Source organism: Taudactylus pleione, unplaced genomic scaffold, assembly GCF_031769625.1.
Source record: "Taudactylus pleione unplaced genomic scaffold, aTauple2 ptg000407l, whole genome shotgun sequence".
Taxonomy (NCBI): domain Eukaryota; kingdom Metazoa; phylum Chordata; class Amphibia; order Anura; family Myobatrachidae; genus Taudactylus; species Taudactylus pleione.
This window is the reverse complement of record NW_028284809.1, coordinates 1,455,527-1,521,133: the sequence shown is the minus strand read 5'-3', so window position 1 is coordinate 1,521,133 and position 65,607 is coordinate 1,455,527. Positions and strand designations below refer to the sequence as shown.

The following is a 65,607-nucleotide window of genomic DNA, read 5'->3' as shown; positions in this document are numbered from 1 at the left end:
AAATGTGCTTTACCTGCAGACTTTCAGATTTAATTTGAGGGTAATTACATCCAAATCAGGTGAACGGTGTAGGAATTACAACGGTTTCTATATGTGCCTCCCACTTTTTAAGGGGCCATAAGTAATGGGACTATCAACTCAAAAGCTATTTCATGGACATGTGTGGGCTATTCCCTCGTTATTTCATTATCAATTAAGCAGGTAAAGGGTCTGGAGTTGATTCTAGGTGTGACATTTGCATTTGGAATCAGTTGCTGTCGACTCTCAATATGAGATCCAAAGAGCTGTCACTATCAGTGAAGCAAGCCATCATTAGGCTGAAAAATCAAAACAAACCCATCAGAGAGATAGCAAAAACATTGTGTGGCCAAATCAACTGTTTGGAACATTCTTAAAAAGAGAGAACGCACCAGAGAGCTCAGCAACACCAAAAGACCCGGAAGACCACGGAAAACAACTGTGGTGGATGACAGAAGAATTATTTCCCTGGTGAAGAAAAACCCCTTCACAACAGTTGGCCAAATCAAGAACACTCTCCAGGAGGTAGGTGTATATGTGTCAAAGTCAACAATCAAGAGAAGACTTCACAAGAGTGAATATAGAGGGTTCACCACAAGATGTAAACCATTGGTGAGCCTCAAAAACAGGAAGACCAGATTAGAGTTTGCCGAACAACATCTAAAAAAGCCATTACAGTTCTGGAACAACATCCTATGGACAGATGAGACAAAGATCAACTTGTACCAGAGTGATGGGAAGAGAAGAGTATGGAGAAGGAAAGGAACTGCTCATGATCCAAAACATACCACCTCATCAGTGAAGCATGGTGGTGGTGGTAGTGTCATGGCGTGGGCATGTATGGCTGCCAATGGAACTGGTTCCCTTGTATTTATTGATGATGTGACTGCTGACAAAAGCAGTAGAATGAATTCTGGAGTGTTTCGGGCAATATCATATGCTCATATTCAGTCAAATGCTTCAGAACTCATTGGACGGCGCTTCACAGTGCAGATGGACAATGACCCGAAGCATACTGCAAAAGCAACCAAAGTTTTTTACGGCTAAAAAGTGGAATGTTATGCAATGGCCAAGTCAATCCCCTGACCTGAATCAGATTGAGCATGCATTTCACTTGATGAAGACAAAACTGAAGGGAAAATGCCCCAAGAACAAGCAGGAACTGAAGACATTTGCAGTAGAGGCCTGGCAGAGCATCACCAGGGATGAAACCCAGCATCTGGTGATGTCTATGCGTTCCAGACTTCAGGCTGTAATTGCCTGCAAAGGATTTGCAACAAAGTATTAAAAAGTGAAAGTTAGATTTAGGATTGTTTAGTTTGTCCCATTACTTTTGGCCCCTTAAAAAGTGGGAGGCACATAAAGAAACTGTTGTAATTCCTACACCGTTCACCTGATTTGGATGTAATTACCCTCAAATTAAATCTGAAAGTCTGCAGGTAAATCACATCTTGTTTGTTTCATTTCAAAACCATTGTGGTGGTGAATAGAGGCCAAAATATGAGAATTCTGTCAATGTGCCAATATTTATGCACCTGACTGTGTGTGTATGTATGTATATATATATATATATATATATATATATATATATATATATATATATATATATATATATCCATGGATTTACAGAACTGAAGGGCACTCAACAGGACTTCCACAGCCTATGTAGATTCAATCAAGAAACCAGGCAGAGCCAGATATAATGTCAACGTTTCAGCAGAAGGTGCTTTTATCAAGACATGAATAAGAACAAAAATGTAGTGTAATATATAGCAGATCACTCACCCAAGTGTCCATCACCTCCACGATCACCCCAGCCGCGGCTCCAGCTGATGACGTCACCGTCGGGAAACACGAGCGCGCGTGTAGGCCTGGGGGGCGTGGTCCAATCACCAAGTGCCATCACCATGACTACCTAATACAACACAGGAAATAGGCTCAACAGAGCAATGTAACAAACATGCAGCAGCGCACAGTACTGTAACATAAATAACCAGGCTAATGTGCACAATGTAAAATATGTCCCATGTCACAACAATAGTACATGTGTGAATAAAACATATGGGATAACAAGCTGCGCTAAAGGCTGGCTGCGCTAAAGGAGGCAAAACGTGTGTATATATATATATATATATGTGTGTGTGTGTGTGTATGTATATGTATATATATATATATATATATATATATATATATTTTCTCTATATCTCCCTATCTCCCTCGCCTGGTGCCCTTGCCCACTACTTCATGCAGAAAAAACAAACAACCGGACGGCACTCAAGGCTAAATCAACCACTGAAAAAAGCAGGCACTTTGACTGCAGTCTATATTGTCAACGTTTCAGAGCTGTACTGTTATCTTGAAAAGAGTACAGCTCTGAAACGTTGACAATATAGACTGCAGTCGAAGTGCCTGCTTTTTTCAATGGTTGATTTAGCCTTGAGTGCCGTCCGGCTGTGTTTTTTTTTTATATATATATATATATATATATATATGTAATATAATTAGTACCAGTCACAAGTTTGGACACACCTTATTCAATGGTTTTTGTTTATTTAAATTATTTTCAACATAGATTAATACTGAAGACATCAAAACTATAAAAGAACACATGGAATTATGTTGTAAACAAAAAAGTGTTAAACAAATCAAAATGTGTTTTATATTTTACATTCCTCAAAGTAGCCCCCTTTTGCTTGGATGACAGCTTTGCACACTCTTGGCATTCTCTCAATCAGCTTCATGAGGTAGTCTCCTGGAATGGTTTTGAATTAACTGGTGTGCCTTGTCAAGAGTCAATCTGTGGAATTACTTGCCTTCTTAATGTGTTTGAGACCATCAGTTGTGTTGTGCAGAGGTAGGGTTAGTACACAGTGGACACCACTATTTGACTACTGTTGTAATCCATATTATGGCACCAACTACTCAACTCCCTAAAGAGAAACGACAGTCCATCATTACTTTAAGCCATGAAGGTCAGTCGATAAGGAAAATTTCAAGAACTTTGAATGTATCCTCAAGTGCAGTTGCAAAAACCATCAAACGCTATGATGAAATTGGCGCTCTCGAGGACCGCCCGAGGAAAGGAAGACCAAGAGTTACCTCTGCTGCAGAGGATAAGTTCATTAGAGTTACCAGCCTCAGAAACCGCTACTTACCAGCACTTCAGATTAGAGACCACATAAAGTCCTCACAGAGTTCAAGTAGCAGACAAATGTCAACATCAACTGTTCAGAGGAGACTGCGTGAATAAGGCCTTCATGGTCATATTGCTGAGAAGAAGCCACTACTGAGGATGAACAACAAGAAGAAGAGAATTGTTTGGGCCAAAAAACACAAGGAATGGACATTAGACCAGTGGAAATCTGTACTTTGGTCTGAGTCCAAATTTGAAATTTTCGGTTCCAACCGCCGTGTCTTTGTGAGACGCAGAGAAGGTTAGCGGATGGTTTCTGCATGTGTGGTTCCCACTGTGAAGCATGGAGGAGGAGGTGTGATGGTGTTGGGGTGCTTTGCTGGTGACACTGCTGGTGATTTATTCAAAATTCAAGGCATGCTTAACCAGCATGGCTACCACAGCATTCTGCAGCGCCATGCCATCCCATCTGGTTTGCGCTTACTGGGACCATCATTTGTTTTTCAACAAGACCATGACCCCAAACACCTCCAGGCTATGTAAGGGCTACGTGACCAAGAAGGAAAGTGATGGAGTGCTGCGTCAGACGACCTGGCCTCCACAATCACCCGTCCTAAACCCAATTGAGCTGGTTTGGGATGAGTTGGACCACAGAGTGAAGGAAAAGCAGCCAACAAGTGCTCAGCACCTCTGGGAACTCCTTCAAGACTGTTTAAAAACCATTCCAGGAGACACCTCATGAAGCTGACTGAGAGAATGCCAAGAGTGTGCAAAGCTGTCATCCAAGCAAAAGGGGGCTACTTTGAGGAGTCTAAAATGCAAAACATTTTGATTTGTTTAAAACTTTTTTTTTTTTTTTTGTTTACAACATAATTCCATATGTGGTCTTTCATAGTTTTCATGTCTATGTTGAAAATAATTTAAATATTCGAAAACCATTGAATGAGAAGGTGTCCAAACTTTTGACTGATACTAATAAAAAAAAATAAAAAATTATATATAATTTTTTTTTTCCCCTATTTTTGTATGTATGTGTGTATGTATATATTTCCTATTTGTATGTATGTTACACTGAGGATACAGGGATATAGGTGTGAACTAAATGTGAGATTGTTATAGGTGAAATAAGTGGGCTCCTTTAGAGTGTCTTTCCCCATAACACAATGTGCCTGTGTCTCCCTTATTACACAGGTGGTGTAGTAACCTTGATGTTAATAGCAGTAGGTGCCCTCCGTACTTATTTTGCCTGCGAGCTAGGGTGTAAGCTCCTTTTTTTAGGGTGGTTCTTTCCTTATGGCATATTGTGCCTACGTCTCCCTCTTATCACTAATGTGTGCCAGCCTTGCTGGTGTGGGTATAAGAGGTGTCTCCTTACACGGTACATTACTACGTGACCGTAGATCACTTGCTTGGGAAGAGGGGTTAGTACATTAGTGATGAAAGGGAGACGTAGGCACAATGTGCCATAAGGAAAGAAGCACCCTAATGGAGCTTACTTATTTTGCCTGCAAGCTAGGGTGTAAGGAGGGCACCTACTGCTACTATCGCCAGTGTTACTACACCACCTGTGTAATAAGGGAGACGCAGGCACATTGTGTTATAGGGAAAGGAGCCCACTTATTTCACCTGTAACCATCCTGATCACGGCTTTTACTAGAAGTATCATTGAGATTGTGCTGGAGCTTTGTGTCTCCACAGAAGTTGCAATCCAATAAATAGTCCTTCATAGTATGATTTCACATTTATTTATTTCACACTTGTATCCTCAGTCTAATATACAAACGTTCAATAGGAATACATATGCAGGTGAGCGCTGGACACCTAGGGGTCTATTTACTAAGCAGAGTTCGGAGACAAAGTGAGAAGGTGCCAGCCAATCGGCTCCCAACTGTCATTTTTTCAAACACAGTCTGTGAGATGGCAGCTAGGAGCTGATTGGCTGGTACCTTATCTCATTTCACTTTGTCTCCTAACACTGCTTAGTAAATAGACCCCGTTTAACCTCTCTTGTACATAGTCTCTAATGAGTTTGGACAGCTCGTCTTCCATAAGCCAGATCGGCCAACACCAAATCGCTCAAGTGCCAGAACCCCTGATCTTCCTTATTGACTGTTTAACGTTTTAACAAAAGCATTTCATTTTCAGTTCTGTGGACCATGGTGTATACGTCATAGAGAACAAATTAGAACCTCCTGTTGGAAATGATTTTACCACTGATGCAGAAAAACAATATGTACACAACCGATCAGTGGTTTGTTTTAGTTCATTTAATAGAAAACTGTATCCTACTACATCAGGGTCCATAGGGCTCCACAGGAGATCTTGGGGTATAGGCATGGCAGAGTCATCTGGGCACCACGCAGTAAAAATTTTTCTCCCAGGATGCACATATATATATTTGTGGGGTTTGTCACAGTGTCCACTTCCTTCATTTCTATGTCTGTAAGTGAGGATAATGTGCACGATTCCACCCCAGTCCTGCTGTCATGTATATCATACAGTACAGGTGGTGTCAGGGAATGTATTATACCTCACATATTTGTGGTTTGTCACATAGTGTGCGCAACTCTGCTCCTGCCCTGCTGTCATGAAGCTCATGTGCTGCAGAGTTAAGTGTGGGAGACATGGTGCAAGAGGGATTACGTGTGAGGTGTTAGGTCCCTGTATTGTCTCAGCCACCTTGCAGAGACCTCCTTGGGCGTCCTTAGCTCCTGCATTGACGTTCATGGTGAGACGTTTGGCAGTACCACCTGTTTCCCCCGATGGGGTTCCCGCAGTAGTCGGTTTTGCCCTCACATGGTCTGCCTCAGCAAGTACACCATACAGGTTCCCTCTGTGCCTCCTCCATGGGTAAATACTCCTCTACTAGAGTGCAGACAGTGGCGGATACCCCTACTGCCCTCCAGGTTCTGCTACTGGGGGTTAAACCCCTTAGACCCGGCTATAAGGCCTATGCCGTCATCTCAGTCTACACTAAATGATGGCGATGCCATGACATCTGGTGACAGGGAGATTCTAGATGTCTCTGACTCGAGTCCTCTCCACGAGAGGCGGAGAAGAAGTCTAAGATACCGTTCTGCCTTGGTTATAGAGGAGGACGCCAGCTACCCGGTCCAAATATGCTCTGTTCAAGGAAATAAAGGTTACTTCTGAGGAATTTCCTTTTATCTGATCAGCTAGTAGAGCACATGTAAGTGGCTTGGAAACGCCTGAGACACGTTCTCAGCCTCAAAGACGCTTGGCTTATGCCCATCCCTTTCCTGAGGAACATTGTACCAAATGGGAATCATCCTCCTGAGGTGGATTCTTACGTGACGCGCTTAATTAAAAGTGCTCCTCTACCTATGCCGTCCATATCTTCCTTACAAGATGCTGCGGATAAGAAGGTGGAGGTTGGCTTAAAATCAATGTATTCTCTTTCAGGGGCAGTCTCCAGACCGGCCAGGACTATCTCCTGAGTGGCCAAGGCTATGGAGTTCTGGGCAAACTCCCTAGAGGAGTCCTTTCCTTCAGATGCTACCAGAGATCAAGTGAATCTGATGGGTTACCTCTGTGAGTTGGCCGCATATATTGATGAGGCTGTTTTGGATGTCAGCGTCTTAACTTCCGGGATCCGGCTGCTGCTGTGTCGGCTCGCATTTCCTTATGGCCGCGCTCTGGGCGGACGAATCTGACTCTAAGAAAGGATTAGAGTATTTGATTTGTAATAGTGAAATCTTGTTTGGTACTGACCTGAACAAGACTGTGGATAAGTTGGCAGCGGCTAAATCTGCATGTCTGCCTTCAGTATCTACTTTTTCAGGATCCTGGACCTCGTCCTTTCGGCCCCAGGGTAAGCCTTGGGGTCAGCCCGTTTTCCTTGGCTGTCAGTTCCTAAAAAGGGCTGCCAAACACAAGATGCTGGCCTGGAGTGCAAGATGTCCGGCAGGTCAGGTCCAATGATAAGTCCTTGGCCTGATGGGACGTGCCTTCTCTTGGGGATCTCAGGGTGGGAGGCCGACTTCTTCAGTTTGCCCAGTGCTGGTGTCAGGCCACCACAGACACTTGGGTTTAAGACGTGATCTCTCACTGGTACGTCCTCTTATTCTGCAGAGGGCTTTCCCTACAGTTTTTCTACAAAGGCCCTCTGTCAGGCAAGGCCTTACAAATCCAGAAAGCCGTACAATCCTTGCTTCAGGCAGGAGTTGTCCCTGTCTTGTTACATCATAAAAGGAACGGGTTATTACTCCAATCTTTCTGGTTCAAGAACCCGGCCTATCCTCAATCTCTGGTCTCTGAACAATTCCTCAGGATACCTCTGTTCAGGATGGATACTCTACGCTCATTTCTACTGGCTATGGAACTTGGAGATTTTATGTTGTCTACTTCATCTCACCAGCAGTTTCTCCGGTTTGCTATACAGTACAAACATTTTCAGTTTCAGGCTCTGCCGTTTGGCCTCTCTACTGCACCTTGGGTGTTTACCAAGGTTTTGGCAGTCATGGCAGCCATCTGAAGCAGCGGGGTGTCAGTCTGTTACCTTTTCCTGGATGGCATCTTCCTGTTGGCAAGGTCTCCAGAGGTACTTTCCCACCATCTACAGCTTACAATATCTGTGCTTTAGACTCAGGGGTCGTTGATATATTGGATGAAGTCCTCCTTGACTCAATCAAAGAGGATGCTCCATCTGGGAGCTCTGTTGGATTCACAACAGCAGAGGATCTTTCTCACCATGGAAAAGATCTCCAGTAGCCAAGTGTCAATCCACTCAGCGATGCAAGTACTGGGATCCATGGTATCGACATTCTGCATGGTGGACTGTGCTCAGTTTCATTCCAGGCCATTGTAAAAATTGCTCCTCTCCAGGTGCAACTGATTACCCCATCGGCTGTAAGCACATGCGATGGTGCTCTCTTCGGAGGTGCGTCTATCTTTTGCCCGGTGGCTGTAGACAGGTCACTTCACCAAAGGATGCCCCCTTTTGGATTCCAGACTGGGTCCTCCTGACGACGAATGCCAGTCTCCGGGGGTGGGGCGCAGTGACATGTCCACCCTCGTCTCGGGGTTGATGGACAGCAGAGGGGTCTGCCCTGGCAATCAACGTATTGGAACTTCGGGTGGTCTTAAGGGCCCTACAGCAAGCCGGATTGATACTTCATGGTAATACCGTGCAAGTTCCGTCAGACAGCGCCACGACTGTGGCTTCAAGGAAGAACTCTAAGTCAGGTGGCAATAACAGGTGTCACACGTTCTGACATGGGTGGAAGGTTATCTCCCAGCCATATCTGCAGTGTTCATTCCAGGAGTTCTCTATTGGTAAGCGGACTTTCCTCAGCCGTCACGAAGTGCTTCCCGGGGAATGGTCTCTTCTCCAAGAGGTGTTTCAGCTCCTGGTGGACGGTGGGGCCGTCCAGACGTGGACCTTACTGCCTCCTGACACAATCACTAGCTGCCAGTGTACGGGTCCAGACCAAGAGGTGCCGAGGCGATCTTGGTAGACTCTGTTGGTACGGGGAATCTTCCAGTTTGTGTACCTGTTCCCTCCAGTCTCTCTCCTTCCTCGTGTATTTTTGAAATTCGAATAAGAAGGGGGCAATATCCTGCTGGTGGCCCAAGCGTCATTGGTACTCAGATCTGCTGAGTCTCTACCTTGACACTCCGTTGCTATTGCCTCGACGTCCGGACCTGTGGTCTCGGGTCCTTGCCTTAACCCGGAGCTGGGTCGTCTGTCTTTGATGGCGTGGCTTTTGGGACATCCTTTCTAAGGTTCAAAGGTTTTTTTTTTCTTGCTCTGTGGTTAACACCATGCTCAGAGCAGATAAACCAGCCTCTGCTGGGTTTTGCCACATGGTGTTGCATACCTACTTTCAAAGGTGTCGTCTCAGAGGTTATGACCCCCAGGTGTTTCAGATATCCATATCCAGAGCTTTGGCTTTCCTGCTGGTGGGTTTGGCTCTTTGATTCCACCTTGCCTCACTGAGGGTGCAGGTCTCTGCTCTGTCAGTGTGGTTTTAGCACAGGATTGCGTCTCTGATATCCGCTCTTTCCTACAAGGTGTCCTTCGTAGTCAGACTCCCTTTTGTCCTCCTGTGCCGCTTTGGGTTTAGGCTGTGGTCTTTAGTGCTCTGCGGAACCCGCCATTTGAGCCCCTGGACTCAGTGGTTCTCAAATGACTTACAGCTAAGACTGTGGTTTTTTTCTTCTGGCACCCTCCGCCAGGAGGGTGTCAGGCTTGGGGGCTCTCTTGTCGCTCCCCATTTCTGATTTTTCTTTGGGACAGTTTGGTGTTTCAGACTTTCCATGGGTTCCTTCCTAAGGTGGTTTCTGGTTTCCCCATTCATGAGGAAATTATTGTGCCAACCTTTAATTCCCTAGACCTCTTGACAAATGAGGCCTCCTTGGTTGTGGTACGGGCAATTCGAATTTATGTGGACCGTACCAGTTTCCTTAGGAAGTCAGACACCTTGTTTGTCCTCTATGGATTCACAAGAAGGGATGGCCAGCCAATACACAGACTTTGGCTAGTTGGCTTCGTCTGATGATTTCTGAGGCTTACACTCTGGTTCCACCTTCTGTCTGCTCTTTCTAGGTCTATGGGTCCTTCGTGGGCAGCTAGCCGTGGCACCTCCGCTGTTCAGCTTTGTACGGTGGCCACTTGGTCTTCTGTCCATACCTTTTTGTGAGGTATTATGCATTTGATACCTTCGCCTCTCAGGATGCTTCCTTTGGGCAGCGGATTCTCTTTTCTGCACAAGAGCGTCCCCACCCTTAAAGGGACTGCTTTGGGACATCCCCAAGGTCTCCTGTGGAGCCCTATGGACCCTGATGTAGTAAAGAAGAGATGTGGTAAGAACACCTTTTGTTATCTCTTTCTACGAAGTCCATAGGGTCCACAGCACTCCCACCCTGACGCCTTTGTGCTTCAGTTGGGCTGAGCTCTGGTCGTCGGTTTTCCGTCTTCATATATGTGAGAATGTGATACCTGAGTGCTCCAGACTTTCTCCCTTTTTTGTAATCCTCCTCTGGCCTTTGGCTTGTTACAAACTGATGTGCCTCTGGCCTGGGGGCGGGGTATAGGGGAGGAACCAGTGCATCCTGGGAGAATTTTTTTTTAACTGCGTGGTGCCTGGATGACTCTGTCATGCCTATACCCCAAGGTCTTCTGTGGACCCTATGGACTTCGTAGAAAGAGAGATAGTCAGGTGCATATATATTGGGACATTGACAGAATTTTCATATTTTGGTCTCTATTCACCACCACAATGGCTTTGAAATGAGACAAACAAGATGTGCTTTAACTGCAGACTTTCAGATTTAATTTGAGGATAATTACATCCAAATCAGGTGAACGGTGTAGGAATTACAACGGTTTCTATATGTGCCTCCCACTTTTTAAGGGGCCAAAAGTAATGGGACTATCAACTCAAAAGCTATTTCATGGACAGGTGTGGGCTATTCCCTCGTTATTTCATTATCAATTAAGCAGGTAAAAGGTCTGGAGTCGATTCTAGGTGTGACATTTGCATTTGGAATCAGTTGCTGTCGACTCTCAATATGAGATCCAAAGAGCTGTCAGTATCAGTGAAGCAAGCCATCATTAGACTGAAAAATCAAAACAATCAGAGAGAAAGCAAAAACATTAGGTGTGGCCAAATCAACTGTTTGGAACATTCTTAAAAAGAAAGAACGCACTGGAGAGCTCAGCAACACCAAAAGACCCGGAAGACCATGGAAAACAACTGTGGTGGATGACAGAAGAATTATTTCCCTGGTGAAGAAAAACCCCTTCACAACAGTTGGCCAAATCAAGAACACTCTCCAGGAGGTAGGTGTATATGTGACAAAGATCAACTTGTACCAGAGTGATGGGAAGAGAAGAGTATGGAGAAGGAAAGGAACTGCTAAATCTTGACGCATGTCACTTTATCTACGCCGGGAGCCTGACACCCGGCTTACTGATCGAAGGTAAGCTGGGCGTGGACAGCTGCTGGGGTAGGGGTTAGGCTAGGGGAAGGGGGGGGGGGTGGGTGTTAGGGTAAAGCACCCTCCCCCGGAGGTGACTCAGGTTTACGCAACGGGGAAGGGGAGGGTTAGAAATAGGCACTTGGTGGGGAGGTTAGGGTTAGGCACCCCTAAGGGGTAGGTTAGGGGGTAGAATAAGGTTAGGAAATACTTACCTTGGACGATCAGGATTTTCACCCCTGCCGGGCAGCCACTGTCGAGATTTGAACTGCCGGCCATGCGAACCCCTGTGGAGATATGGCGGCAGGCTGATAAAATGATCCAAAACATACCCCCTCATCAGTGAAGCATGGTGGTGGTAGTGTCATGGCGTGGGCATGTATGGCTGCCAATGGAATGGTTTCCCTTGTATTTCTTGATGATGTGACTGCTGACAAAAGCAGCAGAATGAATTCTGAAGTGTTTCGGGCAATATTATATGCTCATATTCAGTCAAATGCTTCAGAACTCATTGGACGGCGCTTCACAGTGCAGATGGACAATGACCCGAAGCATACTGCAAAAGCAACCAAACAGTTTTTTAAGGCTAAAAAGTAGAATGTTATGCAATGGCCAAGTCAATCCCCTGACCTGAATCCTATTGAGCATGCATTGCACTTGATGAAGAGAAAACTGAGGGAAAATGCCCCTAGAACAAGCAGGAACTGAAGACATTTGCAGTAGAGGCCTGGCAGAGCACACCAGGGATGAAACCCAGCGTCTGGTGTTGTCTATGCGTTCCAGACTTCAGGCTGTAATTGCCTGCAAAGGATTTGCAACAAAGTATTAAGTGAAAGTTAGATTTAGGATTGTTTAGTTTGTCCCATTACTTTTGGCCCCTTAAAAAGTGGGAGGCACATATAGAAACCGTTGTAATTCCTACACCATACACCTGATTTGGATGTAATTACCCTCAAATTAAATCTGAAAGTCTGCAGTTAAATCACATCTTGTTTGTTTAATTTCAAAGCCATTGTGGTGGTGAATAGAGGCCAAAATATGAAAATTCTGTCAATGTCCCAATATTTATGCACCTGACTGTAACACATAGCCTCCCAGCATGAGCTGGTGCAATACAATATAACACATAGCCTCACCTGCATGGAGTGCGATATATATCTATCAAATGGTTTTCCTGATAACTTACTGAGCAGGTGCTGGCGCGAGCCCCGGAATCCGATTCGCTCGTCTGCAGCCCTGTGCTCTTGTGCAAAAGAAGAAAATGTTGGATATACTTATTGGTGAGCTGCATCCAGGCAGAGGGGGATAAAGCATAAGCTGCACCAAAGTGGCATGAGGATTTTGCATCCCCATATGGAGTTGTATAGCAGTAAGGAGTATTGTTGATGAGGCCGGTCATCCCTACTGCAACACCCTGTGGACAAATACAGCAGATAATATTTAGCTGGATAATATTTTAATAGACTATTTTTATTTATTAACAGTTTCTTATATGGCGCAGCATATTCCGTTGCGCTTTACAATTGTAAACACAAAACTGGGTAATAACAGACAGATATATCGGTAGGAAGGCCCTGCTCGCAAGCTTACAATTTATAGGGAAATGGGCATTGATAAACAAGGATAGGTGCTATATAATGCAATTTGGTCCAGCCAGAATGCAGAGTTTCTTGGTGGGCTGCATGATCCAGTCACACCGGAATGTCGGCCAAATGTCATGAGGATATGAGAAAGACAGTGTGAGGTTGTGTGTGGACTGTGAAAGATGTAATTGGATATGGAAGCTATGAAGGTTATGTGGGCGGTTCTGGAATCTGATAAGCTTGCCTGAAGAGGTGAGTTTTCAGGGAATGCTTGAAGGATTGGAAACTAGAGGAAAGTCTTATTGTGCGCGGTAAAAGGGGGGCATCCACTACACGATTTTAGCAGGCGATTGAACGATGACGTTATCGTTCAATCGTTTATAAATCGTGCAGTGTTTGGTCGTTAATGATCAACAATGCGCGTTCCCGCTGGTCGTTTGATCGTCTCGTCAGTCGACTGAGCATGCAGGTCAATTTCACTTGATCTATTAAAGATAGTTTGCAAATCGTTCAGACTGAAAGATAAAATTTCAAGGGAAAATCGTTTAGAGATTGGACAGGGAGTAGATCGTCTAGTGGATGTGCCCTTTAGGCATTCCACAGAGTGGGTGCAGCCCGAATAAAGTGGGTGCAAGTATGCGTGGGGATGAGACGCAGATCTTGTGCTGAGCGGAGAGGTCGGGTTGGGAGATATTTTGAGATGAGTGAACAGATGTATGTTGCTGTGGTTTGGTTAATAGCCTTATGTGTAAGTAAAAGTATTTTGTATTGAATACGGGAGAAAACCGGCAACCAATGGAGGGACTGACAGAGCGGGGCAGCAGATGAACATTTGTCAAGTAAGAGAAGCCTTGCAGCTGTATTCATAATGGATTGTAATGGCGATAGCCTGTTTTTGGGAAGACCAGTAAGGAGGCTATTGCAATAGTCAATGCGGGAAATAATGAGTGCATGGATTAGAGTTTTTGCAGTGTCTTGTGTGAGATATGGTCAAATTTTGGATATGTTTTTAGATGTATGTAACATGATTTTGAGACAGATTGAATGTGGGAACAAAGGACAGTTCTGAGTCAAGGACGACACCAAGACAGCGAGCTTGTGGGGTGGGGTGGATGGTCGAGGTATCAACAGTGATAGAGAGATCAGGTTGGTAACTGTTATTGGCCGGTGGAAATATAATTAATTCTGTTTTAGAAATATTAAGTTTCAGGTGGCGAGATGACATCCAAGATGAAATGGCAGAAAGACATTCAGTGACACGGACCAATACAGATGGTGATAAATCTGGGGAAGATGGGTAGATTTGAGTATCATCCACATACAGATGGTACTGAAATCCAAAGGAGCTGCCAAAAGAGGTGGTATAGATTGAGAATAGCAGAGGACCTAAGACAGAGCCTTGCGGTACTCCAACTGATAGAGGTAGCGAAGAGGAGGCAGAATCAGAAAAACGAACAGTAAATGAGCGATCAGATAGGTAGGAAGAGAAGCAAGAAAGTTAATTAAAATTTTTTCATATTTTCTTGGGTTACTATCAATGAGATCCGAATAGTAGGAACACTTTTCTACTTTTATCTGTATGTATGTATTAGTTGTTCCTGGGTGCACCCCCCTTTGAGGAGTAATAACACATCAATACTAGTATAATATTGGGGAAGGACGTTACAACATTATACAGGTCTGTGCGGACAACCCTTAAGCTCTTTGGCAATGTTTTATTGTTGCAGACATACTGTAAAGAATTTTAAATGTCGCCCTAGCAAAGCATCCAGACTTACATATGACCTGAGCAGGGGCAGATTCTGGCTGTCTGCAGTATAGGCTTTAAGGCAAATGTAATCACAAGATTCTGGTTATAGTTGTTTAATGTGAATACAGCTCTAAAAACAAGGACTGTATGACAGCACAGTGGTTAGCATTGATGCATTGCAGCTCTGGCCTCATGAGTTTTGAATACTGCCCAGGACTCTGTGTGACGTTTGTATGCTGATTCCGTGTGTGCGTAGTTTGTATGTGTGTGTATTAGGGAATTTAGAGTGTCTGCAGTATGCGTCACTGGGGAGGGAGTGTTGTTAATAACAAGTATCTGTACGTGGTGGAATACAATTATGCAAATTACCGCGAATCCGGACTTAGAGCCGTATTCAATTTGAGGCGTTAAGTGGTATAAGATCGCAGCTCGGACACTGGAATTGCTGCTGGCTCTGGGACACTATATAAGGCTTTTTGAACTCATTCAGTTTGTTACTTCTGAACCACAACTTCCATAAGGGCACATTTGCTCCCAGGGGTGAGCAACATATTTCCTTGGCTATGCTTTTGGCCTCAAGATTTTACTCTGGTAGAATTTGGCCAGGTGTCCCCCATCCTACCTGACCCCCACACACTGGAATGAATTGATGGTCACTAGCCCAGTTCTGTCTGCTAATGCCAGTGTATGAGCAGTGTGCAGGCTGATTGTGGCAAAAGCAGAGCTGACCATTGTGCGTGACACATTGGGGTGTAATAGAGGCTCTATTGGAGTTACAGTTGTCTTTCCTCAGCCATTCTGCACCGTGGAGGAGATGCAGTCGGGCTTCCTGACTGTCTAGTCCTGGCAAGGGTTAAATGACAGGCGTCTAAATCTCGACGCCTGTCACTTTATCTACGCCGGGATCCTGACACCCGGCTTACCGATCGAAGGTAAGCTGGGCGTGGACAGCTGCTGGTTTAGGGGTTAGGCTAGGGGAAGGGGGGGAGGGGTGGTTGTTAGGGTAAAGCACCCCTCCCCCGGAGGTGACTCAGGTTTACGCAACGGGGAAGGGGAGGGTTAGAAATAGGCACTTGGTGGGGAGGTTAGGGTTAGGCACCCCTAAGGGGTAGGTTAGGGGGTAGAATAAGGTTAGGAAATACTTACCTTGGACGATCAGGATTTTCACCCCTGCCGGGCAGCCACTGTCGAGATTTGAACCGCCGGCCATGCGAACCCCCGTGGAGATATGGCGGCAGGCTGATAAAACCTCCCAGTCAATGAGTTTGTAGATGTACCTTTATAACTGTGTTGCAATATGGATATTCCTGATTCTTTTATATACCGAAATAATGCAGCCGGAGGAGTGGAACCTTCCAGGGATGACAGACCTTATACGTCCGCCATCTGGTAGGCTTAATGTACAAATAGGGAACTGCTGGTGCTTTCACACAATCCTTCTAAAGTGTCCCTGGAGAGAGCTCACAGCTACAATTGGTGCGGATGAAGAAGTGTTTATACTGCACATCTGCATGTACCAATAGGGCACAGGTTCTCAAACTTGGTCCTCAGGACCCCAAACAGTGCATGTTTTCCAGGTCTCCTCACAGAATCACATGTGAAATAATTATCTCCACCTGTGGATCTTTTAAAATGTGTCAGTGAGTAATGAGTACACCTGTGCACCTGCTGGGTGACCTGGGAAATGTGACCCGTGTGGGGTCCTGAGGACCGAGTTTGAGAACCTCTGCAATAGGGGATGATGGGTGTTGTTGTGGGCACATTACACAGAGGGGGACAAGCAGTGGGTTTACCAAGCTCCCTTCAAATATCACTGGAGAATGTTGAGATTCCTCCTTTCATTGGAACGCATGGTGGACAATATCTGTTTTATATAGTGTTACGCTTTGAAATGTTCTCACGAATAATGAGGACACATCGAATCCGGGGAGCGCCTATTAGGAGAATGATCCAATATTCAATTTCTACCATTCGGGGAAGATTAGCGAGATTTTTTTTTTAATTATTATTATTTCCTATTACCTATTATTGCGCTCTTGATTTACACATCTTTTAACTCATTTCTACATGCAACAGCAGCCAGCATTTACACTGCAGGTAACATACTGCCATGAATGTATTTGCACTCTTGCAGTGCAGCCTGGTTTGTCCAGTCAGCCTAATAATGTTAGTAATAAAAGTATTGGTCCTCTGGTCAAGAAAGCTTTAGATCTAGTTTAAAAGTGGAGGGTGCAATCATGTCCACATCTGTATAATAAGCGAAAAAGCTTATTATAGAAAATAAAAAAAGTTTCTGTCTGTCTTTTTGGATTACGTTTTTGCCTAGGTGTGAACTTCGTCAGGGCCACACACTGTCGCACAATCGCTAAAAATGGGGACACTCTTTAATTACACAGGTACCAGGGCTGGCTCCAGTGGAATTGGTCAGCTTGCCAAAAACCTGTGAGAATGCAACAAAAGTATCCTTTTCACCTCAGTCTGAGAAAACTTGAAGACTCATACAAATTCATATTAAATCCATAGCCTCTGTGCTTGCATGCAAAGGTGTAAAAAGGGGCGTAGAGAGCCGAGATGGGGAACAACGCCTCCTTAGAAATGAAAACATGCTGGGGCGGGGGGTGCTGTGAACCCCTCAGCCCAGCGCAAATCTAGGGGGAAAAGTGATCAGTGTGATCGCTATCCCCCCTGTACAGACAGAGGAGTAGAAATACCCCATTTAACACATTATTCCACACAATAGTAGTGCCCCTTATGCCTCCCCCCCAGAAACTCACCTCCCCATGCCCAGACAGCTGGTGTGGATTTGGAGCCAGGCCACCAGCTAATTACAGCTTCCGCATCGGAAGAGATGGAAAGACAGCACTGGCGCAATTTGAATCTGACAGCGGTCGCAAACAGATTGGAGCTCTTGGACCGGCAGCCAATCAGGAGCCACCACTGCTGATTGGCTGCCAGTGTGCAAATCCTGTGTACTCGTGACCGGCTGCGCTGACTGTCCATGACTGCCAGTGCGCCAGCTGTATTCAGCTGGCGAGCCGGCACCAAATCAACATTGCTGACACCCGGCACCCTCGACGGCCCTGACTGGAACGGCCCACCTTGTGTACATGACTGGGTGCAGGGGGAGCGGAGGGCCACAGAGGCAACTCGGGCACAATAGCAGCCCCACCGCTTATACCCACGGTAGTTATGCCATTATTTGCATGCATGTTAGCAAACGGGGGTCCTTTTTGGGATCAATGGAATGGGGTTATAGGCGAGGACAATGTGATCAAATAAAGGCTGCAGGTGTACCTCGGGGTACAGTCTTCAACCCGGGCAACGCAGGGTATCCCAGCTAGTTTTCTGTATTGAGGAAAGATCAAAATCAAGTTACAACATGGGCATGAATAAGTAGATTGTTGCTTTATATATTGAAAGTTTTAATGGATCAGAAGTGAGTAGTTTGCAAAACAAAAAATGAATGAATGAAATCTAGAACCATAGGAAGCCGCAGGTAGCATCTGGGTCCCACAATTGGTGAGCGGTAACATATAGATTTTATAAATGAGGTCTGGGGGATGTAAACCTGCCCACTCTGTACATATTCAGTATAGTTTTATAATACCACTCTATAGACTTTATCTCAGTGTAGGGGAGATATACCGAGCCCTGGGAGAAAAAAGAGGAAATGGAAATGTTGTACAAAGCAACAATTGGCTTTTGTCATTGATCTAGCACGGTCTATGAAATGACAGATGTTGATTAGTTGCAATGGGATACTTCTCCACCTTATCCCTCTCTCCAAGCCTTGATACATCTCCCGCTGTATCCATTGCGGTGCCACACTGCAATTTACCTATGACATCGTATGCTCCCATCAAGCTGTTATTTTACCTAATTTAATGCCAACAATGATTCCAATTTCTGTTTTAGATTATTTCATGTCCCTGGATATTATGCAGTGAATGTAAGATCCCTAACACTACACCGTAAAATAATCTATCATACTGCAAATTATTTTAAAGTATGACATTTAGGAAAGATCATTAAGCATTATGTCTAATCAATCTATAACTTATCTAAGTTACGAATTACTTTTTGTTCCCTTAAAATGGTTATTGATATACGGTAAGTGGCGTGTTTATCTCCTGAAGCCTCACTTTCCATCAGGAGAGGGGATCCAAACCTCATCCTTTGGTACAAATGTTGTACTCAACACAATCCCAAACTTCTCTCTAAGCAGATCAGGAATTTCTTCCTCTGTGAGTTCTCGAGTGGTCTTCACACTGCCACCGTCCTTGGTATACTCTGTGGTGATCATCCTAAGCCCCATGTAGGTCCATCTGCCACCCGGTAGTTGTAGAGTACAGAGCGTTTCGCAGACAAAGGGAGCCCTTGGTGAGGTCTGGTGAAATTCAGACACATCCCTGAAGTCCTCAAATTTCCTCTCTAAAGCCAACGTCACAAAGCCACCGCCTGCCCTCCAACTCCACAATCAGTATCGTGGTCAAGTGGAGGTCCGCACATACCAGTGACTGGGTCCCTGGTTCTGGCTAATAGCACCAACGGCTGGTACCCCAGCTCTTGTAACACCCACAAGAAGAGTCCGTTGTTCTCATAACAAAAGCCTCCACGTTTTTTCAGAACTATTTTTTGATAAATCAATAAAGTGTCCAGGATAATTTTCTCCCCAATGTGTATACTGAGGCCCTCGAACGGTGCAGAGAACACGTGATGGTGATGCAACTCCCGTAGCGATGAAAGGGACGGAGTGGCGGAATCTGGTGTAAATTCTGTTATTCCAATCCGCTGGAGATAGCGGTTCAAATCCATCTTGCACCTGTCCTGAAATTCAATATATAATAATCATAAGATTGTATATTCTGCATTTTTCACTATTTTCTAAGCGTAAAGCAAAAGTTGCATTAATATATAAATAACAAAATGGGACCAATGCTGGACATGCGTCTCTCTGCTTTAGTGTATCTTGTGTGACCATCTGCTGGCAATGTACTGTGTGCATCTCCTAACACATTTCCACGTGTGACAGCAGGGAAGAAATGGGGCGTTCTCATGTATGTAAAGTTAACATAGGGCGCGTCGAAGCATTTTGCCATATGCAGAATTGGATGGAAGTGCCAGTTGCTTGGCATATGTGCTGCACCAAGTATAGGGTGGTGCAAAAGAGCCCAAACCAAACCTATGGATAGGGGGTGAGTGTACGGCAGAGATGGGGACCACGCCATCGACGTGCCCACGGAGCACTTGAATCATCCGTAGTTGCTCAATGTTGTGTACACACAGCCCAGACATATGAGCAGCTGCTAAACGTGGGATCCAGCCACAACGTTTATACAACCCTGGATCACGCCCAGGATACGTCAGTCTAGTGTCAGGAGCTCTATAAAGCACTCCCAATGCAAATCTGAGAAATGTACTATAAAAAACACCGTTCTGTTTGTGACCCCTTATTTGGATGTGTGTATGTTCAGCCATAGTAAAGGCGGGTATCCACTACTAGATATACAAACGAGAGCACGATTATGACATTGCAATCATGCTCTCGTTTTCATATCTAGTGATGTGGCCACACTGAACGTTCAGTCTAGGCAGATCAAGACACGGACCTCTCTGCAACACACAGGAAGGGAAACAACAGTCACAGCCTGATGACGCTGGACACTCCCATGTTGTGACTGTCCAGCGTCATCAGCCTGTGACTGTTTCCTTTCCCGTGTATTGCAGAGAGGTCCGGCGGCAGCAAGAGAACGGTAGGTGCTCTCTGCTCTCTATTGCTCCCCGTACTGGATCGTCAGGTTGACCAGCATGTACGGGCGATGATAGATGGCAAAAACGACCAGCGGGCACGCGCATCGCTGCTCGTTTTTGTCATTTGCATGCCCGATTTACGGGCGATTGCACGATAACAGTGTCGTTATCGTGCAATTGCCCGTCAAAATCGCCTAGTGGATATCCGCATTAAGGCACCCTAACAGTCCAGGTTTTAAGGAAAGGATATCCATGCTTAAGCACAAGTGACTTAATACATCAGTCAGTTTGATTATACCATCTGTGCCAAGCATGGATATCTATAAGACCTGGACTGTTGGGGTGCCTTAAGTACAAAGTTTGGGTACCACTGTGATATATGTTATATATATCCGATGTAATAGCAGACAATGATCTCAACTCACCTTCCCGATGATGGGGTGTGTGCTGTGTGCTGCAGTCACTGGGTGCTGGGAACCCAAAGCTACAAATTCCACCCAGCAGTTTTCAGGTAAAGAGCCCTGTGCATAACTCATTTACATCCAGGTCACATATAGGCTAGTACCTGAGGAGTGCATTTCGCAAACTGCACAAAAACGTGTTCATACACAGCACATGGTAAATGGAATAATTTATAATAATTTGTCACTTGTCATGAAATTATTCATATAGGAGCTGGATCATAGATGGGAGCAAAGAAATGAGCACATTTTCAAGCCAATGTTGTGCTGCAGGTGTGGCAGATTTAAAAAGTTCTGAGACATATAGATTTGGGAAGGGTCCACGGAGCCATACAAACTGCAATTACTCCTATAATCATGGACTGTACTATATATGATTATTATTAGTAGGAGCAATCTATATAATAAGCGAGAAACTGTGTTTAAGTCTGTTTGTCCTTTATGCATGGCCAAATTGGGCATGGTGGTGTAGTTTGAACAGGATTAGGTTTCTGGCTATATTTGAAGCTTGTCAGAGGGCAATGGAGGTCTATATGGTGCCCATGTTGAAATTTTGGTTTAAGCAAGTTCTCTCAGGGGGGCAGATGTATGAAGCTCTGGAAAGTGATAAAGTAGAGAGTCATAAACGACCAACCAATCAGCTCGCAACTGTCATTTTTCAAACACAGCCTGTAACATGACAGTTAGGAGCTGATTGGTTGGTGGTTAATCACTCTGCACTTTATCACTTTCCAGAGCTTCTTACATCTGGCCTAGGATGTCTTCCAGTGCCTAAAACTGACCTGAAGGCAAATGCTTATATGTCAGAAGATCAACTGTCACACTGCAACTGCACTGACAGTTACTAACTTCCTCCAAGCACATATCCATATGCCACGCTCTCCCAGTTTGGTCTGCAATGTAAAAAAAAAAATGAAGGCTGCAGATGTACTTCAAGGTCCATTCTTCATCCGGGGCAACGTCGGGTGTCACAGCTAGTAGTATATAATTATAGTGCTCAAATTACATAATTTCCAGAATAATGCTGAAGGGAGAAGGCCCTGCTGACTATATAATAATATAACTCATAGTATAATGACAAGTAATTTGCCTCTTTATTTAAGACCTTTTACAGATATTTACTGCAAGTTTGGTATTTTTTTGTTGACATTCATCATGTTGACGCTGATGAATGTCAACATGATTAGCATGTCAATGAAACTGTGTACCGGCGTTGCAGCAGGTTTACTTTCCTGGTACCTGGTAGCGGCTCCAGCAATGCAGCAGTGTCTGCTGGGTACGGCAGTCAGCTGATGCAGCGGTACAGAGTACGCTACCCCTATTCCTAATCCTCACATCCCGCAACCTAACCTTTACCCTCTCCTCCCACAGCCTAACCCATACTTGCCGACATTTTGGCTGCCTCTTTGGGGAGAAGGCAGCTAGGTCGGCACTGCAGGAAATTGAGGAGTGGCAGAGGTGGGTCGGTATGCGGCCATGATGACCCGATTGCATCATAATAGCCCCGGCATTGTTCTTGCGTCATTGGTCACCTGTGCCCCCCACTTCACCCAGAAAGTGGGCGGCCGCGGCCAGTTGGCCCCAGCCTCTGGGAGACTTGCCCACCTTTACAGGCAGTCGGGAGTGCCACATGATTTTTGGGAGCCAGGTGGGTAGGCAAGTATGGCCTAATCCAGTGGTTTGCAAACTGTGTGCCGCGGCACCCTGGGGTGCCTTTGGACACTTGCAGGGGTGCCTCAGGTTGGTGGCTCAGCACCAAATCAAATTCTTTATGGTCAATGTAATGTAAATATGTGGGCAAGCAGAAGCACAATCCTGTCCACCACTACTGTATACAGTATAACCAAACCTAAGGATGACAGGTCAGCACAGTTGACTTCACTGAACTACTTCACTACATTGTTTTCTGAATTTCTCAATAACAAACTTTTGGCTTAGGGGAGCCATGAAAACAATACTCATACTCGAGGGCGCCGTGATTCAAAAAAGTTTGGGAACCAATGGCCTAATCCATACCCTCCCTTCCAGCAGCCTAACCCTAACGCTCCGCTCCCACACCCTAATGTAGTCTGGAAGCCGACGGTCTAAATGCCGACCGCCGGCTTCCAGACTTTATAATCCCGGTGTGGTACTAATGACAGGCGTCGAAAAATCGACGCCTGTCGTTAACCATATGCTGGAAGACCGACGCCCGGCATACCGAATGAAGGTAAGCCAGGCGCCAGGTGCGGACAGTTGCGGGGGGGAGGGTTAGGTTTAGGGCTCCCGGGGGGTCTTAGCACCCCCCCTGGGAGAGTTAGGTTTAGGCTAGGGGAAGAGGGGGTTAGGTTTAGGCACTTAGAGGGGGAGGTTAGGCTTAGGCACCCCTAAGGGAGGGTTAGGGGGGGGAATTAGGTTAGCGCTACTAACCTTAGGGACGATCGGGATCTTCACCCTTGTCGAGCTGCCGCTGTCAGGATTTGAACCGCCGGCCGTGAGGTAATATCTACTACACCCGTCAACATTTCTCATGTCACCATGACAGCATTCTTAACTGTCGACATTTTGATGCTGACTTTGTCAACATTTTGAAAGTCAGCATGGTGATGCATCCCAGTCACTGCAGCTCAGCTCTGTCTAACCAGGATATTACCCCACTGTATTGTGTAGAACTTAGCAGAACACTTTCCATGTGCATGTCGGCAGATTCCATACATGTAGTTAAAAAGAAATCGGAACACTTAACATTCACGTGTATGCTCTGCGTATGCTGGTCTGTGTCTCCGGCTCCCTCCTGTGTATAACATACATTAGTCCTTCTGCTGTACTGTGGAACCACACATCCCAGCAAACCCTGTCAGGCAATACATGCGGGGACTCGTGGTTTTATCTCATCAGCAGGCCGATATGTGGATGTTGTGACATAGAGATAACATGTGCCTCATGTACAGCTGCTGGGTTAACGTGCAAAACTTCTCACACTGTATATTGGGTAAAATGTAACCAGACACTCCGTGACCCTTTCTACATAGCACGGAATGTTCTGCACCTGAACTTCCCACTTACTTTACTGTCTATCGCCTTTACCTGGGCTGAATTAATTAATTGTTTTTTTAATAAACCTCCTTTTTATAAGTTAATGCAGTACAGGCAATGGCAATCCCTGGTATGTTCAGGAGCACTCTGAGGGGAATTCAATATGAAACGTAAACTTCACTGTCGAAGTTTACGTTTCATATCGGAGCTTTTACCTGGGATAAAGTATCGGGCGCGCGCGCGCTTATCCCCGTATTCAACGAAAACGGGAGTCTGCGAAGTGGGATTTGCGTAAAGTTACGAAATTTTCCTTAAAAAAATTGTAGGACCCCCCTAAAGTTGTAAAAACATGGGAGATCACTATGGGTACCCCCGTTTTAGCCTGTAAATGAAAGTCGGGATTTAAATAGCCGCAGCAGGTGTTTTTTCCCGACATTGAAGAAGTGTTGCAGAAGAGCACTTAGGTTATTTTTTTCGTTTTTTTAAGTGGTCCCATCAAATTTGGGGTACATGAAAATGGGTACTAGCATATTTTTATGTCCCTAAAGTAAGTTTTGAAAAATTCTGCAACTATGCACCTGCCGCTAATAATCTATTCTAGAATACACCTGCCGCTAATAATCTATTCTAGAAAACACCTGCCGCTAATAATCTATTCTAGAATACACCTGCCGCATACTTGCAGAATAGCCCTGAACCTATTTCCCTATTTTTAAACACTTTTTTCCCATTTTTTTTTTTTTTCACCCCAATTTTTAAATTCATTTTTTGGGGTGTCCCTATTTTTTTTTTTTACAGTTATTTTTAAAATGTCATTCCCAGGGGTGCAGGCTATTTTTTTAAGCCTGCACCCCTAAACCCCAATTCTGCACTTTTTTTCTCCACCTATTCAGTGGTGAAAAGTTATCCCTGTTTTTTTTCAAAGACTTTTCGAAGCTGCGAAAAGTCTTTGAAATTGAATACAGTGTAAAACTAAAACCTGCGATAATGACGTCATAGGTGCGATATTAACGCAAAAACTGAGTTTTCGCACCCATATTGAATTCCCCTATATGTATTGTACGAGCTTTTGCTACTGTAATTCCAAAATGAAAGCTGAAATCATAACATTAAACCCTGATCTATATCATATACTGTCCCAGTGTCTGTGTGGCACCCTCAGTCACTGTGATGTCACTGATCTATGTCATATAGTGCCCTGGCGTCTATGTGACACCCTCAGTCACTAACCTATGTCACGTACTACCCTTGTGTCTGTGTGACAGTCTCAGTCACTGATCTATGTCACATACTGCCCAAGTGTCTGTGTGACACTGTGATGTGTGATGTCACTGATCTATGTCACGTACTACGCTGGTGTCTGTGTGACACCCTCAGTCACTGTGATGTCACTGATCTATGTCACATACTGCCCTGGTGTCTGTGTGACACTGTGATATCACAGATCTATGTAATGTACTACCCTGGTGTCTGTATGACACCGTCAGTCACTGTGATGTCACTGATCTATGTCACATACTGCCCTGGTGTCTGTGTGACACTGTGATGTCACTGATCTATGTAATGTACTACCCTGGTGTTTGTGTGACATCCTCAGTCACTGTGATGTCACTGATCTATGTCACATACTGTTCTGGTGTCTGTGTGACACTGTGATGTCACTGATCTATGTCATGTACTACCCTGGTGTCTGTGTGACACCCTCAGTCACTGTGATGTCACTGATCTATGTCACATACTGCCCTGGTGTCTGTGTGACACTGTGATGTCACTGATCTATGTAATGTACTACCCTGGTATCTGTGTGACACCCTCAGTCACTGTGACATCACTGATCTATGTAATGTACTGCCCTGGTATCTGTGATGCCTTCAGTCACGGTGATGTCACTGATCTATGTCACGTACTACCTTGGTGTCTGTGTGACACTGTCAGTCACCTTGATATCACTGATCTATGTAATGTACTACCCTGGTGTCTGTGTGACACCCTCAGTCACTGTGATGTCACTGATCTATGTCATGTACTACCTTGGTGTCTGTGTGACACCCTCAGTCACTGTGACATCACTGATCTATGTAATGTACTTCCCTGATATCTGTGATGCCCTCAGTCACTGTGATGTCACTGATCTATGTCACGTACTATCCTGGTGTCTGTGTGACACTGTGATGTCACTGATCTATGTCATGTACTGCCCTAGTATCTATGTGATGCCCTCTGTCACTGTGATGTCACTGATCTATGTCACGTACTGCCCTGGTGTCTGTGTGATACCCTCAGTCACTGTGATGTCACTGATCTATGTCACATACTGCCCTGGTGTCTGTGTGACACTGTGATGTCACTGATCTATGTAATGTACTACCCTGGTATCTGTGTGACACCCTCAGTCACTGTGACATCACTGATCTATGTAATGTACTGCCCTGGTATCTGTGATGCCTTCAGTCACGGTGATGTCACTGATCTATGTCACGTACTACCTTGGTGTCTGTGTGACACTGTCAGTCACCTTGATATCACTGATCTATGTAATGTACTACCCTGGTGTCTGTGTGACACCCTCAGTCACTGTGATGTCACTGATCTATGTCATGTACTACCTTGGTGTCTGTGTGACACCCTCAGTCACTGTGACATCACTGATCTATGTAATCTACTTCCCTGATATCTGTGATGCCCTCAGTCACTGTGATGTCACTGATCTATGTCACGTACTATCCTGGTGTCTGTGTGACACTGTGATGTCACTGATCTATGTCATGTACTGCCCTAGTATCTATGTGATGCCCTCTGTCACTGTGATGTCACTGATCTATGTCACGTACTGCCCTGGTGTCTGTGTGATACCCTCAGTCACTGTGATGTCACTGATCTATGTCACATACTGCCCTGGTGTCTGTGTGACACTGTGATGTCACTGATCTATGTAATGTACTACCCTGGTATCTGTGTGACACCCTCAGTCACTGTGACATCACTGATCTATGTAATGTACTGCCCTGGTATCTGTGATGCCTTCAGTCACGGTGATGTCACTGATCTATGTCACGTACTACCTTGGTGTCTGTGTGACACTGTCAGTCACCTTGATATCACTGATCTATGTAATGTACTACCCTGGTGTCTGTGTGACACCCTCAGTCACTGTGATGTCACTGATCTATGTCATGTACTACCTTGGTGTCTGTGTGACACCCTCAGTCACTGTGACATCACTGATCTATGTAATGTACTTCCCTGATATCTGTGATGCCCTCAGTCACTGTGATGTCACTGATCTATGTCACGTACTATCCTGGTGTCTGTGTGACACTGTGATGTCACTGATCTATGTCATGTACTGCCCTAGTATCTATGTGATGCCCTCTGTCACTGTGATGTCACTGATCTATGTCACGTACTGCCCTGGTGTCTGTGTGATACCCTCAGTCACTGTGATGTCACTGATCTATGTCACATACTGCCCTGGTGTCTGTGTGACACTGTGATGTCACTGATCTATGTAATGTACTACCCTGGTATCTGTGTGACACCCTCAGTCACTGTGACATCACTGATCTATGTAATGTACTGCCCTGGTATCTGTGATGCCTTCAGTCACGGTGATGTCACTGATCTATGTCACGTACTACCTTGGTGTCTGAGTGACACTGTCAGTCACCTTGATATCACTGATCTATGTAATGTACTACCCTGGTGTCTGTGTGACACCCTCAGTCACTGTGATGTCACTGATCTATGTCATGTACTACCTTGGTGTCTGTGTGACACCCTCAGTCACTGTGACATCACTGATCTATGTAATGTACTTCCCTGATATCTGTGATGCCCTCAGTCACTGTGATGTCACTGATCTATGTCACGTACTATCCTGGTGTCTGTGTGACACTGTGATGTCACTGATCTATGTCATGTACTGCCCTAGTATCTATGTGATGCCCTCTGTCACTGTGATGTCACTGATCTATGTCACGTACTGCCCTGGTGTCTGTGTGATACCCTCAGTCACTGTGATGTCACTGATCTATGTCACGTACTACCTTGGTGTCTGTGTGACACTGTCAGTCACCTTGATATCACTGATCTATGTAATGTACTACCCTGGTGTCTGTGTGACACCCTCAGTCACTGTGATGTCACTGATCTATGTCATGTACTACCTTGGTGTCTGTGTGACACCCTCAGTCACTGTGACATCACTGATCTATGTAATGTACTTCCCTGATATCTGTGATGCCCTCAGTCACTGTGATGTCACTGATCTATGTCACGTACTATCCTGGTGTCTGTGTGACACTGTGATGTCACTGATCTATGTCATGTACTGCCCTAGTATCTATGTGATGCCCTCTGTCACTGTGATGTCACTGATCTATGTCACGTACTGCCCTGGTGTCTGTGTGATACCCTCAGTCACTGTGATGTCACTGATCTATGTCATGTACTGCCCTAGTATCTATGTGATGCCCTCTGTCACTGTGATGTCACTGATCTATGTCACGTACTGCCCTGGTGTCTGTGTGATACCCTCAGTCACTGTGATGTCACTGATCTATGTCACGTACTACCTTGGTGTCTGTGTGACACTGTCAGTCACCTTGATATCACTGATCTATGTAATGTACTACCCTGGTGTCTGTGTGACACCCTCAGTCACTGTGATGTCACTGATCTATGTCATGTACTACCTTGGTGTCTGTGTGACACCCTCAGTCACTGTGACATCACTGATCTATGTAATGTACTTCCCTGATATCTGTGATGCCCTCAGTCACTGTGATGTCACTGATCTATGTCACGTACTATCCTGGTGTCTGTGTGACACTGTGATGTCACTGATCTATGTCATGTACTGCCCTAGTATCTATGTGATGCCCTCTGTCACTGTGATGTCACTGATCTATGTCACGTACTGCCCTGGTGTCTGTGTGATACCCTCAGTCACTGTGATGTCACTGATCTATGTCATGTACTGCCCTAGTATCTATGTGATGCCCTCTGTCACTGTGATGTCACTGATCTATGTCACGTACTGCCCTGGTGTCTGTGTGACACTGTGATGTCACTGATCTATGTAATGTACTACCCTGGTATCTGTGTGACACCCTCAGTCACTGTGACATCACTGATCTATGTAATGTACTGCCCTGGTATCTGTGATGCCTTCAGTCACGGTGATGTCACTGATCTATGTCACGTACTACCTTGGTGTCTGTGTGACACTGTCAGTCACCTTGATATCACTGATCTATGTAATGTACTACCCTGGTGTCTGTGTGACACCCTCAGTCACTGTGATGTCACTGATCTATGTCATGTACTACCTTGGTGTCTGTGTGACACCCTCAGTCACTGTGACATCACTGATCTATGTAATGTACTTCCCTGATATCTGTGATGCCCTCAGTCACTGTGATGTCACTGATCTATGTCATGTACTGCCCTAGTATCTATGTGATGCCCTCTGTCACTGTGATGTCACTGATCTATGTCACGTACTGCCCTGGTGTCTGTGTGATACCCTCAGTCACTGTGATGTCCCTGATCTAGGTCTGTGTGACACCACTAATCTATGTCGCATCCTGCAGAGTCTTATTGGCAGCTAGAGAGTTGCTATGAGCTGTGATCATTTGGAAGAGCCTTTATGAAATCCTGGTGAATTGTAGTGTATTAGGGATGGCCATCGATGGATTCCTCCCGATGGTAAAGAGTTTTACTGTTGATAGGGGATATCCAACGGCAAAATGCCATGGTTTTTAAGTACTGCACCTGCGTGGCCATATTCCCCATTCCTTTCCACATGCGCAGACTCAAACCATTGATAGTTTTACTATTGATAGTTAAACCAATGATCATGTATGATTACCCTGTCCGTCTCTACACTGAATTAATGAGTGATTAGAAAAGGACTGGTAGAAAAAAGAGGCTGGGTGCACACTGGCTGCTGTTTGTGTTCCTAAGTTCCAGTCTACAAGAAGCAGATAAGTACATGATCCTTTGATAACCACACATGGGATCACTGGCAGCCATCTTTGCTATATATGTACAACTTATTTTAACAATGTTTCAATGTACTTCTCAGTTTATTCAGGGTAACAATAAAGTATAAAGCATAACACTAACCTTATAAGTGCTCCCCTTAACCACTCTGTGTGTGCGCCATCCGGTTTGTGGGCCTGATTCAGAGTTGGGAATAGAGTGAGATCTCTCTCTCAGCTGATCATCTTGGTGACACCATGCTGCACTGCAGGGGGGGCAGATTTAATATGTGCAGAGAGATTTAGATTTGGGAGTGAGGTGTCCAAACTGACATCTAAATTGTAGAGTAATAATAAAGCTGTGCAGTATTTGTGGGCTACATGTAAAAGCAGCCAGTATTTACCCTACATGCAAAATAAAATATATGTATTTACACCCCTTGCATTGCAACATGGTTTGCCCAGGTACACAGTTAAGTGCTATCTCTCTCTCTATTCCCAACTCTGAATCAAGCCCTGTGTCTCACCGGTGCCGTTCTATTACCATAGAAACCTCCAGCATGTATACAAACTGTGCGGAATCCAGGATATTAATAAATCAATAAAACAATAGAATTACATTAATGACATAGCAAATCGCACCGGCTTATTAACTGACAAATACTCAGTACCATGATTATATGGAATCATGTGCTTATCTACAAGTTATCATAAAATTAAATTGATAGTGTGATCTACATAAATAATGGGTGTTCTATCCATGTCGGTGTTACGGGTGTCGGCATTTTGTTGCCGATATTATGTCCTCCGGGATTTAGTCAGGTGGGTTTTCGACTACATCCCTAATAACTGCCATCATCTATTACAGCATAGAGATAACATAGCAGCAGCAAAATACACATTTAATAACCTGCGTAATCGATCTATAATAAGATTAAAAATTTATGTATAAACTTGTAGCGTTCCCGCTTGGCTGTTTTAGCGCTCTGCCCCTTTGGAAGGCACCCCACTAAAAAACAGCCTGCGGGGGCTGTCCCCATCTGCCGGCCACAGTGTCCCGCGGGTGGGTAAAACTGCGGGCAGCGATCACCGCCGGTGAGTCGGTTCTAGGCACACGCGTCTGGCATCAACTCACAGAGAAGGGAGTGTTTGGGGGCAGCCCGGAATGTCTGTAAGTGCTGGGCACGCTCCCCCAAGAGTGATGAAAAGGGAACGCGTCTTAAAGACACGCCCCTTTTCTCATGGTCATGCCCCCTTTTTCAACCGCGCACGCGAGCTGGAGTGCCCTTTCTCTAGAGTGAATACTAAACCTGTCATGTAAAACACTGTAAGCCAGACATCCCTTAGGGGTCATTTTCTCCAATAAGAAGATACACTTTAATTTTAAACATGGGCGAATCATCACCTTAAATACCTGGGGGGCTATATGACCATTATTCCGCCAATTACACTCACTTATTCTGCACCATCACACCTGAGCTCTCCTAATGTTCCTCGGTCAGAGACAATATTTTGAGATGCCCATTGGAGCTGAGAAACATGTAGAATGAAAAGCTCAGACAGTTTTTTTTAGCTGAAGGGAACTCTTCCAAGGGGGTGGAAGGGGCTCTAGTGAGCCTAAAGGGGCAGTGTAGTGATCGGGCCACCAGAGGGAGCTGAAGAGTATTACTGATGCCAGGACAGCCTGCTGGGCCTGTGAGCTTCCTGGAGTACCACTGCCCTCAGATCTTTTGGTGCAAATACTTTGGAATGAAGAGTTTGATGGGGAATCTGTGTCTGGGCTTAATGGAGTTATGAGAAAAGAGTCCCAGATATCTCTACAATTTTGGTTGTGTGGATTATGGATTAAGGAAGTAAATTGCTAGGGTACAAAACATGCATCTGCCTTTACGTTCCTTGTCCCCAGGTCATTAAATAGTAATGGACTTAGGACCTGGTTCCCAGATATACAGTTTGCTGTGTACAGCAGCTATGTCTTTGGAGGTATCTACTGTATGCATATATGCTACAGCTGCAGGGGGCGTCTGAAAAGATGTCTCCAACCAGCATCTGAGATCCGATGCCTGTGTCCAAAGATGTTTCCAGTATCAACCATGTGAGTAAGCCTAAGATTACTAACAATGACCACTGGTACTGCTCAGCCGTGGCCAGGAAATCCCGCTACCTGGCCACAGGGGGCAGTGCAAGCAATCTCACAGGACCTGTTCTGTACATGTACAGAACAGGACCTGCACATACACGGCCCCCTGCCATCGGACATCTCTGAATCACGTCCTTAAATCAGAAAAAACATAAAGACCCTTGACCTGGTCTTGGATTAAGGGGTCTATTTATCATTCTATATTGCGGTTATGTCCCCCAAAAACACGTTTTCTGGGTTAACCGCAAATATTTAGTATGCCCCGAATGTATTAAGGGGGGACCGCAGCAGTTCTCACCGATGCCGGCTGCGATCGCTCCATTCCTGCTGGCAGCCGCATCCCCCATAGGTTTATTTGCATTCCCGATATTGGCTCCCGCAGCTAATGCCATCTGAAGATGGCATTATCCGCATTAGCCTACGGGCTACACACCACATAGTCAGCCGGCGTAGGGTCCCTCCAGAACCCTCCCCCGGCAATGGCTGCCGCACATGTGCAGTCAGCGGGGCTGCGCATGTCCGGCAGCTCACCGGCACATCGCAGGAACAGGCCCCTTCCCTACATGCCAGATAATACATCCCGGCGTTATGAATGCATCTTGGAATGTGATCATGGGCGGTAATGACATGCCCAGATCGCATTGCAAGTGCGGTCATTGATAAATGGGGACCTTTGGCTGATTTGAGATACAAGATATTTTTATGATCAGTGAATATAGTGACCACACGCTTTTAACCAATGACACCAATCTTCTAACACCCATTTCCAGGGAGTTACCATGGGGGAGGTTATCCCTTCTCCAGCGGCACCCCCGCTTCCTGTATGTATCGCATCTCCTCACTTTTGTATGGTGAGTGCGATTCATAGAAGAACGGAAAGATCAGCTTTTCGTTCCTACGCTGCATACAGATTCACCATCTAAGGATGGCGTAATATGTACAGAGAAACAAGCAGAGCAGGGAAGCTGTGTACTTCTCTGCCTGGCACTGGCTCTGCCCCCTTTTGCCCAGCGTCCTTTGCAGCAGGTCGACCTGCTGCTATCAGACACTGGGGCATGCGCAGTGAGAATACAGACATATCACGTCAAAATATGTCTGACTTCTCGCTGATCGTGGAGGGGCCGGACACTGTCCAAAGACGCCGGACAGGTAAGTGTACATGAGTGGCTACTAAACATCACTATATATCGCATCAATCCATCCCTGGTCCCCTGTCCATCCCCACACGCTCATGTTCCCAGGACCACTCACCCACTTCTCACCCTCCTCGTTGCTCCAACGTTGCTCCTCAGAGCCATGTGATGGTGATCTACGTGGAGCCAAGGATGGGATGGCTGCTCTGTAATGCTATGCTGAACTGGTGTGGGGTTAATGTGATATGGGGAAATGGTGGTTGTAAAGTAATTTATCCACTTACAGCACTGATTATAGTATTGTGAATCCAGAAGGCAGCATCTTCTGACCACACTCAACTTCAACAATGGGAAATTGATACTTTTAAAACCATAAAAATGCATTTTCCCTGCTCATAGCTTCAGTTACTGCCAACCCGAGATGACAATAGCAATAGTAGAACAGCCGTCAGTACACGTACGTACCACTGGTATTCTCTTTAAATAGCATTCCCCATGCTTTTCCTATCTTTGGAGAAACTATCACCAACTGCATCTGTTTAGATCACCCAGTTTGTTGTCTCACCCAAGATTTGCTGTATTGTGGAGTGTTACTGCGCCTTCTCCATACTGTCCCCATAAGTGCAGCATTCCACTTTACCAAGATGTTATCTAAAAGTCCCTTTTAAGATGATATAGCTCCAGCCCCAATGTCTGAGGAGTCTACCTCCACAAACAAATGGTTCTCCCACATTTGGGTATCTGTAGAGGCTGAACGTAAAGCTTTCCTGAACTATAAGACTAATTGGACGGATCTTCTTTCCTCTCTAGTTAGTGCTGTGTCAGCGGTGCCACCAGAGAAGGAAACCTCAGAATAAATGTCCAGTCATTGCAAATCTTAGGAAACATTGTAAAGCTTTCAGATTAGTGGCTGCATCCATCCTTGTATAGCTGTTACTTTAGCTTGATCCATGGAAAAAACCTTCAGATGAGATTATGTATCCCAGACGAGTGACTTTAGCAACCTCAAATCCGCATTTCCCTAGTTCAGCATACTTTTCCTGAGTTTGTGGAGCACCTGTCGTACATGACAGCAATAATTAAATGAGAATAAATTAATATATATCATAATATACTACCATAAATTTGTACATGAACTCTCAAAGAACACCATGAATCAGATCCTAAAAGACAGCCGGGGCATTGCCAAGCCCAAAAGGTATTAGGAGATATCTCATAAAGACTGGTATGTATGTTAAACACCGTCTTCTAATGGTCTCCTTCCATAATTCAGATTGGGTTATACACCCCTCTAAGGTCTATCTTGGAGGTTGTGACTTTTTTCCTTCAGATGATTAAATAACTCCAGAATAAGAGGCAAGGGGTATTGAGTCCCCTGTAGTCTATGGTCTAAGTCATCTTTTCTAGGCACAAAGAATAATCCAGCACCTACTGGAGCTTTAGGAGGACCTTATAAATCCCTTCTGCAGGGTCTCGGAAATTTATTTTCCGACTGCTCTAAGTTCAGGGGGAGATGGTGAATAAAGGCGTCCTTTGGGTTGCTTAGCACCTGTAGCACAGTCATAAACTCAATATGGTGTAGGAAGCTTAATAAGGAGATAAAAGGACAGTGGATAACGGTAATGGGTCTGCTGCTAAAGGAACGGAAAGTATTGATCCTCTGAGCATTTAAGTTTAGATTTAGTTTAAAGGTTGATGGTGGGCTTTTGTCCAAATGTTCCATATTTATCAAACATCAAATTCAAGTTACATGTGCATACATATGAAAATTGTTACTTTGTTTATTGAAAGTTTTAAAGGATCAGAAGTGAAAAAAGTACTTTAAGTATAGAACCATAGGGATTCAGGAAATCACAGGTAGCACCTAGATCCTACAACTAGCGAGTCATAACATATAGCTTTCCTAAACGAGATATGATGGACATAATTTTAAACACCCTGTACATATTCAGCTTAGTCATATAATACGACCTTATAGACACATTTCACTATATATTTATATAAAATCTATTACAGTGCTAAATTGTAGTTTAGAAAAAAAAAAGATTCCCTCCAGCTCAGTGCAGCAATGTCAACAAAAAATACTTTAATCCTACATGATAATAGAGATTCAGAGGTATTAGTTACATACATTTGCAAATATATGAATAAGTGCCAGGCCATCGTCAAGGTTCCTCTATACCAGCGTCCCTAACATTAAGGGGTTCACGTCCGAGAAGCAATGTACCCCAAAAAATTCCAGCCAAGGACCATCCCCAGGGCATCACACGAAAAGGGAAAAAGGTGATAGTGAAGTGTAAAGAATAGATGTGTAAAGATAAATCAATGTGTTAATGAAATGAGAAAGAATTAAAATAACAAATAATAAACAAACAATTAGAAAAGTGATAAAAAAATATCTGTGAATTAAGTGGTGTTGTTTGCTAAATTGTAGTTTACCTATGACGTCATATACTCCCGTCAGGCCGTTATAGCACCTAATTAGTGCAGAAAATAATCCCAATTTCTGATTAGGTCATTTCATGTCCCTGGATATTATGCAGTGAATGTAAGATCCCCAACACTACACAGTAAAATTATATATCATATTATTAATATTTTGAAGTATGACAAATAGGAAAGATCATTTAGTCTTATGTCTAGTCAATCTGAAAACATCTACGTTACAAATAACATTATTCCCTTAATATGGTTACTGATAATACGGTAACTGGCGTGTTTATCTCCTGAAGCTTCACTTTCCATTAGGAGAGGGGATCCAAACCTCATCCTTTGGTTCAAATGTTGTGTTCAGCACAATCCCAAACTTCTCTCTAAGCAGATCAGGAATTTCTTCCTCTGTGAGTTCTCGAGTGGTCTTCATACTGCCACCACCCTTGGTATACTCTGTGGTGATCATCCTACGCCCCATGTAGGTCCATCTGCCACCCAGTAGTTGTAGAGTAGAGAGAGTTTTGCAGACAAAGGGAGCCCTTGGTGAGGTCTGGTGAAATTCACACATCTCCCTGAAGTCATCAAATCTCCTCTCTTCAAGAGTGAACTTGTACAGCCTCCTCCATTGGTCATCCTCCTTCTTCTCCAAGTGCCACTCCTCACCTTCCATCCATAAACGAAACACGCCATTGTCCTGCTGCTCTTCCCATCCTTCCTCCAGGGGAAATGGATCCAGGATTCCATCTCCAAAGCCAACATCACAAAGCCACCGCCTGCCCTCCAACTCCACAATCAGTATCATGTGGCCAAACGGAGGTCCGTACATACCGGTGACCGGCTCCCTGACTCTGGCCGATAGCACCAACGTCTGGTATCCCAGCTCTTGTAACACCCACAAGAAAAGGCCGTTGTTCTCATAACAAAAACCTCCACGTTTTTTCAGAACAATTTTTTGATAAATCAATAAAGTGTCCAGGATAATTTTCTCCCCGGTGTGTATACTGAGGCCCTCAAGAGGTATAGAGAACAGGTGATGGCGATGTATCTCCCGTAGCGTTGAAAGGGATGGAGTGGCGGAATCTGGTGTAAATTCTGTGATTCCAATCCGCTGTAGATAGAGGTTCAAATCCATCTTGCACCTGCCCTTAAATACAATATATAAGTCATATATAAAATTGTATATTATTTTACGCTATATTTTGAGCACAATGCAAAAGTTTCCATGGCGTATCTTGCTTGTTTAAGTGTCCATATCTACTGGCACTTGAGGGCCTACTGGACAGAGGGGTAATTATCAAAACGACGTGGAGGTGCTTGTGTTTCACATCCAAAAGGACAGTTAATACAGCTGAAAAGAAACTGCTCATCAGAATCAAGCTTTCAAAATGAAAGCGCACTTGGCCAACATCGACCCGCTTGCGAGCGCTCGCGAGCGGGTCTGAATCAGGCCCTCAAGCCCTGATTCAGAGCCGGACGCTCTTTCAGAGTGCTCGCTTTGAATCAGGGCGTTTTTTTTTTTATGGAGCGGCCTCCTGGCCGCTCGCATAGCTATGGGTAACCACCCACAGCTATAGCGAGCGGCCAGGTTGATGGTCGCGATGGTCAAGACCATCGCAACCATGAGGCTTGCAATGAGACCCTTGTGGTAGGGTCTCGTGGCCGCAAGCACCAGAGAGCTTCTGGCTCTAATAGAGCCGGAAGCTCTCCCACTGACATCACTGGTGATGTCAGTGGGGCCGCCCACAAACGGCAGGTCTTCGCTTGGGAACACCTCCGTTTGTGAAGCCACCCCCCGGCCACGCCTACCAAACGGGGTGAGCTGTCAATCACCATCGACAGTTCGCCCCCTTTGGTGTGAGACCCAGAGTGATGGCCTAATTGCGGGAGGCGTGGCCATGCCCCCTTGCCGAGAAAAGAAAAAAAGATTTGCAGCGCCACGGAGGGGGGGGCGCTCTGAGCCCCCTCAGCCTGGCGCAAAGCCAGGGGGGCGCGATCAGTGTGATCGCTCCCCCGCACAGGCATAGGAGACTGATGTGGCTGCTGTCCCCAAATGCTGCTGTGGGGGGGGGGGGCGAGTGGCGCCGGACCCGGGCCACCAGCGGGCCCCTCAGGAAGCCCGGGCCTGGGTAATCTGTACCCGCTCCCCCCCCTCTCAGCGCCCCTGCGCATGCGCACGACGGAGCCGGCTCCGTCGTGCCCATACCCAGTGGGCAAACATCGACCCGGTTGCGAGCACTCAGCGCTTGCGACCGGGTCTGAATCAGGCCCTCAGTCTGACTGATCAGTGCGAGTTGCTAATTGGATTGCAAAATTAATTTTAAGTGAAAATAGCAACTCGCACCTCGCAATTCGCACCTAATAGGATTGACCCCTGAAGCTGCATACACACACAACGATGTAGTAAATGAACGATTTTAGTAAACGATTTTCGTTCATTTTTTCAAAGGAAATAGTTTACTAAAATCGTTCATTTACTAAATGTAATGAACGATTTTTTTGAACTACAAACGATTTTTGCATATTCCCTTACTGAAAATCGTTGAGTTGGTCAGTCTGACTGAACTACAAAGTGAACGCACATGAACGATAATCATTCATCGTTTTAACTCAGAAAGTGAACGATTTTTTTCAACGATTGAACGATAAACGATATCGTTAACGATAATCGTTCAATAAATCGTTGTGTGTGTATGCACCTTTAGCCTTTTTCTGCACAACAACTGTGTAACTATTTTAATTGACACAGCCATTACTAAAGCTGGCCATACACGCTACACTCAGGGCGATCCACCCGATATCCGCGGATCGCCCCGATTATTGTAGTGTGTGTGCAGCTGACCGAGGGATAAATTTTGCTCGGTCGGGCATGCCGGATTGCCCAGCATGCCCGTCCGATGTGATATTTAGGGGGTAACCTGTCGGCCACATCGGGCAGTGGGCCTGATTCAGAGCCGCTCGTAAGCGGCCTCTCGTTCGCTCCGAGCGATGTTCACACATCTGCGCATGCGTATGGGTCGTAATGCATCGTAATGCGCATGTGCCAACCAGTCATTGCGGTCGGAAATCGAGCGCTCGCTAAATAGCGAGTGCCTGCTAATTTGAGTGACAGGATGAGGCGTTTGTGGGTGGTAACAGGGGAAGGTGCTTGAAAACGGGGAGTGGAGATCAGAACGCAGGCATGCCAAACGGTCAAAAGGGTGTGCATAATTAACAAAGCAGCGTCATCGACCACGTCACTTGGTTGTCTCTTAGCCTGAACTGTTCGCATGTACTCGATTAATCAAATAAATAGCGGAGATGACGTATGATGCGAGCGGCCAGGGGGCGTCTTTATAAAATAGCGAACGCATGTTTCGTTCACTCGCTCAGACATAGAGGCGTCAACAGACCGCAAAGAGCGAGCGCTTAATTTAAATATCCGGACCCTTTTTCTGAACGAGCGAGCGCAAATAGCGTTCGGCTCTGAATCAGGCCCAGTGTATGCCCAATCGCAGCCGACAGACAGACATTTCCTGTTTTCCTTCCCATGGAAGGAACAGGGAAATGTCTCCTCCCCCGGGGGCGGAGCTCAGATGTCAGGGGAAGGAACAGGGAAATGTCTCCTCCCCGGGGGCGGAGCTCAGATGTCAGGGGAAGTAACAGGGAAATGTCTCCTCCCCCGGGGGCGGAGCTCAGATGTCAGGGGAAGGAACAGGGAAATATCTCCTCCCCGGGTGTGGAGCTCAGATGTCAGGGGAAGGAACAGGGAAATGTCTCCTCCCCCGGGGGCGGAGCGTAGATGTCAGGGGAAGGAACAGGGAAATATCTCCTCCCCGGGTGTGGAGCTCAGATGTCAGGGGAAGGAACAGGGAAATGTCTCCTCCCCCGGGGGCGGAGCTCAGATGTCAGGGGAAGGAACAGGGAAATGTCTCCTCCCCGGCGGCGGAGCTCAGATGTCAGGGGAAGTAACAGGGAAATGTCTCCTCCCCCGGGGGCGGAGCTCAGATGTCAGGGGAAGGAACAGGGAAATATCTCCTCCCCGGGTGTGGAGCTCAGATGTCAGGGGAAGGAACAGGGAAATGTCTCCTCCCCCGGGGGCGGAGCGTAGATGTCAGGGGAAGGAACAGGGAAATATCTCCTCCCCGGGTGTGGAGCTCAGATGTCAGGGGAAGGAACAGGGAAATGTCTCCTCCCCCGGGGGCGGAGCGTAGATGTCAGGGGAAGGAACAGGGAAATGTCTCCTCCCCGGGGGCGGAGCTCAGATGTCAGGGAAAGGAACAGGGAAATGTCTCCTCCCCCGGGGGTGGAGCTCAGATGTCAGGGGAAGTAACAGGGAAATGTCTCCTCCCCCGAGGGCGGAGCGCAGATGTCGGCCAAATACACTGTGAGATTTGGCCGACATCTGTAGATGTCCCATCTGCGGCTGGCAGGCTGCCAGATAAAATGTCTGTCGGTCTGACAGGCATTTTATCTGGCCATGTATGCCCAGCTTTACTAATCTGAATCAGGTGTAATTAGGCAGCCTCATAAAATTGACTCTCTCTTTCTGATGTAATTGGAACTACAGGAGAAACCAGTCATGGAGGGGAATCCTGTACAAACAAGACCAGGAGTAATTGTGTCACCATTAATGACCTCACCTACTTGGCCTATCTGTGGCTCACAGAGCATGACATCACGCTACATAAGTCTCTGAGTTATACACATTTCTTATGGGTTTTGAGATATAACTTTCATTTAAAGAGACATTTATTCCAAACTACCTGATAATCAAAGACAATTGGACAATTTATAGACTTTAGGATTTCCCAATCTAGCAGTCTGCGTCCATACATTACAGATCTTTTTCAGTGATTCGCAGTTCATTTTCAGCAAACACAGATCTGTCAATCTTGAAAGGCTCCATCATTTTACTAGTAACGGTCTGCAAATCTGCTGATCATGTCCATACACTAGCAATCTACAGCCCTTATCCATCTGTGAAATCCAAAATGTTGGACAATCTGATTTACCAATTCCAATCACTTTTTGGTTGCAATCTGCGATCTGTGAAGCCCCATACATTGCAGATATTTTTACACAAACATCTGCAAATTGCCACAATCGATTACTGATGTATGGGGGCCTAAAGGCACATAACCACTAGACGACAGGCAAAAGACTGCACGATTACAACATTGTAATCGTGCAGTCGTTTGTCTGTCTGTGATGAGCCTGCACTGAACGAGAAGTCGTTCAGTGCAGGCTCATCAATCATCTGCAAACATGTTGAACCTGATGATATCGTCAGGTTGTACGGGAAGCCAATGGACGGAATCCCGACCGTCGGCTTCCCAACTGTCTAATCCCGGCAAGGGTTAAATGACAGGCGTTGATATCCCGAAACTTGTCATTTTACCTACACCGGGAGCCCGACACCCGGCTTACCGTTCGAAGGTATGCCGGGTGCGGATAGCCGTGCGGGGGGGGGGTGGGTGTTAGGTTTAGGGTTCCCGGGGGGGACTTAGGGTTAGGTACCCCCATGAGAGGTTAGGTTTAGGCACCCCAGGTGGGGAAGTTAGGTTTAGGCACCCCCCGGGGGACTTAGGTTTATGCGGCGAGGATGGGGGGTTAGGTTTAGGCACTTGGGGGGTAGGTTAAGGTTAAGTACCCCTAAGGGAGGGTTAGGGGGTAGAATTAGGTTAGTAAATACTTACCTTTGACGATCGGGATTTCCTCCTCTGCCGGGATGCCGCTGTCGGGATTAGAACCGTATGTATTCCGGTTGTACAACATATTTGTACGATGATATTGGTGCATACACACGGTCAGATTTTCTGACAGGTCTGAACGATAACGATTGTAAAAATCGTTCAATCATTCATATCTAAAAGAAAATCTGACATATGTGACTGCAACGATGAACGATGCGTGTTCCCGTTTGTCAGATAACGTATCTGACATCTGATGTGTTTGCAGTCAGATTTGAACGATTAAACAAAGAAACAAAAAAGATTGGGCGCTAATTAATGAATAGAATATTACAAATAATAGCAGCAAATTAACCCAATGGGCTTGTGTCTGCCAACTGCTAATATATAGATATACCACAAGAAGACAATGGTGATGCGCTAATAAACAAATAAATAATATACTATATATAATCCGGACTGCCTTGGCAAGTCAAGTCGTCTATGGATGAAGTTTGGAATGCAACACATCATTCTAGTTGAGGGGTTTATTTAACTTATACCTCTTTTCCACCAAAAACCCAGGTCCGACCTGGGTTTTTGGACATGGTTCCAACCCTGGTCAGACCCAGGTCAAACCCATTTACACTGCACCTTTGATCTGGGTTACTCCCAGGTCAGCCCTGTTCACACTGAACTCAGGTCTGCCCTGCTAAACCTGTGAGGTCATAAAAAGTGGGAGGTGAATGCTCCACAACCACCAATCCGCTCATTTTAGGCATGACCCAGGTCAGATAACCCGGGTTGCGCCGTTTACACTGCACCATTACCTGGTCCATCCTGGGTCCAACCCTGGTAGCTACCTGGGTTGAATTGCTGGGTCACTTGACCCAGGTTATTTTTCAGGGACCCTTTTACACTGAGCTGCGACCTGGGTAGACCCAGCAAAAACCCAGGTTTTTGCTCTGGTGTACAAGGGGTATAATATGGTCGTATGGGTCATAATATGTGTTTTATTATTATTATTGGTATTTTGCATTATCTATTCTATCGGTAGTAGGATTGGGTAATGAGGTTCACTTGATTCCATTTATTTTATAGTGGGAGTCTGACTCACACTAAACTATAGGAATACAGATAAATATGTATATCTTTCAAATATTAATTGAAATTTTCTCTATATACAGTATATTCATTTTTATAATATTCTCATTAAAAGTAAGATGTACAGGTTGAGTCTCCCATATCCAAATATTCCGAAATACGGAATATTCCGAAATACGGAATAATTTTGGCATGACTGAGATAATAAAACCTTTGATTTTTGATGGTTCAATGTACACAAACTTTGTCTAAGGCACAAATTATTACAAAATATGGTATAAAATTACCTTCAGGCTGTGTGTATAGGGTGTAAATGAAACATAAATTTATTTCATGTATGTACACAAACTTTGCTTGAGCCACAAAAGTATTGAAAATATTGTATAAAATGAGCTGCAGGCTGTGTGTATAAGCTGTATATATCACATAAATGCATTCTGTGTGTATATTGGGGTCCTATTCCCAAGATATTTCATTATGATATGCAATTATTCCAAAATACGGAATATTCCGTTATCCAAAATACCTCTGGTCCCAAGCATTTTGGATATGGGAGACTCAACCTGTATTATAATAACATGTAGGTAGCTCTAGCTTGAGTCACTCTAAAAGTAACATAGTATATAGAAAACTGTTGCAATAACCTGATGGTGCAGTGGTAAATACGTGGGATCCAGTGGTAAATACGTGGGATCCTGAGAATAATTTGCATTTTTAATTTAATAGGGATTATCAGAATGTTCAAAATATTCAATTGTTTTGAATGTGTTAAATCAAGACACCATTACTTTTTAGGTAGAATTTTTAAGTTTAACAATGATGTTTTTTTATATAGTATATATATTATGGATATGAATTGTGCATGTCTATATTTATAACTTCATGAGATTTTTTTGTCTGCAGTATTTAGACACAAAAAGACTCAATTAATAGAAATGTTGATCTGAGAACACCTAGGTCACAGGTGTGGATGATATGTTGATCGGCAAGTTAAATAATTGAATGAAGCAGGTATATAAGGACGTCCTGTCCTTTATATGAATTTCCTTTGACCGGTTTCGCTCCAGTATTGGGGCTTTATCAGAGAGTTACCTGCCAGTGATTATACATTATAGTGGCTTTGCTGCCGTGCTACTGAACCTCGGATCTTGTGCTGTGGAAGCTTAATAGACTGGGGGGGTATTCAATTAGGCTGCAAAAAGTCGAAATCGGCGATAAATTATCGCCGATGACATCATTTTCGCATGTTTCAATTATCCCTGTATTCAATTTCAAAGACTTTTTGGCGGGTCGAAAAGTCTTTGGAAAAAAAACGGGGATAAGTTTTCACCATGTTTTAAAAAGTGCAAAATTGGGGTTTAGGGGTGCAGGTTTTAAAAAAAAAATAGCCTGCACTCCTTGGAATGGGAGGCAATCGGGAAGCCGACTGCCTAAATACCGGCAGCCGGCTTCCCCACTGTCTTAACCCGGCATGGGTGAAATGCCGGGCGTCTAGATATAGACGCCCGCATTTCCCCGACGCTGGGAGACCGGCGCCCGGCATCACGATCGTAGTGATGCCGGGCGCCGCGAGCGGACAGCCGCTGGGGGGGAGGGTTAGGTTTAGGGCTCCCGGGGGGGACTTAGGGTTAGGTACCCCCCCGGGAGGGTTAGGGTTAGGCTAGGGGGAGGGAGGGTTAGGGTTAGGCACCCCCGGGGGGGACTTAGGGTTAGGCACCCCCCCGGGGGACTTAGGTTTAGGCAGTGGGGAAGGGGGTGGTTAGGGTTAGGCACTTAGAGGGGGGATTAGGGTTAGGCACTTGGGGGGGAAGTTAGGGTTAGGCACCCCTAAAGAGGGTTAGGGTTAGGGGGGTTAGGTTAGTGGATACTTACCTATCCACGATCGGGATTTCCAGTGCTGTCGGGCTTCCGCTGCGTCGCACTCTGCTTCTGTCGGGCTGCCGCTGATGGGAATCGAACCGCCGGCCATGCGGCTGACGGTATTTCATACCAATTCCCCTGGGAATACCCCCTTAAAACGAAATGTGCAAAAAAAAGATAATAAAAAAAAATCGGGACACCCCAAAAAATTATTTAAAATTTTGGGGTAAAAAAAAAAAAAAAGGGGGGGGAACAGTGTTTAAAAATAGCGAAATAGGTTCAGGGGTATTCTGTAAGTATGCGGCAGGTGTTTTCTAGAATAAGCCATTAGCAGCAGGTGCCTTTTGAAGAATTTTTTAAAAATCAGTTTAGGGACTTAATAATATGCTAGTACCCATTTTCAGGTACCCCAAATTTGATGGGACCACTTTTAAAAAATGAAAAAAAAAACTAAATGCTCTTCTGCATCACTTCTTCAAAGTCGGAAAAAAAACACCTGCCGCGGCTATTTAAAAACTCGACTTTCTTTTGCAACCAAAAACGGGGGTTACTCATAGTGATCCCCCAGGTCTGGACATCTTTAGGGGGGTCCTACAATTATTTCCCGAAAATTCCCTTATTTTTTCGCCGATCAAAGTGTCGCCTGTTCCCGATTTTTGACTACTGTGGAATTGAATACGGGGAATAGCGGGCACGCGCGCGATACTTTTCCACCTGGGAAACAGGCGAAGGAGGCGAAAAGTTCAGCAGGCGAAAAGTCTGGACTTTTCGCCTCAAGTTGAATACGGGCCTGAGTCTCAAGCCAGGAGCTGGAAGCTCCATCAACACATATATTCAAGTGGTTGTGACTCAGAACAGCTCACGTTGCTTGGGATTGTGCATTGGAAACTCCCTTGGTTATCAGCTGCACACGTGAAACCAGAGCTGGATTAAGGCTTTGGGGGGCCCGGGGCACTTAAGCCAGGGGGGCCCTAAAGTCTAAAATTAAATTCCTAAGGGATGGAAAACGGCACTCGGTGTTTATTTACAGAATTTGAAATATACAGCGAGCCGGGGTCGTATAGCAAGTTGTATATTTCAAATTCTGTAAATAAACACCGAGTGCCGTTTTCCATCCCTTACGCTGCATCTACTGTACCTGGCACCCTTGACAAAACTTTGGACACTGAAGTGCCCATTACCTCTATACGTATGTATATACAGTGTATATATATATATATATATATATATATATATATACACTGTATATTGATTATATATATATATATATATATATATATATATATAATACCCCAGGTTCCGTCCATAGTATTAAGCAATACACAGCAGGGAATGGTTGGTGGCACTTACAACATATATAAAAATAAGGTCCAACCGACCTATATAGTTAAACATTTCAGTCTTTATAGACTTTTTTTCTGGAACTGAAATGTTAAACTAAATAGGTTGTTTTTTTTATATATGCCGTGAGTACCGCCAAACATTCCTTGCTGTGTGTGTGTGTATATATATACTATACTATACATATGTGTATATACAGTATATATATATATATATATATATATATATATACAGTATATATATATATATATATATATATATATATACACACATATACACACACACAACCACACATTCAAAGTAATGCTACCTGGAGCCTTAATTTATTAAATTTTAATTGATAACTAAAAAAAGTCACTACTCTCTGTCTTACTGTATCTGCTCTCTTGAGATGATGATCCCTTTTGCTGGCAGACAGTGACACAGAAGAACTGCACAGCGCGTTCTTCTTTCTCCTCCTCGGGTGATCCTCCATGTGCAGCTGTGCCTGTGATGCCCCCTCCTTCCCTGCAGCCTGCACGCCGGCCAGCCAGTCCCTGAAAGCCTGCTGCCTGCACAGCCCTTTTCATTGAACGCGGCTACCGGCATCCCAGCAGCAGTGCTCTGCGTCGCCGCGCCGTCTGTATGACGGCTATCAGTACAGCTGCCGCTACTGGTGTACACTCTGCTACAGGCAGCGCTTCAGATGGGATCGGTAAAAAAGATCCGATCTGTGGCAGGGGCCCTCTCAGAGAGGGGGGCCCGGGGGTACTTGCCCCCAGAGCCCCCCCCTTAATCCGGCCCTGCGTGAAACACACGCCGTACCCCCACTACTTACCAGGAGTGCCCACCGTGAGCATGCTTTATAGGAGGTGTCCTCCCAAACTCAGCGGATTGTTCACGGGACTCTGCTACTAGGTATCAATGTGGTGAGAGCTGGTATAACAGTGTGCACACTTGTATCCTACAGAAAGAGCTTTATATATTATTGGATTTTCCACGTGTCATTAATTTGACAAGATACTGCTCCAGGCATCATAGATCCAGTCATTCAATTTCATTAGAGGCAGTATATTTTATTTCAATTCTATAGGTGCATACACACACAATGATTTATTGAACGATTATCGTTAACGATATAGTTTATCGTTCAATCGTTGAACAACTTGTTCACTTTCTGAGTTATAACGATGAACGATTATCGTTCATGCGCGTTCACGTTTGCAGTTCAGTCAGACTGACCAACTCAACGATTTTCAGTAAGGGAATATGCAAAAATCGTTTGTAGTTCAAAAAAATCGTTCATTACACTTTAAAAAATCTGACAGAAAATCGTTGGTAACAAAATCGTTGTGTGTGTGTATGCAGCTGTAGAAGTGCATTTGACTCTTTCTATATTGAATAAATGTGATTATTTATAAATGTAAATGTGACTATATGTACTGACATATTCCATTTTCTTAAAGATTATTAATATTATATATAGGTGGTGTCTTAAGAATTTTTTTTCTGCCATTTCAGGGCTTATATAGTATATTATTTATTTGTTAGCGCATCACCATCGTCTTGTTGTGGAATATCTATAGATTTGGACGATTCCATTCATTTTAATACTGTCTGAAATCGTTGATCAAATCGTTCATCTGACATATCTGACCGTGTGTGTATGCACCAATAGATGTCTAAACGACCAACGATTATCGAACAATCACGATATCGTTATCATCCAATCTCTCAATTTAATCGTCTGCATCCCATGGTTGATTTTTTCTTAATATAGTTCCGTGTTCTTTATATGCTTTTTTTTTTTTTGGTGGGGGGGGGGGGGGGGGGGGTTAGTGAAGAATATATTTATATTAATGAAATTTGGTTACAACTTAGCATATATTATTTTTAGCGAAACACAAGCGTCTCAGACTGTTTTGCGCTGGCGAGAGCACCTTTAGGACGTAGACATCTGGTACATAGGTTTTATGTTTGGCTTACTATTTGGTGTAATCGCTTTTTGGAGGAAGTAAGTGCTTGATAAAAGTCTCTTAGAATATTGTATCAGGGTACAGATGGCGTTGGGGCACAGTCGGTGCGCTGTCGTACATGTAATCACGCTTTATCGGCCGCATTGCGTGTTCAATAATATATCTGGAACTTTGCCTATTTTCAGAGTATCTCACCTCTATGCGGCTGCCCGGCCCCCAGCTATCAGCATGTAAATGTACAGTAGTCGTCACCACTGTCAGCGCGCATGTGCGCCAACCCCAAACCAGGAGCAAGAGATCCATCTGACATCACGCACAGCACTAAAGAGCTCGCAATTCTGCCTACTACCCAGCGAGACACCTAGCGACCACCTACACCGCCTGCAAACTCCCAGTGACACCCATTTAGTCGCTGATATGGGAACGATTCCCAATCACCCGTAGATCGTCATATGTGCATCTCAGAAACAAGCCCAGTGCGATAATCAAAAGATCCGTCCAACGGAATTGTGTGTAACTGTCAGCCAGGCCCGTTACCCCTAATGTCTGCTCATTTCTCTTGTCTGTCTGTTATTTCCCCTGGGACTGACGCTCTCTCACTCTCTCATCCCCTGTTTGAATTGGCAGGGGAAAGTAGAAGTGGGTCCACATCAATCTATCCCAGATCTTACTTCTTTCATCTTCTTATATTATTTAAAGGATTACCCTCAGTTGGCATTTCCATCTTATGCCATTCATGCTAATAATTGATGCATATGTTCAGTATACAGATACCTTTTTCTGCTCATGAATATATTATAGGTGACAGATATATGTTGCTTGTTCTAATAATTCATTAATGTACAATTCCTTACTAGACACATTATTATTAGGCTATTATTGTTGTATCTGTCTCTCTTTTCATTCATTTGTTATAGGTGTTACCCTATTTGTTATTCATTTTACAGATGAAATCCAAGTCTCTGTCTTTAATTCATTACTTACCCATGGAAAGTGCTGCAATATGATTATTTATGTCTAATATTGTAGTTAATTGTTGCCACCTTACAGTTGATTCCATGTACTGTGTATAGGTCTCTATTAAATTGATTATTGGTATTATTGATAAGTAGTTAACCCTTTTTTGAGTCATCTGAACGTGGTGTGGCTTCCATCTTTTACACAGTGTCAGAGATCTCATGAATTGTTATCATTTTCGCCTAAAACATACCTATTCAGAGTATTGAATATTTACACCACCTTTCATTATTTATTGGACTCATTTTTGAGTATTTTCCATTTTTCATGTCCTTGAGAAGGCAAGATAATTAAAGTTAATTATATTGATATTCCTCATCTCAATCTTGGGACATTTTGTTTTTAAGAAGTTGTAGAATAAATGTTGTTTTATTTCATATTAACCATTTAATTCATATTAATTTCTTAATTATATTCATGAGTGCGCCCATATAGGCATATTTGTCCTCCCTTTTTATGCTCTTAGCATGAAAAGTTTCCTTTTTGCTGTGCTTGACACAAACCCCCAGGGCGCACCACCAACTTACAATATTTAAAAAAAAAATCTATTAGGTGATTAACTAGCATATTGGTAATATTACTATATAATAAATCATTTTTTCTTTTTCTAATTATTATACTAGTGCGGGACTCACATTCTTTTTCTTACACAAGGCTGGGCCTTTAGCCCTGAGTGAGCCTACTCATAGCACAGTGGGGTAATATCCTGTTTTGAAGTTGGGCTGCAGTGACTACTATCTGTAAATTGTCTAATCCACAGGTTCTCAAACTCAGTCCTCAGGACCCCAAACAGTCCATGTTTTCCAGGTCTCCTCACAGAATCACAAGTGAAATAATTTGCTCCATCTGTGGATCTTTTAAAATGTGTCAGTGAGTAACTAAAACAAATGTGTGCTTGCTGGGTGACCTGGAAAACATGACCTGTGTGGGGTCCTGAGGACAGAGTTTGAGAACCACTGATTTAAACTCACCTTCCTGAAGAGGGAGTGCAGGCTCCGGGCTGTGTTCTGCAATCACTGGGTGCCTGGAGCAAATTCCACCTGGCAGTGTTCATGTAAAGAGCCCTGTGCTTAACTCATTCACTTCCAGGTCACATAAATAGGTTGAGCCTAGTGCCTGAGGCAGGGGCTGGCTGGCAACTTTTAGCCTGGGGGGCAAATGCATGCAGGCGGCCCTGGCAGAGGAGTAGCGTGTAGCCAGGGTGCCCGAAGAACGTGCGTGCGTGAGAGGACCCCCTTATGCAGGCCTCCAGTAGTGCCCCCAGTAGTGATTCTCCCCTATGCAGTGCCCCTTATACAGCGCCCCCAGTAGTGGTCCCCCCTATGCAATGCCCCTTGTGCCCCCAGTAGTAAGCCCCTTATATAGTGCCCCTAATAATGGTACCCCTATACAGTGCCCCTTATATAGTGCCCCCAGTAGCAGTCCACTCCCCATGCAGTGCCCCCAATAATGGTAACCCTTATGCAGTGCCCCTTAAATAGTGGCACCAGTTGTAGTCTCCCCCTATGCAGTACCCCCAGTATTGCCCTTTTTATAGAGCCCCCAGCAGTGGTCCCTCGATGCAGTGCCCCCAGTAGTAGTCCCCTCCCCCCTATGTAGTGCCCCTAGTAGTAATCCCCTCCCCCCTATGCAGTGCCCCTAGTAGTTGACCCCTACCCTTGTAGTGCCCCTAGTAGTAGTAGTCCCCCCCCTTTTAGTGCCCCCAGTAGTAGTTCCCCCAGTTGTAGTCCCCCCCTTGAAGTGCCCCCAGTAACAATCCCCAGTAGTGGTCTCCACCTTACAGTGCCGCCAGTAGTGGTCCCCCCTTGTAGTGCCCCCCCCTGTTATCCCCCCCTTGTAGTGCCCCCAGCAGTAGTAGTCCTCCCCTTGTATTGCCCCCAGTAGTAGTAGTCCCCCCCTTGTAGTGCCCCCCAGTATTAGTAGTCCCCCCCTTGTAGTGCCCACCCCTCCCCCAGTAGACACACATAATAAAAAAATAAAAAAACACTTACCTGAATCCCCGCTCTCGCCGTCGCCATCCACTCCTCCGTCTGTCCTTCCCGGGCTGGGCCGCTCTGCATTATGGGAGAGACGTCATGACATCATGACGCCTCTCCCATTGCCCACTGCGGGAGCCGGAAGATGGAGCGCAGTGGGCGCAGCAGCAGCTAATGAGAGTCTGACAGACTCTCATTGGCTGCTGATCAAAACAAACACACAGCTGCCGGAGCCGGCGGCTGTGTGTTTGTCACTTGTGTAGCGCTGACCGAACTCCGTCCGGTCAGCGCTACACACGCGGTGCAGTCTGTGTCACAGTGACACAGACTGCCCTCGGCCTGCGGCCCGAATGACGCTGCGGCCTGGAGGGCACATGGCACCCTGCCCCCCGGCCCAGCCCGCCACTGGCCTGAGGGGTGCATTCCCCAAACTGCAAGTAAACGTGTTTATATAGGGGAGTTTTGTCTAAGTGTCTGATACCACATAATACTTACTATATAAAGAAATCTATACATAATACACATCACATGGTAAATGCATTTGTCACATGTCATAAAAGAGTACATATAGGAGCTGACGCATCATTGGGAGCAAAGAAATTAATGCGCTAGTTTGCACCTTGGTAAAACCGTGCTGCACTGCCAGTGGGACAGATGTAATTGTGCAGATAGTTTTATATTTAGGAAGGGTGTGCCCCAGCTGAGTTCTTAATTGCATTGAAAAAATAAAACTGTCCTGTAATTGTGGCTGCAGTACATGCAAAAGCAGCCAGTATTTACCCTGCATGCTATAAAAAGAAAATATAATTGCCCCCTTGCATTACAGCATGGTTTTTCCAGGTGCAGAGCTGATCTTTTTGTTGTACTGAATCAGCCCCAACCAGTTTGATCTAGAGGTGTCCATCGATGGTTACCATTTATAGGCTCATCTGTGATTACCATCAATGGCACAAAAAACAAATATAGTGAACCATCGATGGTTTGCACCCCCTTGATGAACTCCGCTGCTGGCCAATCAAAAAAGGAGGTGGGACTTAGCCTCAGCCGGGAGGAGATGCTAAGCTTCTTCCTGAGAAGGAAAAAAAAAACATCAGCTCCCTCCCATCGATGGTGGAAAACCATTGGTTCTCTACCATCGATGGCAAAACTAGTTAACACCAGTTGGCCACCATCAATGTTTTGAAAATCTGGTTGATGGTTATCCCTAGTATGGCAACGCTACAGGTGAATCAAATTTTAATTCAAGCCAGTGGATACAATATTTTGCATCCTAAAAATATTCACTCACACGGCCTGTTTCCGTTAGGATCGCAGTACCTAATATGCACGCAATCGGCCGATTGTTGCATTCCGCGCATGCATATGCCTTGCAGTGCGCGTGTGCAAGCTGGTCACTGCGATCGCAGAGACTACGCAGACCCATTGCAGAGTGATTGACAGGAAGTGCCATTTGTGGGTGGCTAGGCGAACGCAGACGTGCCCGTGGGTTTCAACGGCGTTGCAGGGGCGTGCATCTATTATCCACTGCTACAGCCTACGCAGCCGGAGGTCTCATAGCGTGCGTGGCTATTAGCAATTTCTGAGTGAGGTCAGCGCTTGTGCAAGTGTGCGTATGGATCCGATGTTACTCGATTGTACAGATGGTTTTGTTATTTTGCTAAAGTGTACGGATGTGATAGCAATAGTAGAACAGCCATCAGTACACGTACGTACCACTGGTATTCTCTTTAAATAACATTCCCCATGCTTTGCTTTTCTTTGGAGAAACTATCACCAACTGCATCTGTTTAGATGACCCATTTTGTTGTCTCACCCAAGATTTGCTGTATTGTGGAGTGTTACTGCGCTTTCTCCATACTTTCCCCATAAGTGCAGCATTCCACTTTACCAAGATGTTATCTAAGAGTCCCTTTTAAGAGGATATGGCTCCGGCCCCAATGTCTGAGGGATCTATCACCCAAATGTGGGAGAACCATTTTTTTTTGTGGTATCTGTAGAGACTGAACGTAAAGCTTTCTTGAACTATAAGGCTAATTGGACGGATCTCCTTTCCTCTCTAGTTAGTGCTGTGTCAGCGGTGCCACCAGAGAAGGAAACCTTAGAATAAATGTCCAGTCATTGCAAATCCTAGGAAAGCTTTCAGATTAGTGGCTGCATCCATCCTTGTATATCTGTTACTTTAGCTTGATCCATGGGAAAAAAAACCTTCAGATGAGATTATGTAGCCCAGAAGAGTGACTTTAGCAACCTCAAATCCGCATTTCCCTAGTTCAGTGTACTTTTCCCGAGCTCGTGTTGCACTTGTCGTACATGACAGCAATGATTAAACGAGAATAAATTAAGATATCATAATATACTACCATAAATTTGTACAAGAACTCTCAAAGAGCACCATTAATCAGATCCTAGAAGACAGCAGGATCATTGCTAAGCCCAAAAGGTATTAGGAGATACTCATAATGACTGGTATGTATGTTAAACACCTTCTTCTATTGGTCTCCTTCCATAATTCAGGTTGGGTTATACAAGGTCTATCCTGTAGGATGTGACTGTTTCCTTCAGATGATTAAATAACTCCAGAATAAGAGGCAAAAGGTATTGAGTCCTCTGTAGTCTATGGTGTAGGTCATCTCTTCTAGGCACAAAGAATAATCCAGCACCTACTGGAGATTTAGGAGGACCTAAAAAAATCAGTTCTCGGGGGGTTCTCAGAAATGTATTTTCCGACTGCTCTAAGTTCAGGGGGAGACGGTGAATATAGGCGTCCTTTGGGTTGCTTAGCACCTGGAATTACGTCAGTAGCACAGTCATAAACTCCATATGGTGTAGGAAGCTTAGCAAGGAGGTGAAGGGCCGAGATAGAAGGACAGTGGGTCTGCTGCTAAAGGAACGGAAAGTATTGATCCTCTGAGCATTTAAGTTTAGATTTAGTTTAAAGGCTGATGGTGAACTTTTGTTCAAATGTTCCATATTTATTAAACATCAAAATCAAGTTACAACATGTGCATACATTAATATCCAGGGACATGAAATGACAATCAGAAATTGTAATTATTGTCAGCATTAATTAGGTGATATAACGGCCTGACGGGAGTATATGTCATAGGTAAACTACAATTTAGCACTGTAACAGATTTTTATATGACTAAACTGCAGTGAATATAAGATCCCCAACACTACACAGTAAAATAATCTATATATCATATTGCTAATTATTTTGAAGTATGAAAAGTAGTAAAGTTAATTTAGTCTTATGTCTAATCAATCTGGAAAATATCTAAATTACAAATAACATTATTTCTTTAATATGGTTACTGATAATACGGTAACTGGCGTGTTTATCTCCTGAAGCCTCACTTTCCATCAGGAGAGGGGATCCAAACCTCATCCTTTGGTTCAAATGTTGTGTTCAGCACAATCCCGAACTTCTCTCTAAGCAAATCAGGAATTTCCTCCTCTGTGAGTTCTCGAGTGGTCTTCACACTGCCACCGCCCTTGGTATACTCTGTGGTGATCAATCTACGCCCCATGTAGGTCCATCTGCCACACGGTAGTTGTAGAGTACAAAGAGTTTTGCAGACAAAGAGAGCCCTTGGTGAGGTCTGGTGAAATTCAGACACATCCCTGAAGTCCTCAAATTTCCTCTCTTCAAGGGTGAACTTGTACAGACTCCTCCATTGGTCATCCTCCTTCTTCTCCAAGCACCACTCCTCCCCTTCCAGCAGTAAGTGAAACACGCCATTGTCCTGCTCCTCTTCCCATCCTGCCTCCAGGGGAAATGGTTCCAGGATTCCATCTCCAAAGCCAACGTCACAAAGCCACCGCCTGCCCTCCAACTCCACAATCAGTATCATGTGGTCAAGCGGAGGCCCGTACATACTGGTGACCAAGTCCCTGGCTCTGGCCGATAACACCAACGTCTGGAACCCCAGCTCTTGTAACACCCACAAGAAAAGGCCGTTGTTCTCATAACAAAAGCCTCCACGTTTTTTCAGAACTATTTTTTGATATATCAATAAAGTGTCCAGTATAATTTTCTCCCCGATGTGTATACTGAGGCCCTCAAGAGGTATAGAGAACAGGTGATGGCGATGTATCTCGCGTAGCGTTAAAATGGATGGAGTGGCAGAATCTTGTGTAAATTCTGTGATTCCAATCCGCTGGAGATAGAGGTTCAAATCCATCTTGCACCTGTCCTAAAATACAATATATAAGTCATATATAAGATTGTATATTATGCATTTTACACTATATTTTGAGCACAATGCAAAAGTTTAGCATGGCGTATCTTGCTTGTTAAGCATCCATATCTACTGGCACTTGAGGGCCTACTTGACAGAGGGGTAATTATCAAAATGACGTGGAGGTGCTTGTGTTTCACATCCAAAAGGACAGTTATTACAACTAAAAAAGAAACTGCTCGGCATAGTGAGGGAGGACATGACGCGGAATGGGGGGCGTCACCATGTGATTGCATGACCATGGCCCCGCCCCCACTAAACAGTACTGAGATTACCGGAATTGTGAAGCAGGGGGCGGGGCTGTGATGGTGCATTCCATAACCAATTGCATAATCGTCTCCCCTGCTGTTGGGGGGGGGGGTCTGCAGGGGGGGTCCGAGGGTATGCGGCTGGGAGCACCACCTGATTTTTGATAGTGATCGGCAAATCTGTGAAATTCAACATGTTTGATTTCACCGATCTTGCGATGCTGGGTTGCAGGATTGCGGCGATTCGTTGCAGATGTAAGGGCCTTTAGCCCAGAGGTTCTCAAACTTGGGGCCTGATTCATACCTGGTCGCTGGCCCTGCCCTCTCGCAGGGATTGTGGGCGTTTGTTTTTTTCGCTGACCGCTCGCAAAGCTGTGGGAGGCCAGGAGAAAATTGCGATAATCGCGACCATTGGCCTTGCGACGAGACCCTATGGTAGGGTCTATACTGCTGCAAGGCCGTGTGGACTTCCTGCTCTAATAGAGCAGGAAGTCCACTACTGACATCATTAGTGATATCAGTGAGACCTCCCTACAAATGCCAGGCGTTCCTAAACGCCTGCATTTGACCAGCCACCCCTCCTACCCGCTCACAAAGCGGGGCGAGCTGTCACCATCGACAGCTGCCCCGTCTTGTTGTGAGCCACGTAGCGACTGAACTTCAGTCGCTCGGTGGGGCTCACGCACACCGGACGTGGCGCATGCGTAGTGCAGAAACATCGTGCCGCTGGCGAGCGGCTCTGAATCAGGCCTTTGTTCCTCAAGACACTCAAATAATCCAGGTTTTAAGAATATCCATGGTTGAGCACAGATGGTTGAATCAAATTTACTGATATTCTAATTTACTCCAACCAGTTATCTACAATTACTTATTTTATTATACATTAAAATTAGTATCCTCCAATATGCATCCTATTTGTAACTATATACATTTAGGGGTCAATCCAAATAGGTGCGAATGGCGAGTAGCGATTTTTTTTCTTGAAACTCGCAGACTTTGCAGCAAAGCGCGCTCCCGAGAATTCTCCAATCCAATTTAAAACGCCTATTCGCACTAATCGCAGCGGAAGGGTGCGAATTGACTGTCAAATGAGATTTGCAAGAAATGCATGAAAATGTGGGGAGACCAACCTGGACCCCCCAAAATGGATAATTTTGTTAGCAGGACCGTATAGACGGCTGTTAGTGGGCATTAGGAAGTTACTGTAGGTTTTTTTAAATGGTGTCAAATGGCTGATTTGTGTTTTGTTTTCTTTTTAAATGCAAGAAATTGATAAAAAACAAACTTTTTTCGTTTAAACTCAACGAATTAAACGAAAAATGCAAGAAAATAAAAAGTAGGAAAATGGGTGATTTTGGGGTACTTTGAGGGCACCTTGAAAAAAAATTATACAACGATTATTTTATTGATTTTAGGGTAATATGAGGACTTATTAAGCTAATTGGAAACTTCCAAATGCCTATTTAGTATTTAGGGGGGGGTGTCCAAGGGGTTCAGCATGGTGTCCCCACATTTTAACCTTAAAATAAAGACTTTCCTTTCCATCTCTCACCCTCAGGGAGGTGCGAGTGGAAAGTTGCGACTTCAGTCTGACTGATTCAGTGCGAGTTGTTAATTGGATTGCAAAATGAATTCACTATGCGAATTTTAAATGAAAATAGCAACTCGCACCTCACAATTTGCACCTAATTATACCTCTTTTCCACCAAAAACCCAGGTCCGACCTGGGTTTTTGGACATGGTTCCAACCCTGGTCAGACCCAGGTCAGACCCATTTACACTGCACCTTTGATCTGGGTTACTCCCAGGTCAGCCCTGTTCACACTGAACTCAGGTCTGCCCTGCTAAACCTGTGAGGTCATAAAAAGTGGGAGGTGAATGCTCCACAACCACCAATCAGCTCATTTTAGGCATGATCCAGGTCAGATAACCTGGGTTGCACCGTTTACACTGCACCATTACCTGGGTCCATCCTTGGTCCAACCCTGGTAGCTACCTGGGTTGGATTGCAGGGTCACTTGACCCAGGTTATTTTTCAGGGACCCTTTTACACTGAGCTGCGACCCGGGTAGACCCAGCAAAAACCCAGGTTTTTGCTCTGGTGTAAAAGGGGTATTAGATTGACCCCTTAGCCTTTTTCTGCACAACAACTGTGTAACTATTTTAATTGACACAGCCATTACTAACTGATCTGAATCAGGGGTAATTAGGGTATTTAAGGCAGCCTCACAAAATTGACTCTCTCGTTCTGAAGTAATTGGAACTACAGGAACAACCAGTCACAGAGGGGAATCCTGTCTTTCTGTACAAACACGACCAGGAGTAATTGTGTCACCATTAATGACCTCACCTACTTGGACAATGTTTCTGTGGCTCACAGAGCATGACATCACCTGCTGTGGAGATCACGCTACACAATAATACTAATAAGGGGCCTATTTACTAAGCAGTGTTAGGAGACAGAGTGAAAAGTGATAAGAAAGTGATAAGGTGCCAGCCAATCAGCTCCCAACTGCCATCTCACAGGCTGTGTTTGAAAAATGACAGTTGGGAGCTGATTGGCTGGTACCTTATCACTTTCTTATCACTTTTCACTCTGTCTCCTAACACTGCTTAGTAAATGGACCCTAAATCCTGCACAATCACTACATAAGTCTCTGAACTATACATATTTCTTATGGGTTTTGAGACATAACTTTCATTTAAAGAGACATTTATTCCAAACTACCTGATGATTATGAAAGACTATAGTGCACCTGACTATTAGAAGGTGTTAGAAGAATTTGCTCTGATTAAGGTAACCTGGCTTTTACTTTTTGAAAAAAAAAAAAAAAAAAAAAAAAAAAAGAGTCTGAATCCTCAAGGTAATTTTTTTTTTAAATATAGTTCCGTGTTCTTTATATGCTTTTTTTTTTTTTTTTTTTTTAATGAAGAATATATTTATTTTAATGAAATTTGGCTACAGCTTAGCATATATTATTTTTTGTGAAACACAAGCACCTCAGACTGTTCTGCACTGGCGAGAGCACCTTTTGGTCGTAGACATCTAGTACATAGGTTTTATGTTTGGCTAAGCTGCATACACACACAATGATTTTGTTACCAACGATTTTATGAACGATTTTCTGTCAGATTAATGGTGCATACACACGGTCAGATTTTTCCTTCAGATATGAACGATAACGATTTAAAAATCGTTCAGTCGTTCATATCTGAAGGAAAATCTGACATATCTGACATACCTGAACGATGGACGATCAACGATGCGCGTTCCCGATGGTCAGATAACGATTTCTGACATCTGATGTGTTTGCAGTCAGACTTGGACGATTCCATTCATTTTAATGCAGTAAAAAATCGTTCAATTGTTCAAATCGTTCAAAACTTTGGTAAAATCGTTCAAATCGTTCAAATCGTTTAATCGTTCAATCGTTCATCTGACAAATCTGACAAGTCTGACAAATCTGACCGTGTGTATGCTCCATATCTGTCAGATTTTTAAAAGTGTAATGAACGATTTTTGCATATTCCCTTAATGAAAATCGTTCAGTTGACAAGTCTGACTGAACTACAAACGTGAACGCGCATGAACGATAATCGTTCATCGTTTGACTCAGAAAGTGAACGATTTTTTCAAACGATTATCGTTAAGCGATATCGTTTAACGATAATCGTTCAAAAAATCGTTGTGTGTGTATGCACCTTTACTATTTAGTGTAATCGCTTTTTGAGGAAGTCAGTGCTTTATAAAAGTCTCTTAGAATATTGTATCAAGGTACTGATAGTGATGGGGCACAGTCGGTGCGCTGTCATACATGTAATAGGTGTCTATTCAGCTTGATTTTTTTTTTTTTTTTAACATAAAAAATACAGAAACTATGATTTCCGTATTTCTTATGTAAATCCCCTATTCAGCAATGAGATAATGGAGAAGATAACACAATTATCTTCTCCACTAATTCCCATCTCACTGAGTACCGCACTGTAGGGATCAGCCATTGATTCCCATCTCGCTGAGTACTGCACTGTAGGGATCAGCCATTGATTCCCATCTCGCTGAGTACCGCACTGTAGGGATCGGCCATTGATCTATGCAGCGCTTTAATGCTTTTTGCTAGTCAGCATAGCAAGAAGTGCTAAATCACTCGATAAACCATTACTTTATATAACGCCATCTCCGAATGCCGTTATATGAAGAAAATGCCTTAAATCTCCCGAAAACTGCAGGGACAGAGGGAATATTTCCCATAAATCCCTGCAGCATCTTGTAAGCCCGCCCAGTCTCCGTCTGTGCTTCCCGGTGATCGGCGGCAGGTAAGGCCAATTAGAGCCTATTAAACCTGCCGAAAGTGATTGATATGTGTATACAGGCTTTATACATGTATATTTATGTGCTATATACACATTTTAAATATAAAAGCACATAAATATACATGTATACAGGCTAGTATAAAGCCTGTATACACATGTCAATCTGTTTGGAAAGGCTGGAGTTGTACTTACCCCTCCGCGGTCACCGGGAAGCAGGGACGGAGACTGTTCCCGAGCGCATGACTGAGCATGTGCAGAGGAACAAACAGAAGAGATTGTTTTCGGAAACCGACAACAATCCCTTCTGTGACATCGCAGGGGCAGCGCGTTACCGCAACCGCCGTCCCTGCTGAAAATCTCACTGATACCCCTTTTACACCAGAGCAAAAACCTGGGTTTTTGCTGGGTCTACCCAGGTCGCAGCTCAGTGTAAAAGGGTCCCTGAAAAATAACCTGGGTCAAGTGACCCAGCAATTCAACCCAGGTAGCTACCAGGGTTGGACCCAGGATGGACCCAGGTAATGATGCAGTGTAAACGGTGCAACCCGGGTTATCTGACCTGGATCATGCCTAAAATGAGCTGATTGGTGGTTGTGGAGCATTCACCTCCCACTTTTTATGACCTCACAGGTTTAGCAGGGCAGACTTGAGTTCAGTGTGAACAGGACTGATCTGGGAGTAACCCCCTTAGTCCCGCTTCTTCGGCCGCATTGCGTGTTCAATAATATATCTGGAACTTTTCCTGTTTTCAGAGTGTCCCACATCTATGCGGCTGCCCGACCCCCCGTCTATCAGCATGTAAAGGTACAGTAGTCGTCACCACTGTCAGCGCACATGTGCGCCAGCCCCAAACTTGGAGCAAGAGATCCATCTGACATCACGCACAGCACTAAATAGCTCGCAGTTCTGCCTACTCCCCAGCGAGACACCTAGCGACCGCCTACACCGCCTGCAAACTCCCAGTGACACCCATTTAGCCGCTGAGATGGGAGCGATTCCCAATCACCTGTAGATCGTCATATGTGCATCTCAGAAACAAGCCCAGTGCGATAATCAAAAGATCCGTCCAGCGGAATTGTGTGTAACGGTCAGCCGGGCCCGTTACCCCTAATGTCTGCTCATTTCCCTTCTCAGTTACAAAACTTATTTGAAATTACGGCTTAAAACCATCTAAATACAGGAAAGTAAAGATTCCGGCAGCACAAAGTGCCACAGTCCATAGAAAGCTGAGGCAACCGGGGCTCTTATTGATGGGATATATAGTAACAGATGGGAACATGCTATAGTGCAGTGGTTTTCAAACTCAGTCCTCAGGACCCCACACAGGTCACGTTTTCCAGGTCACCCAGCAGGTGCACAGGTGTACTCATTACTCACTGACACATTTTAAAAGGTCCACAGATGGAGCTACTTATTTCACCTGTGATTCTGTGAGGAGACCTAGAAAACATGCCCTGTTTGGGGTCCTGAGGACAGAGCTTGAGAACCTGTGCTATAGAGTAGAGCTGGGGAATACTGTCAGAGAATAGTTATTACTTTGCTGAATAAGTGATAAAGGAATCTAAACGCTGGTGTATTCCCAATATATACATAAACACATGTGTAGTGTATATGCTCTGGTTTCCTAAGCACACACATGGAATCTGCCACATGGAAAGATTTGTGCTATATTGTGCATAATTAGGCTTACTATACTTTCCCTATACACCGGGACACTGATGAATTACACAGGTTCTGGGGATGATTAAAACCAGGTGAAATGCAGCATTGAAGTCAGCCAGTCACATAACCTGTGTAATCCATGAGTGTCCTGGTTTATAGGGATAGTATAGTAAGCCCAATGCTATTTTTCAGCAGGAACTCTCATTAACTATGACTTAATGTCCTGGGCCAAAATGTATTTTCCATAAGATACATTTTATTTTAAAGTCCTTATTGAGTGCCTTCTTTTCTAAATACTATATATGTGCATATAGAAATATATTTCTATAATTGTTTTTCTATAGCTCCACCCATAGTTTATGAACCTTTTTTTTTTTTTTAACAGAAGAATAGCCCTGAGTAAGGCCAGCCACACATCTAAAGATTATCTGTCCAACCAGCCAACTAATTGATTGGTTGGAATGAAAATCTGGTAAGGTATACAATGACCAATTTGCTCCCAAACACTGGAAAATGGACCAAAACTGTTGTTTGAACAAATAGTTTAGATCAAACATTTAACAAACTTGTCTGACGACCATTTTCATCTGTTTTCTGGCATTTAGGAGCAAATTGCTGATCATCAGTTACTCCCATACGTTACCAGATTTTCATTCCAACCAATCAACAAGTTGGCTGGTTGGATGGAAGTTGGTCTAGTGTGTGGCCAGCTTAAGCCTACGCATAGCACAGTGGGGAAATATTCTGTTTTGATTAAGTTGGGCTGCAGTGCCTACTGTCTGTAAATTGTCTAATCCCATGTAAGGAGGAGGCGCATTATTATACAGTACAGTCCTTGGCTGTTACTGTATAACTCTCTGGCTGAGTAATGTATAGATCAGCTTCTGCTGGTGAGTGACTGCCAGTATATGGGGTAATAAGGTTCTCCCTGTTCCATGCTCTAAGGAGCACGTCTATGAACAATCAATATAGATGTCTCTAACTCTCTATATAGTTGCAGACAATGATCTAAACTCACCTTCCTGATGGAGTGCGGGCTCCGGGCTGTGTGCTGCAGTCACTGGGCGCCTGGAACAAATTCCACGCGGCAGTTTTCATGTAAAGAGCCCTGTGCTTAACTCATTCACTTCCAGGTCACATATATAGGCTGAGCCTAGTGCCTGAGGGGCACATTCCCCAAACTGCAAGTAAACGTGTTTATATAGGGGAGTTTTGTCTAAGTGTCTGATACCACATGATACTTACTATACAAAGAAATCTATACATAATACACATCACATGGTAAATGCATTTGTCACATGATATAAAAGAGTACATATAGGAGCTGACTCATCATGGGAGCAAAGCAATGAATGAGCTAGTTTGCACCTTGGTAAAACCGTGCTGCACTGCCAGTGGGACAGATGTAATTGTGCAGATAGATTTATATGTAGGTAGGGTGTGCCCCAGCAGAGTTCTTAATTGCATTGTAAAAATAAAACTGTCCTGTAATTGTGGCTGCAGTACATGCAAAAGCAGCCAGTATTTACCCTGCATGCTATAAAAATAAATGTAATTGTACCCCTTGCATTCCAGCATGTTCTGAATCAACCAATTTGATCCAGGGATGGCCATTGGTGGGGTGTCCATCGATGGTTACCATTGATGGGCCCATCGGTGATCACCATCAAAGGCACAAGAACCATCTTTGGTGAACCATTGATGGTTTGCACCCCCTCGATGGCCTCTGCTGCTGACCAATCAAAAATGGAGGCAGGACTTAGCAGTGGCCGGGAAGCGGAGCTAAGCTCCATTCTGAGAAGGAAAAGAAAAAACTCTGTTCCCTCTCATCCATCGATGGTGGAAAACCATTGGTTCTCTGCCATTGATGGCAAAACTAGTTAACATCGGTTGGCCACCATCGATGGTTTTGAAAACATGGTCGATGGCCATTCCTAGTTTGATCCCTGTAAGGCACCGCTACAGGTGAATCGCATCCCATTTTATTTCAAGCCAGCGGATACAATATTTTGCATATAGCTCTGATAGAGCCAAAATCACTCCCACTGACATCACTAGTGATGTCAATGGGGCCGGATCCAGACGGTAGGCGTTCCAATGAGAACGCCTCCGTCTGTCAGCCACGCCCACCAAAGGGGGCGTGCTGTCAATCAACATCGACAGCACGCCCCCTTTGGTGCGAGACCGGGAGCGACGGCTTCCCAGTCGCTAGCCGGGTCTCCCGCATGCGCACGACGGAGCAGCCTCCGTCGTGCGCATGTGCACTAGGGCACCATCGACCCGCTTACGAGCGGGTCAGAATCAGGCCCACTGTGTTCTATTGGTCTCCTTACATAATTCAGATTGGGTTATACACCCCTGTAAGGTCTATCTTGGGGGATGTGACTGTTTCTTTCAGATGATTAAATAACTCCAGAATAAAAGGGGTATTGAGTCCCCTATAGTCTGTGGTCTAAGTCATCTTTTCTAGGCACAAAGAATAATCCAGCCCCTATTGGAGATTTAGGAGGACCTAATAAATCCCTTCTGCAGGTTCTCGGAAATGTATTTTCCGACTGCTCTAAGTTCAGGGGGAGACTATGAATAAAGGCGTCCTTTGGGGTGCTGAGCACCTGAAATTACGTCAGTAGCACAGTCATAAACTCCATATGGTGTAGGAAGCTTAGCAAGGAGATAAAAGGACAATGGATAACTGTAAGTGCGGGTCTGCTGCTAAAGGAAGGGAAAGTATTGATCCTCTGAGCATTTCAGTTTAGATTTAGTTTAAATGCTGATGGTGGACTTTTGTTCAAATGTTCCATATTTATTAAACATCAAATTCAAGACACAACATGTACATACATAAGAAAAAGTGTTACTTTGCTTATTGAAAGTTTTAAAAAGGATCAGAAGTGAAAGAAGTACATTAAATGTAGAACCATAGAGCTGCAGGAAATCACAGGTAGCACCTAGGTCCCTAAACTAATGAGTCGTAACGTATAGCTTTCCTAAATGAGATCTGCTGGACGTAAATCTATCCACCCTTACATATTCAGTTTAGTCATATACAGTAATACCACCTTATAGACACATTTCACTATACATGATTTATATAATATCCGTTACAGTGCTAAATTGTAGTTTACCTATGACATCATATACTCCAGTCATGCCGTTATATCACCTAATTAATGATGACAATAGTCCCATTTCATGTCCCTGGATATTGTTCAGTGAATGTAAGGTCCCTAACACTACACAATAAAATAATGTATATATCATATTGAAAATTATTTTGAAGTATTACAAAATAGTAAAGATCATTTGGCCTTATGTCTAGTCAATCTGGAAAACATCTAAGTTACATGTAACGTTATTTCTTTAATATGGTTACTGATAATACGGTAACTGGCGTGTTTATCTCCTGAAGCCTCACTTTCCATCAGGAGAGGGGATCCAAACCTCATCCTTTGGTTCAAATGTTGTATTCAGCACAATCCCAAACTTCTCTCTAAGCAGATCAGGAATTTCTTCCTCTGTGAGTTCTTGAGTGGTCTTCACACTGCCACCGCCCTTGGTATACTCTGTGGTGATCAATCTACGCCCCATGTAGGTCCATCTGCCACCCGGTAGTTGTAGAGTACAGAGAGTTTTGCAGACAAAGAGAGCCCTTGGTGAGGTCTGGTGAAATTCAGACACATCCCTGAAGTCCTCAAATTTCCTCTCTTCAAGGGTGAACTTGTACAGACTCCTCCATTGGTCATCCTCCTTCTTCTCCAAGCACCACTCCTCCCCTTCCTGCAGTAAGTGAAACACGCCATTGTCCTGTTGCTCTTCCCATCCTGCCTCCAGGGGAAATGGATCCAGGATTCCATCTCCAAAGCCAACGTCACAAAGCCATCGCCTGCCCTCCAACTCCACAATCAGTATCATGTGGTCTAGCGGAGGTCCGTACATACCGGTATCCAGGTTCCTGGCTCTGGCCGATAGCACCAACGTCTGGAACCCCAGCTCTTGTAAAACCCACAAGAAAAGGCCGTTGTTCTCATAACAAAAGCCTCCACGCTTTTTCAGAACTATTTTTTGATAAATCATTAAAGTGTCCAGGTTAATTTTCTCCCCAATGTGTATACTGAGGCCCTCAGGAGGTATAGAGAACAGGTGATGGCGATGTATCTCCCGTAGCATTGAAAGGGACGGAGTGGCGGAATCTAGTGTAAATTCTGTGATTCCAATCCGCTGGAGATAGAGGTTCAAATCCATCTTGCACCTGTCCTGAAATACAATATATAAGTCATATATAAGATTGTATATTATGCATTTTACAATATATCTTGAGCACAATGAAAAAGTTTTGTATGGCGTTTCTTGCTTGTATAAGCGTCTATATCTACTGGCACTTGAGGGCCTACTTGACAGAGGGGTAATTATCAAAACGATGTGGAGGTGCTTGTGTTTCACATCCAAAAGGACAGTTATTACAGTTGAAAAGAAACTGCTCATCAGAATCAGGCTTTCAAAATGAAGCAATTTGTCCTAATGGAATCTTTTGTCAGTAAAAGTCATCCAGGTCGGCATTGTGGGGGAGGACAGGATGCGGAATGGGGGGGCTGAGATGGTGCGATCCATCACAAATCAAATAATAGTCTCCCCTGCTGCGGGGGGGTCCAAGGGTGTCCAGCTGGGAGCGCCCTCTGATTTTTGATAGTGATCGGCAAATCTGTGAAATCCAACATGTTAGATTTCACCGATCTTGCGATGCTGGGTTGCGGCGATCCATCGCAGATGTAAGGGCCTTTAGCCCAGAGGTTCTCAAACTTGGTCCTCAAGACACTCTAATAATGCAGGTTTTAAGAATATCCATGGTTGAGCACAGATGGTTGAATCAAATTTACTGATATTCTAATTTACTCCAAACAGTTA

General features: G+C 44.6%; 3 protein-coding genes and 1 pseudogene across 7 annotated transcripts in view; all 4 read right to left on the bottom strand.

Annotated features, from left to right (window-relative positions):
• Nucleotides 1-18,563: 18,563 nt before the first annotated feature.
• Nucleotides 18,564-19,252, bottom strand: LOC148506364 (arylamine N-acetyltransferase, pineal gland isozyme NAT-3-like; annotated as a pseudogene).
• Nucleotides 19,253-35,643: 16,391 nt separating this feature from the next.
• Nucleotides 35,644-36,489, bottom strand: LOC148506363 (arylamine N-acetyltransferase, pineal gland isozyme NAT-3-like). Its single transcript, XM_088446905.1, has one exon. The coding sequence runs from the start codon at nucleotides 36,472-36,474 to the stop codon at nucleotides 35,644-35,646; it is 831 nt and encodes a 276-aa protein (XP_088303031.1). The 5' UTR covers nucleotides 36,475-36,489.
• Nucleotides 36,490-52,683: 16,194 nt separating this feature from the next.
• Nucleotides 52,684-62,115, bottom strand: LOC148506362 (arylamine N-acetyltransferase, pineal gland isozyme NAT-3-like). 2 transcript variants are annotated; one of them, XM_088446894.1, is made up of 2 exons: nucleotides 62,074-62,115; nucleotides 52,684-54,439 (listed from the first exon to the last, which is right to left on the bottom strand). In XM_088446894.1, exon 2 carries the CDS (start codon nucleotides 54,425-54,427, stop codon nucleotides 53,597-53,599), a length of 831 nt encoding a protein of 276 aa, XP_088303020.1. In that variant the 5' UTR covers nucleotides 54,428-54,439; nucleotides 62,074-62,115; the 3' UTR covers nucleotides 52,684-53,596. The 2 variants fall into 2 exon arrangements, with proteins under 2 accessions (XP_088303020.1, XP_088303021.1); XM_088446895.1 differs by lacking the exon at nucleotides 62,074-62,115 and adding an exon at nucleotides 61,724-62,012.
• A 1,763-nt stretch (nucleotides 62,116-63,878) lies between these two features.
• The window catches only part of LOC148506361 (arylamine N-acetyltransferase, pineal gland isozyme NAT-3-like), a 6,414-nt gene continuing 4,685 nt past the window's right edge, over nucleotides 63,879-65,607 (bottom strand). For 3 of the 4 annotated variants that reach the window (XM_088446898.1, XM_088446897.1, XM_088446899.1), the window contains exon 2: nucleotides 63,879-64,959. In XM_088446898.1, the coding sequence (XP_088303024.1) occupies nucleotides 64,117-64,947 (831 nt within the window). In that variant the 5' untranslated portion in view covers nucleotides 64,948-64,959 and the 3' untranslated portion in view covers nucleotides 63,879-64,116. The remainder of the gene's footprint in view (nucleotides 64,960-65,607) is intronic. The other variant, XM_088446900.1, reaches the window with a different exon arrangement.

Coding starts and splice junctions, on each gene's coding strand:
- LOC148506362 (XM_088446894.1), bottom strand. CDS start 54,427: ATGGATTTGAACCTCTATCTCCAGCGGATTGGAATCACAGAATTTACA.
- LOC148506363 (XM_088446905.1), bottom strand. CDS start 36,474: ATGGATTTGAACCTCTATCTACAGCGGATTGGAATCACAGAATTTACA.